The 72,089-nt window shown below is 37.7% G+C and overlaps 1 protein-coding gene across 1 annotated transcript; it reads right to left on the reverse strand.

The window, feature by feature from the left end:
- Positions 1-40,583: 40,583 nt before the first annotated feature.
- On the reverse strand, positions 40,584-45,375 carry LOC108667676 (protein embryonic gonad). Its single transcript, XM_018154722.2, has 4 exons — positions 44,982-45,375; positions 42,257-42,335; positions 41,855-42,006; positions 40,584-41,669 (listed from the first exon to the last, which is right to left on the reverse strand). The coding sequence occupies exons 1-4, from the start codon at positions 45,002-45,004 to the stop codon at positions 40,724-40,726; spliced, it is 1,200 nt and encodes a 399-aa protein (XP_018010211.1). The 5' UTR covers positions 45,005-45,375; the 3' UTR covers positions 40,584-40,723.
- Between the last annotated feature and the right edge of the window lie 26,714 nt (positions 45,376-72,089).

Genomic DNA, 72,089 nt, shown 5'->3' on the forward strand with positions numbered 1-72,089 from the left:
TGACTGTAGTTATGACGTTTCTGCGCGCTTTTCTAACTTTATGTCTGTTGTGATTTTTTAAGAAGTTGGCTGACGTGCGAGTCGGGCACTAACCACGCGATTTGTTGGCAAAGCTCCTTTGGAAAAGTCGCTGTTTCACCCAATATTTACTATTGATGGCTCTGTTGAACAACCACATATTTTTAACTGCATTCGGTCTCATCAATTTCCTTCGATAACTTGAAGTGGCGAACTTCAGAAGCTTGAAATATTATAGAGGATCTTACTCTTTTCATTATTCCGACATGAGCAGCTACCGATCACATGTCTATCAGGCATCTAGCGGCACATCATGTATGCCCAACGATGTTCCCAATTACAAACACCAACAAAATTATCCAAATAACTAAACTAACGTAAGATGAAAACTACTTGGCTTTCTATCCTTGGCAAATTATTTTCGGTTAACGTGCATTTATTCATCAAGTGGATCACGTCTCCGTTACGACTCAAGTAATATCATGCAGGTTCACTTAATATAGACGCCGTCTATTCACAAATATGTGCTCGTCAGCAGGTATTGTATGTATGGTATGTGCAGCAGGTATGTGCTCGTCAGCAGGTATTGTACTTTTGCGTTGCCCTGTAGCTCTCCGAGCCAGCATGTACGTAACTAAAACATGAAATGAATAAATTCCGGATTATACAAAACCTAAAATGCGAAGGCTCTAAGGCAAAAATGGAACAGTTGCTATTACTAAATTATTTTTTCCGACCATGTATTTAAAAAAGGATCTAACTGCTGGATTCTTACCTAATGGACGTTGAAGTCACTATTGTGAAGGTTTTGCTATAGTTTAGATGAAAAATTGTTAACGTTTGCAGGAGAGAGACAAACATGGAGAGAGAACGATGAATCGAAGCGCAAAAAATACTTAAAAGGTTTGGCACAAACTTTAAATGTTTATCAGTAATCTTACAGTAATTATATTTGCCAGGATGCATGGTAGGCAATAATTTTTAACTCGAACATAGAATCATTTTCTGTTGGAAACTTCAGACTCGCCATCGTATAGGAGCAGCAGTTAGGACAACGTACTTTGTGAAGCCTTTTAATCGAGCGTTTTCAGTGCATATCAGCAGTACTAAAGCATTTTTGAAGCATACAAATTAGCAAAATCAGCGAGATTTTTACATGATGATGCATATAAACTTAATCGGAAAAATCCAAAACACTAAGCATGCTCCACTGAAGCGACGTGTCATTCTTTGTGGCACTTGTTTATCTCACTGCATTGAGACCAACGAGCCTCTTGTGGATGTTTTTAGGATCCAGTGATGCAAATTTGATCGTTCAAATCTCAGCTGGCTGTTGATGGCTCTTCAAAGATTTTCCGTGTTATTCAAGTCATCCATGTCTTCTAGCTGACTTCATGCGTGGCACGAGGCCTTGCTTCACATTCTTCATAATTTTATTGATGATTTCGTAGGCAAGGGAATGTGTTGATGTCCAAGGATCCCCCGCTGAGGGGTAATATGGTTCCAGCTGGCCACTCATTGGACCACAAGGCCCGGCAATAACCCACTGATGGTGACATACGTAGCAGCCAATGGACAAAGAATGGCCAGTCAATGGGATACCCAATGGTGCAAATTAGGTACTATCCCTTGGCCTTTGAGTGATGCCTGCATTACTGATACAGAATGGCCTCTATTAAAGCGAATTACACCAACGTTCCATGTCATTCACCCGTAATGATAAGCTCTTCCTTTTTTTACGCGTTTCCGACTAGGGAGTATCGAGTGAATGAGGTTTACAGTTCTTCATGTTTCGTTAGATTCATGAGACGATAGGTCTTTCGTGACCCTCACATTTAGAAATTGTAAGTTCATTTACAGCTGAATCTTCTGTTTCCTTTTTTACAGTTGGCTAAAATATTTTTGTGAGAAGTTCAAAATCATCTATTAGAATAAAATATTAAATTTCCATGGCACGTATGATTGAACTCAAGCGGCTGAGTGCATTCCGTCTACGTGCAGAGTACATATTTCATGTACATCTCGTCGTATGTTCAGATTTTCAAATTATCTAAAAATCATGTGGAAAGAAAGTTTTTCTACATGGCGTGACTCTTCTCCTTCAATTGAAAAAATCCGTGTCGAAAAATTCGCAAACGAGTTTTGTGGGCAACGATGAAGTTCACTCGAGCGATTGTCGTGTTTCAATTAAATGGCGATCGTGGTTGCATTCCTTCGTTCATTTTTCTTGTGCTCGTCAATAAATCAAGCTAAGGTGAGTATTTTCGTCCACTAAACATCGCTAAAAGGCCCTAAACGTGGTAGAAGTCTCACGCGAGCAACCTCTTCGCTTAAATGATCACATTTGCTTTGTTTATGGTCAATTCTTTAATGTTATGGGTCGCGGCAGGTCAAACGAAACGTGGTCACGTTACGGTTCAAATCGTTACGCTGAAAAACAATAAATAATTTGGCATAGATTGCTCGTGCCACAACTTTGTAACACAATTTTTGTGCAACAACAGGAGTACAAAAAACTTAACGATGCTAAATTTTTTCCATTAGTAGACTTTGATATGCTGGATATTGCGAACGATATGCTAATGGCTAACATATTTATAGATGTGGTGATATGTCTTGCATGCAAATTTCAATAAGGAAATCGATTGGTGAGGTTATATCAGCTTCACTAATCGTATAAATTGTTTTACGAGTATGTAGATAATTGCTAAGAACAATACATTATACAACGAAATTTGTTTTCAAAATTCATAGAATTTATTAAACCACTTAATGATCGCACGCGAAACGCTAGTATATCACACGTGGCAGCATTCAATTCTTCTCATGTCGCTCGACAAATCCAGACCGAAATCAGTTCCGGTTCCCGTACCATGAGTTCGGCTTCCGTCTGCACTGCCGACTCTTAACCTCTCTGGCCCCGTTTCCCTCACTCAATTGCTGGCGGTCGCTAATTTACAGTCATTTAACGGTGCAATTTATGACTGAATGCGTGCAGTCGAGATCGAGAACAGTGGCTCACTCGAGGATGTCTCAACTTTTGATCGACGGAAAGTGAAAACAAGACGCTGAGAGAATCACGTGTCAAATGCGTATTAAGGAAAACTCCTCGAACTAAATCTGGAAATGCAATTCTCAGACGCAATTTCGTTCAACGGGGTTTTTGTTTGTTTACGCTTTCAAATAATGGTCGAACGAGTTAATGACTTGTTTGTCCCAAGTACAGGAAACCTTTAATAGCACCGATAAATAGGCAAAATATTGAAATTAATGAATGACTGTCACGTCGGGATTAAATTAAAATAAAATAATAAATTGCTCAATCGTCTACAATAGAGCAATTATTTGAAAGTGAGGATTTATTGGTGCTTGAATCATCTGCGACCATTGTCTTATTCCAATGAGAGAAAGTGCATTGAAAAAATCCTAATTTATTGATGCCATACGTTACAATTTTGCCTTAATCTTGGAAAGCTTGTCGTACGTACTATACTTCCCTGAATTATACATACAGAATCAAAAAATCGTACTGCAAATTTTATGATTCTCTTAAACGAACTCGTTATGAACCCTGATACATGCATTAAATTTCATAAAACATAAGTAAGTCTCCGTATAAACTATATCACATTATACCTGATTGCATGTTTCGATTATTTATACTTTTATTTTCGTTTAAAAACTGTAAAAATTATTTTCAAATAAAATTAAAGACAATAAATATTAACTAGCCATTGTCGTCTTGAGTTCAAATTGAAATCATCCAATCTGATACACTGTAGATCAATTAACTGTCTAAGTAATATTTTGATCAGGTATGACAGACACTAATAATGATAAAAAATGATATGCATAACACGCTCAGCCGTAGAAAATGTGCTCGTAAAGGTTACATTTCCATAGATTTTTAGAGTACAAAATTAGCTGCAAGGGAATGTTTTCGGTCGGCGCCAAGAGATACCCACGCATGGCCGTAAAAGAACTTCTCACGACCGAATAGTTTCATTGTTTCAATGCAGTTTTGCTGCAACTGAGCGACTCAAAGGCTTTGTGCTCTCCTAGTTTAGACTGCAGAGCGGAGTCTTGAAAGGCACATAAAGTGTAGCCTGTTTTCAGTTAGTTTTTTTTTGCGTTGCTTTGAAGCGAAATAGATCTTCACCTTTAACATCCGTCGGTGATTTATCAACAACTTGTTACAAGTAAGTGATTTCCGTAAGTGGCTCACTACACATGCCAGCTTTTTGCGAGTCAAGGTTGACGTTTGACGCGACTGTTACGTGGGAAGTTGCTTTCGCACAATTATCTGGGCTAAAAATAATGGATAATAACAGGCTTTAAAAACATAGGCTCTGGCTGCACAAATATGGAATATCATCAGGTGATCTATTTTGCATGTATTTTTTTAATGAATAACGCAGGGTATTCATGAAGCTCACCAACGTAATAATAGTTAAAAGAAATCTCCATACCTTCAAGAACATGAATAACGAAAACATAAAACGAAATTTTACGCGTACATTCACTCAGAAACATTCATTGTTGATATTCTCAATATTCGAGCACATCATGCGATTACGAAATTTACACTTCAAAATTGTGCAAAATTACGAGAAATTTACACTGCTATGCAAATTACCTGGAATATTTTCACTTGCTAGAGGAGGAAAGTTATTGGTACACTCGAATGCACAATTACCTTGAGTAGAAAGTCAATACTTGAAGAAGCTTTAAGGAAATTTTTGGCTTAAATTTATCCTGACCTCCAACGTGAATTTTCAGTAACGCCTCAAGAACGTTCTTCGTGCTCAAAACTTCAGCGAGTGGCCCTTATAGAAACCATAGAAGAAATTCCTTTTATTCGCTCGAGGAACCTTCCATGATCACAGAGTTGTGTCTAGCTCACCTGGGTCCTGATGACAGGTAATGAGCCGAACAAAGGTATAGGAAGAATTGCATCCTTCCAGGGACTCAGGGCTGAATCTTTGGTCTCTTCTGTGTCCTGTGAGCTTCGATATTTTTGAGGAGACCAGATGATCGCTGAGGCAACGTACAAGGCGTGACATCCTAGCAAACGATACTTCAGAATAGTATGCCAAATTCTAGAACATCTAAAATATTCAAGTGGACGAAAAACATCGTATAAACATCGAGAATAAAACTATTCATGATCACATAGAGTAGTTGGGAAAACACTCGAAATCTTGTTTCAAATAAGAAGAGGGAATTGGACAGAAAATGGGAAAAACATTCAAACAAGGTAACTCAGAATGGCGCAGCTTATGTTATCGGAAAAATTTTCTTTAGCTCAATTGGAGTATTGATATTTATCTTCAAGATCAAACTTCAAAAAGCTCACATGCAGTTTCGAGATCCGAAGCGCTAAATCCTGTGTTTTTGCTGCTCTGGAGAAAGCCTTGCAGACTGGCAGGGACTTCCTTTATTATTGCGTCCCTTATGGAAACATCGAATGGTTTTTGCGAGTACAAACAAGACAAACTCCTGCTCTGATCTTCATCGAATAACGTGAATTTCAAAGCAAACAATACGGCTTTTCGTCCGGGGGAGTTTCCCATCCAGTATATGAAAGGAAGACACGAATAAACGAATTATTTCCTACGTGAAAAGAATTTTTCAGGCAGGAAATGAAATTATATTGGGCTAGTTTTTATTCTAAATATTTTACCATGATAAAAAATTTAACGTAACACGTTAAACGCGGAATTAATTACACATGAATTACGACTGAGCGTTACTGAGGCTTAGTGAAGTTCACTTCTGTACCTTCATTCTTTTCTCGCGATATTCTTCAGAATTTCTTGGAAACATCGGAGAGACTTCGAAAAAAGTGAAGCTGAGGCGAAAATAGAACACGAAACCGTGAGTGGCTACATGCGATCCTGCCATGACTGAAACTTCATGAGAGATTACCATCTGTGGAGATAGCCATCACTGGTCCAAATAACCACGGGAAAAAGGACGTATATCAAGACAAGCTTTGCAGATTTTTGACGCATCTGTACTCGCAACATTATCAAGCGAGTCTTGAATGATTATGACGAGTTTGAAAACTCTCGAGAAATCATAAATGAAAATATTTTTATCCGCAATACTGAAAAATGATGTGAAATAACTTGCAAACACATCCAATACTTTCATCTTACTTGCTGTGACATTGCAAACGAAGGTTGTTAGTTTTAGTGAATAAGTGCCTCGAGAATGAAGTAGTTTGCTCATTGAAATATTATTTTAGCCGTTGTAAAAAGATAATGTAGGTTATTCTATATAAGCATGCTGACAAACAAAAACAAATTGATGTGGCTTATACTGCATATGTAATCAAATTGGTTTCATTGAAATTTTCACGAGTTGCAAAGACAATTTCTACATCGCTCTCAACTGAAAGAATTTCTATACTTAAATTATTGGTGTTATTGAAACTATCGATAGATTATTATATGGTGATACGATATATTACTCATGAACATCAAACAAATTCATAGCGAATAACAATTTTTTAATAATCCTCCATCCTGCAGTAAAAACTACTGAAAAATATCTATTGAAGATTCATTAATCACATTTAAATTATAATTTATAAAATATTATTAGAAAGGATCTACTGTGATACATAACACTGAAACAGTAATTCTTAAACCTATTCAAATCATGTACGATCATAAGCACGACAATTGTGCTTCGTACATTCATATGGATCATCCCAAGTACACATAATCACCATTGCTTGCAGGAGCCTCAAAAGTACGAAAAGCTGAATCAACAATTACAAGCGAACCACTAAAGACAACTAATCTGGATTGCGTGCTTCCCGAGTACGGTGCGTGTTGTGTCGTAAGCTAAGCCGTTTTTCCGAACTAATGTGAACATTTCGGGCGTCGCAGGTCACGCTTAGGCGGGGTCATCTCTTGCATGCTGGAGCGCTACACTCGCTGTGGGAAAATTTCTCGCTCCTCGCAGTCTTTTTCTTGTAGCGGATATTGCTGCTCGGCCTTCATTCAAGTTTCACGCAGGAGCTAAAAAAATAATCTAGAAATAAGACCACGATGCATAACGACCAAAAAGCAGACCCTGTCATCGAGCACCAAACAAGTCAAATGCAAAAGGTTATGAATTCTGCGAGCCGGCATAATATTGGACTCACTTTCGCGGTGCGCCGCGCGAGTTTTTCACTCTGCCGGCCGCACGGTATCCCAGCTAACTGGTTTGGCGCGCCCCGCGTCTTTTTATTGCTCGTGAGCCCCGAGTGTGGCCAGGCGGTATTCGGCTTGTAACTAGAATACAATGATTAATATCTATAAAAAGTGTAATTGCATGATCATAATTGTTCAGTTTAGAAATAGAGAAGCGAAAAGCCCAAATTAGGTTTTTGCGTTTGTTTCACATCTTTATTCGATTTCGTAATAATATTTTACCGTGGAGTCTTTGTAATGCTTAGGGAAAATCTGAAGTTTCGTGATGCTTGATATTCGGAATGATTTCTTCGACATTTAAAGTTGTAACTCGAAGCAACAACATGCATCGTCGAATGTTATGTAGTTCGTTGTCATTCGAAAAAACTACAACGTATTTTGGCGACGAATACTTTTCTTTACGGCATCGTCCCTGCATTGTGAAGGCTTTTAAGCGCTAGGAGTCGCTGCTTTTCATTTTGGGTTAAGGTCAAATTCGAACTGTTGGATCGTGAGGAAGGATCCCAAGCAAATGAATAGCGTCTCATAGGTAATTATTGGTTCAGAAAGTCAAGTTCTTAATGGATCTTCGATACCCATTGATGTGTTACAAATTATACGTGTGTACCCTATAGAGCCCGCGCTATGTTCTATGCATTGTTTCCAAGCTTATTCAGACACTACGTGGACCGTTTGCACGGTGGTCTTGCAGGATGCGTTCCTATTTATAATGGCATGCATGTTTTCATTTCTGTAGAGCAAACAGCTCATAGAAATCTTCATTTGAAAAGTTTATGTTTGCTGGCATATGCCTAATTTTTTAAGGTATATGCCATAGAAGTCAATGAAGCATCAGAGGGAACAAAGTCACAATTGATAAGAGATTCGGCTAGTGACTGAATTTATTTCATCTACGAAGTCTTCACTATACTTTATTTGCTATTTTTTCTGTCCGCGTTGCTCGGAAAAATCAAGTGATTTTTAATGCGACCAAACAAGAAGGCAATCCATTTATGGGGTCTAGGACAGCGTTTTGTGTGTTACTAACTACAATCTGATTTTGTAGTCTTTAGGACGAGTTTCAGCATCAAGTTCAGCGTTATACTGCAATTAATTTGAGCATCATATGAGCGAAAACACAATTTATAGGGATGAAGGTAGATGCACGTGAAGGCCTTCTAGCTTGCTTAGGACTATTAACATGCACAACACGCTCTAAAATAGGTGGAGCAACAGCACGGCATTAAAGGATCGACTATGCCAGTGTGAGGCTGCTGCGACTGCACGACTTTGATAACGCAGATAAAACTGCTGCAACCCTAAGCGGATAGTTTAGAATTTATTAAAGGATGATGGCACGACCCGATAAGATCGATACAAACGTGATACGGTCGACCTTTCATGAGCAGGAGAACTTAGAATATCGCAGTGCGCAAGAACTCTTGGTCTGTTTTTCGTGCATCAAGTTTAGCTATGGGTGTCCGCTGGATTGGGTATAAATTGCAGAAAGTAAATTTGCAGCACAGCCCAACAGCGCTGCTACTCTAATGATCTGATTGATTTTCATTTAAGTTATAGTATCTGCTCACTTGATTAAACGTTCTTCTCAATTAGCGCATGAATAATAGCTTCGACGTAATATTTCAACATACGGGTATGTATTTTGTTTTGGCACAATGTGCACCTTTTTCCGCCACTAACATACCCATAATTTTTTCCCACCAACCGATTTATTTCAGAAGGCAAATATCCTACATTCATAAAATGCCTATACTTCTCATGTCAGCCATGATGCATTTCATTGTTATGTCCTACATCTAACGCTTTTGAAATCTAATGAATTATTTATCTTATTCATTTTTTATTTTACTGTACGTACATAGGGCATAACACATGAAAAGGTCTTCTATGCTCAAATCTAAATAATTTATTTCGTGAAATTAGGATTTTTCCAAACAGTGGAGCACTTGACGGGTTTCTCTTTTTCGTCATAATTCCATTTCTAGCTACGAGTACATCGGCCAATATTGGCTGTAGAATCTGTTGGGCGTACGGCAGTGCTAAGGCTAACTTGTTTTGATTTGACATTCAATACAGACCAACTTTTGAAGAATGAGAAATTCAATTGGAACGTTTTTTGTAATAATAATTCTCTATGGGACATTTGACAGTGTGATAAGTGGCTAAGTGAAGATCGAGTGGCTAAATTTGTGTACGTAAGACACTATGAAGAAATTGATATTTGTCAATAAGTAATATATCAAAAATGTTTCTATCAATGAATTATGTAGATTTGCATCGGGAGAGGTTTTGTTATATACATGATATGAGGTCTCAGACGGGAGGCTTTGAGGATTTGTAGCAAATTGATTACACAATAGTTATTTTACAAACGCAACTATAGTAATGTGTCATCGATATGGATGGATTTCTGTGCTTCGCCTGATACTGTTTCAGTGAGTAAGCGTGCAATACCAAGTTTGGTAATCTTAAAATTCAGAGCAAGTATGGTTATCGTATAATGCCTACCAATACTGATACCAGATCGTCTAATTCCCATCCTTAATTATACATTGTCAAGAATGGTGACCGTTTAATACTTATCAAGTACGGTGACCGTATAACACTTGTCAAGCATGGCTATCGAATGATAGTTATCAGGTGTGGCTATCGCATAATACTTGTCAAGTACAGATATCGTATTATATTCATTAAATGTGGCTGTGTTGCTATATACTCGTCAATTGTTGCTATATGCCGGACAGGAGGTTAGGTTTGGTTGATGCCAAAGAACTGCTCTGCAAAAGCATCGTGTAACACGACATAAGAACGCGGCGCTTGGCTCAAGCCTGGGAACCTGGACTTCCCTGAGCACAATTAGCCAACGAGATGATGCAAACTATGCCAATTATAGCGGAACAGGCCACGCGTTGCACTACGTTCTTCCACTATTTATGGTTAATTCGTTTTGATGTAATTGCAACATCGAAGAACGCACAATGCCAAGCAGGAGCATCCTTCACGGTGGCGTTAACAGCTGTACAGCAGAAAGTTACTTCAGCACAACTGTGCTACCAAGGGAAATATGTTCAAGAAAATTTATAAACAAGATAATTCACGCGAAAAAATGGTAGCGACTAAAAATACACAATGTTTTTTTTCGTCGAAACGATTCTGCTGCTAAAACTGGCTAAAATGAGTTCATGGTCTGAAGTTTTACAATTTAGAACTGTTTGAGCTTATAAGGACATTAAAGACTTGGTGGAACTTCATGCATACCAAGCATGGTGCTAAATTGGGCAATTCTCGCGTGGCAAAGCTGAAGCAATTTCATTTTCTCCCACAGTAATAAATAATGGTACAAGACTTGAAAGTAGGACAGCCTTGTATGATGAATTCAGGTTTGGTTAAACCTCAGTTTTTCTAGGAGCGGAAGAAATAAGTCTGCATACATTAGCACCAAATTGAAATTTCCTTTTAATGCTCCTAAAAATCGTCTAATTTAAGAAACTATGATAGTTCAAGATAGTTTAGGCAATATAAATTAATTTCTATATAATACGAGTGTTCTGTGAATGATTTGATGGCTGCTTGAGTTAGTAAACGATTGATTGCTGACCTAAAAAAATAAGACTATACCATATACCCTTTACTGCATGGTATATTATATATTCGCTATCAAACCAAAAAATAATGATTATCTGCCTACTTTTATCCCTTGACGGTTGACGTATTCCTTGTAATGCCAACCACAAACACTAATTTTTATAAAGCTTTCCATACGAGCGCTGCTGCATTTACGATTAGTTTCTCATTTGCCTGCCAAGGCCCTAATTCTGAACACGAAATATAAGGCTTCTCATATAAAGAACAAAAAATTCAGTTTTGAGTGCATACATACGCGATTAAAATACATAGTAGTATCGATTAAAGTCCTACTTAATTGAGAAAAATTTCCGATTACAATTCTGCCATCCACTGCATGAATCATCTAAATATCATTAGAACAACTATGTTTCTCGGATGGATCCATTTGTGCGAAAAAATTTTCACTGAGGTATCTGTAAGCGTATCTCTGAATTCCGTCAATAGAGAGCAAGCATGCATATACGGCTTTCAGGCCTTTACCGTGAGAGCAAAGCAATTCGTTGTTCATTTCCGATAAGGCATCAAAGAACAAACCTTGTCAGGATTACTGCACGCTTGCTGTTGAGCTTAAATACAGATGGTACAACTACACCCTGATTGCTATCTTAGAATCGTTCTTTTATGGGCCAGTTCTTATTGAGGCCAATAAATTTTCAATTGCAGCTTTCTAAAGAATAACACGAATGCTGATGCCCGCAAAAGGTCGATGTCTCTAAAAAATATCCTGATCTTTTGGTATCTATAGATTGTAGCTCATTTGTCTTGAACGTTCTCGTATCGAGGGCGCTGAATCTTTTGTGTCATTGCAATAAAACATCATTTGAACAATTCGATCTTTATTCCGAACTCAACTGCGACAAAGAATTTTATTCATTCCACTCAATGACGACTCTTCAAAGGTCCTGTGCTGTGATCAGACTCAAACAAAGAGAGCTTCAACTTTTCTAAAAAATTATTTCTTTTCGCCATCGAAATAATGGAATCATTATCGTGCTCACAGTTGAATAGGTTTAGCAGTCTCGTGCATAGTATTTGACAGTTCAGTGACAACTGTTGAAGAAAAAGAAAATTTTCTCAACTCTTAAGAAAAAAAACCAACATCACGGCAATAAACTTAGGTCGATAAGTCACAATTCTACGTCGAGCTGCTTTCCCAGGCTCAGTCTGCAGTATAGATGCGGCACTCTAAGACAGATCTCCGTAAGATCGGTCGGTTCTTTGATGCCTTCAACTCGTGGCACCGATGACGGAGCTAAGTGGTGCTTTTCGTCCCTATGTTAATCTCTTTAGCGCTCATTGCTTGGCAGCGTCATTAGCAAAATCCAATTGAAATACTCGTGCCATATGCCGCGGACATTTTTTTCATCCGATGAGCAGATGGAATTGACGATCCCATTACCTGATTTGGATGCTATTGTCAAATGCGACTAGAATAGCTTCCCTAATTTCTATTGCATTTTTCTGATAGCACGTCTGAATCCTGTAAACTTCTAGATGCTGATATTGCCTTATAAATATTGACCATAGAATAAAACGAATTCATTGTGAGAAAAATATATTTTATGCGGATTATGATTAATAATTCTATGGTGCGAGCTTAACCATTGAAATATTTTCTTAGGCAAATTGGACTTTTCGTTTAAAAATAGGCTAGATTAGTTGATAGGTTTTTAAACCGCATTTCTTCAATATTTCAAACTTGCACTGCGTTTCATGATGAAAAAAAAACTAAAAAAAAGAGTTCATGCGTATTATGTTCATTCCATTCACAATGAATATCTTCACCTATGATTCACGCTTCTAATCCACAAGCTGTAATACAGGTACTCAAAATAATGAGGACATATGCACGATCCGCAAGGAAAATTAATCCTACAATTAATTATCTGCCAAATAATGGTGGGAAAAACTGATTAGCTTCAGTGCACTTCATTACTTATTCAAATTGTACTCATATAATGCGTCCGTCTTGCGTAAAAACCGTATAACTACAATAGTGAATTGTGACAGAAATGAGCAGCGTTTCTAGTTTCTCCCGCAGTTGATATGATATCACAGGTGCGTTAGTGCAATTTTATTTTCTACTTAAGAAAATGGTATTAATAATTAAGGATGTTTGATGATTGGAGAGACGAGAGTATACGCTAAAGTGGCTGCTGAAGAATGTGATGTTCACCCAGGGTAGATTTTACTGTTCTATATTTCAATTGAAGCGATTGTATCCACTCAAGCTGCGATAAAGAATGTTTTTTAGTAATTCTGAGCGTCATAAATGGATTTGCATTTGGTACAAATTATTATCTACGAATTCTCAGTATTTTGAATACTCAATAATGAATAAATGAAAACTATTGAAGAAAATATAAAAAAATTCTCTTGTACTTATAATAGTGTCGCTGATGTCACGTAAAGGATGTACGCTAATTGTCTGTCGATAGCAATTGTCTGAAAGAAAGTGCAGACGAATTTGTGTACGTCACGACATCTATATTCATCAAAATGTTAGAAACATTTTAAGCAGTCATGAAGTTTTACGTTTATAGGGCTATTCATATGAAAGTTCAGTTGATGCACAGGCCCTGCAATAAAATGTTCTTTGACATGTGATGCTAATCAGCTTACGCGGAGGCCAAGGAGTGGGAATGCCGCGTATGAGGTTATATGGCGAGCTGTCTCGTGTCACCCTCGTACTAACGCCACCCATGTTGAAAAGTACTTAAACAGGGTCAGGCTTACTTCTGGCGGCTATAAGCATGATGTCCACTCTTTCGACCACTGACCCAAGCTAAACTCGAGATCCTGTTAGCTTAATTAAAGGGTATTATACTTACTAAGAAGGGAAGGCAGATCGTGATGCAAAGGTCTATTTCGATCGTGCATATTGACAGGCCAGCGATTACGAAGACACACGTTCCTCCCATGCTAATAAAAACAAGTACACCTTTAGTGAGTGCTTCGCAGAAACCAGGCCTGACGTGATGTCGTGCCAGGTGCTTCCCTCATCAACACGGAAATAAAATTACAATGTTTGTTTCTAGCTGACACTGATGAACATTGTTAAATGTATGGTAGAATGAGATCTTTAGACAAGTCCTTATAACGTAAAATAGCTATTACTGACACTTCACTAGATTTAAAGAGTTGTTTTAAATAATTTTGCATATCAATTAAATTGCTGCATTTTTTATTTTTTATATCAATTAAAGTGCTGCGGCTGCTCTCCAAAATTTGAGAACTGTGCATGTGCAAAAGCGTGCGACTGAGTGGCGAGATCTCAACAAAAAATGTAAATACATGGAAAAGGAAGAGGCAATTGAAAATTTTTAGAGCTGGGGTAAAAAATCAAAGGTTTTACAATTTTTAGAGTCAAAGGGTAAAAAGAATTCCCCTAGAGTGGGTGCTAACATGTTCAAATCAGAAAGACAGTGCAAATGAAATTAAAGTAAATAAAAACGGTGTCAATTCTTAAGCGTAAATTAAAATTTTTTTCTCTCTGCTTACGATAATCAATTTTGAACACGTGGCCAAATAATTGTAATAATAGGAGCAAATTTTTTGCATGCCTTCCAACAAAAATTTTGTTATATCTGCGCATAGACAAAGGAATATATCAGAAATTAAATATTTCATTCTGTTGATTTACAAGCAGTGTTTTCAGCATCAATTTTGATTTTGGCAATCGCACCTGACGTAGCGGATGAGTTTTTGCGGCCCGCTGAGACGTGGAGTCATTACAACAGAAAGATTTATTCCGTTCATTTTCGTGCAAGCTTAGGATGTCTTAAGTTGTAAGACACAACAGTGATTGAATGAACCAGTTTAGCAGTGAAATAATGGAGCTAATTTGCATCTCGCTCGCGTCAATGGAGCTTCGTATACTTAACTCATAGCATTGCCCCATAGAACAATATCTTATTGCTAATCTGTTACCAAGCTCACGACAAAAATTCTTAACTCACCGTGCGTGAGAGTGTATAACCTCCCCTAAATCTATTCTCAGTAATAACTAGAACTGCTAATTGTATATATTTTCATTTAATTCACTTGTACTAGGGCACGCAGTCTGCTGTAACTGCGTAACGAATGATCCCGGTCGACACGACTAGCGCATGTCGGAACGTGTTTCAGGGAAGCTGGTCTCGAGTGAGGAGGTTGTTCGCCTTTACATCAGACATGCCGCTAGCATCGGACAACCTCTTAGCGTCACCAATACTTCATAGAACCATAAAATTGCTTGATCGTCGCCGCCTTCACGAGTCTTATTTTGCGAACTTCATATGAAGAGCTACGCAATGCTCGTATGGCAGCGGGGAAGATGCTGTGCATATGAAATGTACTTGCATAGCAGGTCCTAAAACCATTTTTGTTTGTTCGCATTTTTTCCAGTTCGCATCATATTTTTTCAGGTACCAAAATTTTTTCCACTTGCTGACACTTTTTCCAGCTACAAACATTTTTCAAGTTATCGACATTGTTTACAGTTATTTGAAATTTTTTTCGCCATAGTACATGCATTTGAGTTGTCAAAGGAACTTGGATATTTCATAATTGTTCATGTACAGATAAGCAAGCAATTGAAAATCATATCTGAAAATATTTTATGACAAAGCAGTGACAAATTGGAAATATTTTAAACAAATTATCAGCAAAGAGTGAGATAAAAAACAGCATTCAAAATATTTGTTCGACAGAATTAGTCGAAGCATAAACTTAAAAACTTAACGAATGAGCATAAATTAGTCAAAATTTCAAAATAATGGGAGACTTCAACTAATTTACGTTTAGTTAACAAGTTGAATAATTGACGTTTTCTGGCAATGATGATAATACCTTAAACTGATCCAGCAAATCTTAGACCTAACATTAATTAAAGTAATCAAAATTCATCTCAATAACTGAAACTGGCTATGACATCAAATTATGTAACATTATTCCGTCATCGATTAAAATCTTACTCTGCGAAAAACGATCTTGAAAATATGGACGAATTTATACGAGTAATTGAATTAAGTTGATTTAATTGAATTCATAATTAATGAAGCTTATGGCTGTAAAAGGTAAGAAGAAAGCGTTTAGAGCCGCTATATGAGTCGCACGCTAAATAAATACATCTCGCATCTCGGACGATGTATCATATCGTGTGTTATATTAATCCCAGCTTACTTAGCATTAGCTATTATCTTTAGGATTACCGGTTTATGTTGGACCTTGACCCCAAAAAATTATTTATTCCCATAATTTTCAATGCTTGAACAAATGTTCAAGATCCTCTTTTTTATGGAGGTAACATTGAGTTGAGATGGTCACTTCGAGTTTTAGTTCATAAGTAAATGGAAACTTACAGTTGGTTGAGTTAAAAAACTCAGATGTCGTGAGCCTGAACAAAAATATTTATATCCAAAGGACGGCGATGTCTGAACTCGAATTCATTTTAACAGTTGCAGTAAAAAATCTCACTGTTGAGCAAAATCCTAAATTGTATAATAACCCGGGTTGGACCATTCCATTAACTCAGGCTGACTGAAAATTTCATCTGCTTTGAAACATGAAACCCTCTCAGTCAGCACCAGCCAGCCCGGTACTGGCAGCACGTTTCTATTATTCGTCCAGAAGTGGGCCCTCAAAATTGATCATGCTCGACTTAGTTTGGCAGAGCTCGGAACACAATTAGGGCATTCATCAGAGCGGCCGCCTCTTGCAACACCCTGCAATCTGAGCAGTCCGATACTACGCTAATACGAACTGCGGTCACGACCGACAACTCTAACGCTCTGCCTACGCCGGCCAACTGGATTAAATCCACCAGGCGTGGAGCCTGCGGCTTAATTTGACTCAACACGGGCCATCTTACCAGGCCAGCACTCTGGCATGATTGACAGATGGCCATGCAGTGCAGGCTTGTGCAGCGACTGCAGCATGCCTCAACTTGGATGATGTTTGGGATTAGGATAAAAACTTGTATACGTCCACATCACGACCGCCGACAAAATGTAGGCTAGATTTAGAATCATATTTTTGCATGGGTTCGTTGAATCTTGTGTAGTCCCATTCAATTTTGTGCTCTGCGATTCTCTATAAATAAATATATGAAACATTTCACTGGCAAATGAGTTTTATAAATTTCATGTGGATGTAGGAAGCCCTGAAGTTGACTTGAAAAATTAAGCTGACAGATATTAAAAACTGATTTTATAACAAAAAGAGAGACGAGCACAAGCTATTTATTATACATTACTATATCAGTTAAGTCACTCCTCTCATTGATCCCCTCATTGATCCCCGGCCAATGATCCTTCATTACTGCAAGCATACCAGGTCGGACGTTCTCAAGCTTGTCGTTCCATTCTTCACATTCCATGCTTCACTTTCCATGCTTCGCTTTCCATGCTTCACTTTCCATGCTTCCTAATGCATGCTTCATGTTCCATACTTCACGTACCATACTCTACCTTCCCTGTTTCACGTTCCATGTTTCACATTCCATGCTTCACGTTCCGTTCTTCACGTCCCATGCTTCATTTTCAATGCATCACGTCCTATGCTACACGATCCATGATCAACGTTCCTTTCTTCACATTCCATCATTCCATGCTTCACGTTCGGCACGTTACTCTGCTCTGCTAATAACGAGCCCGTCAAAAGGAAGACACGTTCATGATCTGAGACGGGCTGTAGGGCAACGGAAGCCAATACCTCAGGCGCACGAAGCCTCCATAACCATGGCCAAATTAGACTATCTGAACGTGAGTGAACGTTAGCAAGGTAATAGAAAGCCAATTCATATTTTGATTTTACATTTGAACTGCTTTTTAGTGCTTTGGGTCAACCGCAAGTACTGACATTTTACGACTGATATCAATCAAAGGATCTTGTCGGCGTCGAATTAGAAACACAAATCCTGCTTTCCAGCGCAATTAGCTCGTTGGTTTTGTGCAAGAGGCAAGCTTGAATACCCGTAGCAAAATTAACACGAGTAAGGATTTTTTAAGACCAGCAGACATTTACAAATCAAGTTAAAGCAAATAACAAATATGAATAAAACTTTCAAAGTGATTCTAAGTAACTTATATTAAATGAGAAAAAATATAATTTTAGGTAAGGCCAAAAATTATCAGGAAATTGTGAAACTAACATATCTGCATATTTCATTTCATGGTGCTCATAAACTTATTTACTTTACCGTATTTTATTTTTTGATTTAAACAATTAAGTATATGAAAATTCGTTCGTTAAACTGTTGAAAGGAATACATATTATTATAATGTATTTATATGAGGAGGTTATGAGGCATTCTCAATACAACTTCTGAGTGTTGCTCTGGATACTCAGGTAATAATTCAGGAGCCGCCGGCTTGCAATTGCAGCTTGCACATGAAATGTCGACTTCCTGGCCATCGGTTCTCCCACACAAATCTCAGTGGGATCACGCAAACCCTTCAAGAATCGAACTTTCCCAAAGCCCTGCATTAATTTCTGTACGCGGTGACAGATCTGAAGCAGCCAGCCGCGACAAAAAGATGGCTTATTATGGCATTATCATGGGAAAGAGACAAGCGTGTAGCAAACTGCGTGTCGCGATCCTTCGTTTGTCGGCTGTTGGAATTAATCTACAAATCTGATGCGAATTGACTTAGAAGAAATAAATGGTAGAAACCGCAGTTATTTGAAAAATTACACTTTTTATATAGAACGATTAAAAATGTTGAGCAGATATGGAATTTCTTTAGAGAAATTGTTCCAAATTACCATAACTGATTGAAATAATGTTAAAATATATTTTTATTGAAAGCTCTGTTGATGACTCATTCCAAATTTCTCAAGATTCACGTTGTTCTCAATAAAGATGACCTAGATATTTAAATATCCATTACCGCAAATTCACATGAATTGACATCGAAAATGCTTAACTTGCATGAAGTAACTTACCAAATAAATTTTCCGCTTAATTCCAGAGAAACATAAAATGCATTGCCATTGTAAAGTTGCCTGCAAGAAATGCTAAATCACCAAACGGCGTCCTGATCATCTTGCTCGTGACTCATCATTTCGGGTTGACATCCGCAGAGCAAATGTACCTGTCCAGACATTATATTTGAGATATCACGATGAGATATCACAAAAGATCGGCCGGGAGGAACCATTTTTTTGCGTCATCATCAACACAAATGATTAACCATTGATCGCCACCCTCCCATAACGAGTAAGAGCAATAATCCAGACTTAGATTTGATTACAGGCTCCTCAAGTCGAGGTCCGATGAGCATTTACGGTCTACAGACGCCACCACAGGAAGTGCTCGTCCTTACAAAGCTTTGCATCCTGAGAACAAAACTTTCCTGTGGTTCAGAAGCCACTTTTTGATAAGTAATATCCCCCTGAGTCAATCCTTACGCAAATTATGTAGGTGATTTGGCGAAAGTGATATTGTTTGCAGTATTGCGCCTCTATAGAGAGACGGGAATTATCGTGACAATGCATCATATTCTGCGATATCCTTATTATTGCTACAAATAATCATTACGAATTTCTGCACAAGGCAGATTTAATTTGCAACAAGTCTTTCGTTCGGAGACCCCTCATCGCCAGTAGAATTCATGTGAGAGGAGAAGGACCTTCTCAACTCACGAACTAAAAAATAATCTTATAGTTAGATTAACGTCACTTGAGTTTTGTTGCTGGAATAATTATAGTTTAAGCATTTACGAGAAATTTGCCCTTTTTCTTGAACTTTACTTATCGTTCCTCTATCATTGAAAGTCTCGCCAAAATGTATCGATATGAAAACGACTAAACGAGTTATATATTTAAAAATATTTGCAAATTTTTAAAAGACAGGATATTCCACTCGTGCTTGATGGACCTAGTATTTTCTATCAGTGTGACGGGATTTTCATTCAAGTTTGTTGTATTTTAATCGCGTAACTGCGCAGTCCATTCTCATCCGAGCAATTATGTGAGCGTGCCCTGCATATATGGCCCGGCGTATGGGCGGAAGAACCTCGTTGCCGAGACGTTGAAAAACTTTGACGGGCTGAATCGTCTCACATGCCGAGTTTGGCAAGACTCATGCAGCTATTATGGGAGTGCCGGCTTCATGGGAGGTGCAGGAAATTGTTGTCCTAGATCACACACTCACCGCTCTAATCGACCCGGCCAGCGTTATAATTGATCTATATGGAGAGACTAGTGATTAAACTTTACTGCTCAGCGATTTTGGTGGGGAGAAACTAGCAATGTAAGGACATAACACATCAGTAATGTTAAAACATTATTAACTGTGCCTTTTGTGCTAATTTCACCCGTGTTTTATATTTCCATCATTATGATCATATTGAGAGGTTCCAGCAATATATTATGTAAACTGTTTCGACTATACGAGTACAACAGCGAAGTGCAATGTATTTTCAATGAGCGCGCATTTATTGTTGAGCACAATTAATGAGGAATTTTTTATTCCTACGAACCTCACCTTCCCTTAATTTAGACATGAAGTCGTACTCCAGATCTCTTGTATTTATCCCGCACGGTCACTCTAAGGTGGGCACAATACCGAGAACAGCCTCGTAAAATGGACGCTTGTGTGGCAAGACAGGTCATCTCTATGTCTGAGTAAGCTCTGTAATCCTCAAATTTATAGCACTCTACCTGAACAGGAACTTTTTTACAGCTGAAACTGTAGCAATCTGGCAATCTCCATTGAGGCGGCGGGTGTCTCTTTTTACCAAGTCACTTGCTCAGTCTCCAGGAGGTCGCTGCTGTAGAAGCTTGCATAAATGTCACTCTGCCATTGTCATTCGACGCCTAATATCATCATTAATATATGTTGAGTCCAGAATACCGAAGCTTGGATATTTGCATTTTCATTCTTTGGCAAACGAGCATGAAAAGGCTTGGACTCACACGCAGTCATGGCAAAAAGGCTTATGATAATTTCACTATGCATGAAATGCGACCCTCTTTGTGATAAGACTCGCATGTGTTCAAGATAACATGAATAATATGAAATACTTGCTCCTGTCTCACTCAAGAGTGTAACAATAGACTCACTAGGGAATACCATAGGTAACGATTTGAAGGACAAAAGTCACTTGGTATAAAGTCAAGTAAGTTGATAGTCAAGCACGGTAAAGCCCACAAGGAAACGCAATAATAAAGATTAATTTGAAAATGAGTTTCCACGGCACCTGGCCCAATAAGCCTCGGCTGTCAGTTTTATCAATTTAAACTAAGGAATTTATTCTGCGTAATTTATTATTTTAATTAAAAGTTCATTGTGAGCCATTCGCAAATCGGATTCGGGGCATAAATTCACAAAGATGGCATTTGAGGCTCCGTAATAAAATTTTTTTGGTAGCATTCGAAAGTTCAGCACGAAATGCTTGGGCTTAGGTAAATTTGCATCACTCTTAATTATATATGAATAAAATTTTGTATCCACACTCCGAACTTCAATTGTATAATTGAAATTCGGCGTGCGTCTATGGCATGGGGCGATGAGACTGGCCCCTGCCTGTGAAATTAACCTAAATGTGATTTACAGTCATAAAATAAAAAAATCAGCTCTGGAAGTTGTTTCATGTTTGTTTAGAGTAAGGCCTAGTTTGAGAAACGATATCGTTAAACTTCATTCAAGTATTTCACAAACGGAGTGATACTTGATTTAAGTGCATGAACATTTAATATCATGAACATGACTTACTAACGAATAATCGGAACTTTAACACAAAGTTGGACTGCTTCACGTAGGAGCTTCCCACAAGACGCAGTTTATATTTTCGGTTGACCGTATCACGCAATTTGCCAGCAACTGCACTGATTGCTTCTTACGCCGCCAACGCCCATCTGACCAGCGCCGTAATCTTGAACCGACACCGCGCTGCTTCTAAAGCGTGGGAGCTTCGCGGGACCATCACACGCTTCTGGATGTTCGTCACACACTGCAGCGTCATCAAATAAAGGTTACAGGTGCTGATCACGCTGAGATTTCTTCAACGGTGGCATTTTATGAGTCCGCCACTTAACGAAGCCATTCAGCACAAGTCCTGATTACACGATTTTCACGGGAAACAATTCCAGTCCTGGACGAGCGACGATCACGCTTCTGCAGAAAGACTTCCGCGACTCTGGAGGATTTGGCCGGAAGTTAAAATTGAGTGTCCATTAACAGTGTTTTTCATGTTAATCTTTATTCAAGCTTTTTAATCTGGAAATAAAATTTTTAGCTCAAAACATCTTTTCCTGGAACATGATGCAGATAAGTAATAAATAAGAATTATTTGTCCTACAGTTACGACATTTGGCTTTGGTTCGAAAATGAAATTTCAAAAATCATTCATCATCCTAGCATATGTCAGTAAGAGTGAAGTCAATGCTACGTAGCTGACTGACTATGCTACCTGACGACTGAAGCCAATACTTCAGTCGTAGCTACATGCGACTGAATATTAAAGCTGTGTTCGAATATTAATGTTTTAGCCATTACAACTGAATCTTTGCTCACTCACTTGACTTTAACTATCTCTCTGCAAGCATTTCATATGGCTCAGAGTTCATGCAGCCTCACCAAGGAGGTAATATAGGAAATAATTTAGGAGCGATAGTGCTGAGGTTTGTCAGATATGGCCTGTACCGAGCTCGTGATATGATACTGCTCGCCCTCGCTGCATGGATGTAGTTCAGGAAAATAGGCGACTTAAGTAAGCCCTTACCACAGAGAAAAGAAATGAAACCTAATGCCTCTCTAAAGAGTGCCATAAAACCCAGTAAATGGATGGGCACTATTTTTACGTCTCTATTTGAGCTGCTCAGCGCGTGAATATTCTCGTTTAACTCGAGATAAGAGCTTTGAATATCACACGATGGTTATCTTAATGGTTGGCTTTAGTGGCAGCTCCCGTCGTGATATGCCGGGATCAAAGTAAATGTCTTATTGTAATGCGCTCAACCTTCACTGCAATCTTGCATTGTAAAGAAGATTAGTTGAAGGATAACTTGAGTCTCCTGTAACTTCATTTGCAACAAGAACATTGGGTATGCCTGTTCCTACCCATTTATGCCTGTGTAAATTTAATCCATTGAGGAGTGTTCACTGGATTTGTATGGCCGCCATGGATCAAATTCTGCACAAATTTGCCTTTCAAATTGGCGAAAAGCTTCGACGCAACAACGAAAAATAAGTATTTTCGTTTGCATATGATGAAATTAATTGAAATAGATTTATGTTGAAATAAAATAGTTGGAAATTGATGGAAAGAAAATTTATTACTTACAAATGGAAAACATGCAGCTATTTAAAATTTTATTTCTATTTTTTCATGGCTCATAGTTTCATGATGCAGGCATCAAAGAATCATTCGCATTTATTTGAGCATTCTAAGATAATCAAACTCATATCGCGCCCCATAAAAGATTTTATAGAGTAAGAAATCGATAAAAAGATGTTGCCATCAATTATTATCTATCATGCGTCTTTGTTCTAGATAAGATCTTGAATATCAATTAAGGTTTTTTCCATGCTTCTTTGTCCTAAAGAGACGTCTGATGACTCCTGCATCGAACATGAAGGGAGTACACGAATTTTTCCGCAGGTGGTCAGTAATTTTGATTGCGATAGTTCAACGCAGAGCGTTCATTTGGCCTGGCTCGGGCTTTACCTGTCAATTCTCGATTAATATTTTACGAAATTGATTCATTATTGATGGAATCCAGTTATCACGATCATGTTCCAATCAGTTTATAATCAATCATCGAGTCTTTACGTGCTAGGCTCATGAATTGACTGCACGAAAGTAACATGTACTTGCTTGCCCCGGTGATCCAGGCTATTCCTCGCTGTCGAATTCACAGCTTGCTATTCACAACTTCTCATGACCGCTTCAATTTCGTTCATGTTTTGACCTCTGCGAATATTGTTCTCGGTTTCGGATCGTAATTCAAAGTGAGTTTAGATAAGCCATTTTAATGAGAATGATGATTTTAATGCTGTCAATCTAAACTCTAAACAGATGAGTATATATAACTTTACAGAAGCTTTCTGAGACGAAATAAATTAGATTTAAAAATGAAATCAAAACCGCATGAATACGAATGTATCAGAAATCATTTGTTTCTCGATGATGTAAGCAGTCAATTGCATGAGCAAGAAAGGAAAATAATTTTTCGCAACTACAGGAACTTGTTTATTATGAAATATAACATTAAACTGTAAAGGGGATTTTTCAGTATTGCAAATTGTAAAACGATCTTATAGGTATATACAACAACCGATATTATAGGTATATACAACAGCCGATCTAATAAGTATATACAACAGCCGATCTTATAGGTATATACAACAGCCGATCTTATAGGTATATACAACAGCCGATCTTATAGGTATATACAACAGCCGATCTTATAGGTATATACAACAGGAGCTGTCGATCATGAACCAGAAGCTCACACGGGGTCACCGAGGTCAAGGCATAGCTGCCTTTGAAGCTCCCTTACAAAAAGCCACACAAATGAGAACAAATTAACAATGGAAAAGCTCTTCCATTATAATCTGGAGCTAAAGCACAATTGACGGCCCCGCAGAAAAAAAAAAACGTCATAAAACTCAGGAAATAACTGAAAGTGGAAGTGGAGAGATCGATGCAATTACGTTGCGGAAAAACGCTCGGGTTATACCGCATGGAATCGATTGTTGAAAGATAAATCTGGAGACAATCACATGCCGATCATTGGTGGAACAGTCGGCGGAGTGATTTCAACGCTAATATCCAGTGTGCGGCTTACTTCAAATCGGTTAACTCATATCAATGTTAGCAATCAGCACCACAATTTAATTAATACTAATCAAATTTATGAGCCAATAATGACAAGTTTCAACTGCTCGAAACGAGAGCACCTTTGCTCTGCAAATTATACAGAGCTTCATTCACATCCAATTCTTGATAAACTATGATTAGCTTACAAATGGACAACTACGAATAAACAATTTCTTAGACTCTGTACATAATAATCATTACTTATTTAGCGTATAAGTATGGTGCTACTCTGCAATATGCTACTTCTCGATAATTTTTCAGTAATAAATATTAGTATTCGTTCTCTAAAATTTCCAGATGCTTGATTTGAAATCTGCATTTTTCAATATCAAAACAAAAAGATGATCAATTCAGAAAAAATTGCGAACATTGCACGATGACAAATGTAGCGGGAACAGTAAACGTTCAATAAGCTGAGAAACAATGGCCGCTTTTAGCGCGATGAAGATATTTTCTTAATCTTACTTGGCAGCTGAGAATCGTAACTGATATTGAGGAAGGGGAGCGTTCCATTACCCTGTCATATTCATTACTCATTACTCAGCTCTAAAATACAAGCCATGAGGTCTGATATATGGCCGTGATTTTAGCATAGTATGATGAAGCAATTCAAGGCGCTCTCTTAACGCCTCAAATTGGCGCAGTGTTCACAGTCACGAACATGGATTGACCTTCGGTCGTCACCGCAAACATTAACTGCAGTGTAGGAGTTATAATTGATAAATTGCACATGATTACATTGAAATAATACAATAGTGATCAAATGATATTGGTCGGGTAGACTGTTTCCCAGCTAGTGAATGGTGATGTTTTAAAATGATGAACATATATGTAGACCATACAGTGTTACAGTTACAGTTATGAATATATATGTAGACTCATTATCAGCACCATTTTATTGGTAAAATAAATGAATGAATAGGATTTATTAAAATTTTTTTCTTTAAGTACGGAATAAACTTTATCCGTTAACAAATGTCCCTAGAATTCAGAAATTTTATTTATGTTCTATAGTGATATTACTTATGTCGCATGATTATTTACATTAACTGAGGAACAAACTCAAAGTTGAGAGATAAGTAAGTGGAGCTCTGCAGTATAATGGTGTGCATCAGTTCCCTAATTAGGCTGGAGAGATCGAAGGCAACCTCAAGAAGAGCTGTCTTCGCGCCTCCTCTGATTATGAGAAACCGTCAACAAGAAAGTACGGAAGTGTTCATCTAGCTTCTTGCATCAATAATCGTGGAGTCATAAGTCATTTCTTTTTCTGAAGTTCTAAATTTCAGATACATCCGTGAATGATGTTTTCGAGACGAGCTCATTTTGGGCCAATCCAGGAGACAACTTGTCGCACGAAGTGAGCTGTGCCAGTTGTACAGAAAAGAATCTGAGCCATAATATTGGCTGAAAAATCAACGCTGCCTAGATAGTGAATGGTTTTGTGTGTGATTTTATTATCAGTAAGTAAAAATATTTAAGCACAGCAAGGCAGAAACGAACTAAACTTTTTGCATTATGATATGGTTTACCTACAACATGAATATTTTTCATTCGCTTAAAAAATTATTATGAACAAAGTTGTAGACAATCTTGTGGTAATAAAGTCCACGTTTCAAACCAGACGAAATAAAAACGATTATTCAGTATAAAAGATGCGCCTTCAGCTTTACACGGTGACTGTAATTATTCGTTGCAATGTAGCGTATTTTATTAAAAGTTTTCATGTTGTAAAATCACGCACAAAGTATAAACTCTGCGATGAGTATATGGTCAAGTTTCCACATGATCAAGTTTCTCTTTTGAGTCTGCGAAAGATTATCTTCACTCACCATTTTCAACGGAACTCCGCCGTAGTTTTATTGACTTACATTCGTAATTCAAGGGCACGCAGGCGGTTGAGTGCAATGAGTGCAGTTCTGCTGCCGTCCAAAAGGTGTTGCTAGAAGTAAACGAAAAATGGGGAAAACAAGGGAACTTTGCCGTCCGATTGCAAAGAAGCTCAAGTAACACCATTGTTCAAAATATTACGCAGTACTCACTGCAGTGAGTGACAGAGAGCGGATTTTCTCGTCTGTCCGTCCGTGAAGTCACGGACAGACGGACTGACGGACGGACGGACGGACGGACATGAGGATCACAATAGCGCCTTTTTTCCATAAATGGGAAAATGCGCTAAAAAGAGTACATGTCAATGTTTGATTTTTCATCCATAATGTTTTATAAGCTTCACATAAAAAATTAACTATGCTAATGGCTTCCATATTTATTTAATAGATCTAGTGAACTGATTTCTTTGCGCTGAACACAAAGATAGTTGATCTGGAAAATTAAAGAGTTTCTTAAAGAGCAACACAACAATAACTAATAATATTCCACGGATTTTTCAAGTAGTCATACCTATCTTTGGAATCAGTTTCTTAATCAAAATTTGCTCGGTGTTTTAATCGTGCGAACATGAATATAAACGCAAGACCAGATTGTAGTGTGCGTTTTTTAGCAGGATGCCTTGAAGAGTAAGTGCGTAAATTACAAACTTGAACTACTCGACTTGTGAAACGAACGAACTTGCACGCTTATGTCAATGCCAAAATGCATGCATTTAAATTCGTGGTGGCTACGTATACAAATATGAATTAGCAGACAAAGGTTTCAAGTAGGGTAATCATTTATGGCCTGTTTTGGTATATCATTCTTCATAAACTCTATAAGAATGCAATTGTTAGAGTATATTAAGAGTTTCAGAAAATTTTATGAGTTAGTGTTTGGCAACGATGCCAGAAAATTTTCATTTAAGCTACACCGCCCAGTTTGAACTGTAAATTTCATAAGTCTTCATTAATATTTATGGGAGGAAAGATTCTGCACTTAAGTTATCATGCAGGTGGAAGATTTGAGAGCGGCACGGCAGGCTGAATGACTTCGATTATGCAGTCACACGAACTGGTGCTACTTGCTGAAGCTTCAGACCAGTCAATTACTCGCGTATAGAAAGAGGAAGCTTGCTCTAACTTATGCGCTTCCTTCAGCTCCAGGATTGTGGCTGAATCCACAACATTAAAATATCATAACTCTAATATATCGCAACATTATGATATTAAGATTAATTTCTGCACTTGAATGGATAAAGAGTTTTTTCTACTAATAAATTTTATTGAACACTGAATCCTATAGGACAGCCCGGTTTTAAAATCTTTACTTGATCTTTTCAACACTTGTCAAAAAGGATAAAGAAATAATATCAGAAATTTAGCCCTGCAAAATATAGGAACATTTTAAAACAAATTGAAGACGAACACTCAATTTCCATCGAGCTGTCTGTAAAACATCTTATTATATCTACAGCGTTTATCTGAATAATGACGATGGATAATTGAAAGGTAGTCTCATGCTGGAACAAAAAGTGCGGCAGTAATTATGAAGTACCGCCGAGCACAAGGTGCGGGCTGAGGTGCAAGGCAATAGGTCACGTTTTGCGGAACAGAAAAGCTAGCTGCTCTCTTAAACGCGTCTATATATGAGCAGGAGAGCTCACTTAGAGGAGCCCTCATTTCGATTGCGAGCGTTTAAATTGTATACTTCCTCAGCGTAAAAGTTTTGAGTGGCATAGAGTGAGCCCATCACAGGCGGTCATAAAAGATGAGACGGCAAATGATCTGCCTTTTAATTTGCTTTTTTTTGGTAGGGTTGAAAATAGCGAAAGGATGGGGGGAAGGAAAGGTACAAAATTAGCTCATCAAGATTTCAACATATTTGATACTTTCATCTTTAAACATTGATCAGCGGAACATGAAAATTCGTTCGCAAGATTGTTGTGGAGCATATTGAATGAGATTGATTATGTGTTACAACTAGAGAATGCTAGTGTAAATTTTAAATTTTGAACTGAGTTCTATCAATTTCGCAAACTAGAAACCAGGAATTGCAAGGCTCCGGCTTCCAGCGCCAAGTTCGATCCAACAAGAAATTAATTAACTCAATGGGACCTATAATGAAAACGAAGCTAATTCTTGATGAGGGAAAATCAATGAAAGTTTAATAATATTTGGGTCAAACTTCTATTTGTATGAGTAGAGTTGTATGAGCGATACATTTTCACAGGTTAATCACATGACTCTTTAAGAGACATATTAATTCCGCGTAATAATTTCTATATCTTATATTTCAACTGAATTAATGATAGCCTGAAGTGATATTCTAGATGCTCAAATAATTTAAAAAAATTATTAAAAAAATTTTGAATTTAGAGCTGACTTAAATACAAGAATATACGCCCTGAAATACAGAAAAATCAAGGCCGACAGAAATCACGAAAAGAAGATAAACGAGAGCAATGATGACAGTGCAACAAAGTTGAGCCATTAGATTTATTTGTGACTTTTTTCAGTTGCATATATGAATCAAAGCAAAATGCGATTTTATAGTAGAACAAAGTGGTAATCTTGAGGTCATTCGAGAAAATGTTCTTGGTCTGAAATTCACGAGTAACTCGAGGAGTTTCTGAACTAGGGACTAGTGTTTTGTTAGTCGTTCTGGTTCCAGGATGATTGTTTGCCGTAGCTCTCCACGAGACGCGTCGCCTCTCCAGCCACAGTATCTCTAGTGGCTGCAAGATTGTTTGAATGCCATTTGAGGCGACGGGTTTAGAGGTCACACAGTTGTCGTACTGTCGTTTCTTTGGCAATTTTTTCACATTTGTACATTTGTATCGTGTGGGAAACTTTGTCTGTGAAATTTTTTACGCACTTGTAACCTTGCCTGTCTAGGCGAGAAAAACTTATTTTGTGTTTTTTGTCAATCCTGAGGTACCGCGCCTCAGATTTGTTCGTTTTGGACAGAATGCTTGAATATTCATTAGAAATCTTCTTTCCTGTTATTTGACGTCAATTGCGAGCTCGAGTGCAGTTTTTTTGTCTCTGTCAAAGGGTTGGTATGGCCACGGGTCACTTTGAAGATCTTCTGCCCTGAGACACTTTATTTGCTTCCAGAAAACTTTTCTCCATTTTACATGCGACACACGTTCGGAAAACTTAACTTTTCGAGAGCTGTGAAGATGTTCAAAAAGTAGTATTCAAATGATACTGACTTTGTTTGCAAAACGCATGTCTTGCTCTTGATCTTTTGATCCTGAGGCATTACCAGGAGTTTGCAGGAAGCTTCCATGGAATTTATTTGTGGAAGTTTCAGGAGGGCTAAAAGTCCAGAGTGATTCGTGATGTAAGCGAAACTTCATCAGATCATGACTGCCAAAACATTGAAATGTATTCACCCGTAACAATACTGAATTCATTTTTTTCATTTCAAATTAAAAACGTTTTGAAGAAAAAATGGAGAATAAAAGTTAATATACTAGCAAAAAAAATAAAATCGTACCCAAGCTAGACAGGAACATTACCGACAGCAAAGTCTGGAATATTAGCTCTGGCCACGCATACAGGTTATGCTTAGCACGCACTTGCCTTATTTTTCACCTTAATGAGCTGCAGTGCGGGATTTTTCGCAGGCCTTTTCTATTCAAGAGGTCCGGTCAAGCCGACACAGAAAACTTGAAAGATATTAATGTTTGGTGCTGACCCATAAAACTAGTTAGTGGATCTTTAAATATTCACTGCAGAAAAATTCATAAACGGTCATTTCTTGTACGAGTCACATTAGGATCAGAGTAAAGTATTGCATGAGCGACAGTTTCCGCGTATAGCTGCCATGTTATCAAGCGGCAAAGAAGACTTGTACATTCTTTCTCGTTGCCGTGCTCTCAAACCAGGTTCCTTAAACTGTCGCCTCTGACCGCAAATGCTCGTTAAAACGTCCGTGAAATTCTGCCCTGGAATTTCTATCAGGTGTGCTGGTTAGAAGATTTTGGTAACATCGCCTCTGTCGTGAAGCCGCTCACTCAAAAAGATATGAGTAGCATGAAAAGTTGTAAATTAAACTAATCTATACAAGGCTTATTTAGTGCGGTGATAAAATAATAAAAGCGGACACAAACCTCGTTAACGTTTCTAAAGCATTTATTATCCGATTCCATTAGAAAATTTCTGTTCGATTCATTGGAGGCTTATATCAGTCGATACTATGGCACCACTAATTTTTTTAAATTAATAGAAAACAATGATTTCTTTATTTTTACATAATTGCCATAGCGATGGCATAAAAGATGCTCATGTGGAAAACCTATGAGTATCAAGCATATAAATATTTACAGATGGCAGGTTGAAAGAAGACAAACTTCTGTCAGATAGGTTATTTAAGTCCGGTCGCGCTAAAGTGGAGCATACTAAAAGTTATTGAAATCATTCGGTTTATGAACCTCATTACACTAATAAGCCCTTACGTAGCACACTATTGTTCAAATCAAATTCTAGGACATTTAATGCATAAATATTTATCGTAGTTTTAGTGTAGGTTGCACCTCTGAAGCAGATGCATACGTCCGGCCTGGCGTAAGAGTCACGCTCCGTCATAACTCAGTTGACCGCTCCGTCCCTCCTCCGCTTGTCATTTGTCGCGAGGCTCCACGGGCCAAAGTTTTATCAGGTTTTGTCGTAAATATGAAGGGCGTTGGTGACTTTTGCGTTTCTTTGGACGGACGCAATACTTTCATCGGCTGTTGCGGGACATGGCCAGAAAAGAACAAGTCTCGTGCTTTAAGGTTCTCGTACGTTTATTGAGGAACGAGTGAAAATTTTGGTCTCTTGTTCAGGTTCTCTCGTTAAAATTGAATAGATGACGGTAATATACGTTGAAACAATATTTATTTTCCTGCCTTTTAGTTTAGGTAATGAATGGGTTATGGAAAGAGAGATCCATTTCTTTCTCAACTTGCGTGCTTTCTTTTGGCCTTTTATCATATGAATAATCAACCTCAGTAGATCATTTTATTTTAAAATGGTAGAATACAGTTCTATATTAATGGATAAAATGAGTAAATAGAGAAAATTATTAAGTTTATTTGCTTCCATGCACCTTCACTCAAGGCTTTCATGTAAATGATATTAAAACGAATTTTTTTCAATGTCGATGTCGATAATACTATTAAATTCAAAATTATATACGCCTCGTGTAAATTGAGTTGAATATAATTTTTCCTCCAACACGTGTTTTCATGTAAATTTGATCGATTCCCACACGCTGACACTCCCATCCTTCACCGTCAGTTTGAAATCCAAGATTTGTCGGCAACATGAGTCATCATTTTGTCGTAGAAAAGTTTCAAGTCAACAAAGTGAACGACATTTCTTTTAGTGGGTTCCAGATAAAACATTGCATGTTAGTGATGAGCAAACACGGGCGTTACAATGGGACAATCTTGAGAGGTCATCAGAAGGTCTTGATCGAATTTGAACAGAAGGAAGCGCACGCTAAGAAGGGCTTGGCAACAATTTTACTATGTTTGCATGCGAGCAACGACGGCGCAGCAAATGGAGTTCACTCGAACTCATTTTCACTGTAAGCTTGGAAGCGACGTTCGGCTAATTTTGTTTGAACTCACTCTCAGGTAAAGTTTTTTCACATTTTTAGCTTAGGGAAGAACAGAAGAAAATGTACAGAGGAAGATCTCTCGAATCCACACAGGAGCAACCTTAACGTTTTATTTTTTATGTATTGTTCGTGTGAGGGATTAAATACCTGAAAACTATGAATTAAATTGTTATATTAAAACTCTATTAAATAGTTATAGGTAACTCAAGAATTCATGTACAATAATTGGATTATAAACAAGTAGCGTACGAGCGTCACGTAAATTATATTGTGAAATTTTAAAATATATATTTTCTCTCCAGAAATATCTTCAAAAATCTAATATCATCTAATATCAAAATTTATTTAGAAAATAAGAAATAAGGTCAGTGAAATTGGAGGTCTTGATGCGTCCATAATGAAACAATTAGGAAAAATAAGAATAACTTGAGCACCTCATCGTATATGACGTACAATCAAGGCATTGGACTGGATTTAATTTGAAATGCTACATTTAAAGAGTTGATCAATTCTACATAAAAGTTAATAGATAACTAGCTATGAAACTGCTCCACCATTCTATTTTAAGTAACGCTATGAAACTATAGTTATATAAAAACAAGTTTAGATGTAAGACTTATATTCGTAGTCAAATCGGTTATCTCATGATGGCCTTGATTGCAAGGAGCTCGCGGCATGGGATTACAGCCTCTGCCCTTACCCAATCAGTGTCTAATTCAGTGAACAAAAATGAAGGTCGTTTAATTAATCGAGTTTCGGTGCGCGACCACAGAAAAACACAGAAGACTGTGTAATGATAAGGCCTTGGCTGTAAGGCCGCACGACTGCTATCGTTTGCCACCACTTTAATCTAGCTTGAATGATGTGACAGATTTACGAGTTGCATCTGAACAGTTAAAAAGGACTTCGGAACACACCGCGTTAGAATGGCAACGTGGACGTCAGTGATAAGATTCAATGAGTGTATTATAATGTAAATACTGCTTAAGAATGTGAGTTAAAACCTCATGTGTATGGGCATGCAGAGAAACTTGATTTCAGAGTCTTTAACTCAATTGCTTCCCATGAAAGAATATACTGGTACATGGTAAAGATCATCACAAAATTTGAACAGGATCTCGGAAGAACGATTTTTGCCAACAAAATAGACCTCGGAAAGTTTAATAAATAAGCAGTTTTTTGCATTTGGATTGAAATGTATGCACTGCATCCACCTTAGCCGACAACCTGTCCGGTTTCACCCATTATTTGACAACTCAATATGACCAAGTTTTGGACCATGTGCTCTCTTTTTTTTCTATAGAAGAATAGTGCATCTATCTTATCGTACTTTATAGAATTATATTTGATGCGACGTGATTCACAAGCCCCTGAAAAACTAATCATTTTTAAACAAGTTTGGTTACGGTTACAGTGATCTAGGTCGATCATTCGATAGATCATTCCTTTGGTGCCAGTATTTTGCAATAAGCTTGGGTAATTTTCTCCACCCTTGCATCAAAAGCTAATTTGAACAATCAGTGCTATTGCTGAAGCCATTTTTGTTCTGAAATTTTGAATTATCACTCGGTGCATACTTTTGTAGAATGGTATTTGTTAAGTGTTGCACGGATAAGAACTACAGCTTAATTGGCTGTGCGTAGTCGGTGACGATCATTCCAACAGCTCATTAATTGTAAGTACATTGCTTTATAGATGCCGGTCTTACATACCAGTAAGCCCGTCTCACTGTAAACTAAAAGAAAGAGCAGAGACTCGTGTTCCAGACAAGTATATTAGCAAATCTTTACCTAGCTATCAGCCCCATAAGGAGATTAAAGCGAGATCGAGCAGATTTGTCTTGCACCGTCGAACAGCATAACATGGCATATAGAGACTGCGTCTCTAAGGATTTGAATTGACTGAACCATCGTGGAGAATTTTTATGGTTAGTTTGGTTAGTTACATGAAGACACTCTTGGTTGTATGTTGGTAGACTAGCATCTCGGCCGATAAGAATTGTGAATGATTCCACACATTAAGCCAATATGCCTATAGGTAAAATTCAACTGCAATGTTGTCATTTGAAACCATGGTTGGTTGGCAAATATTCATTAGCATGAATTGTTAATTATAAAATTCCCGGCCATTTAAAAGGATGCTCTATTAGATAAGCCTTGTAAATTTTAATGTGAACGTTATCCCTCATGTAAAAACATACTTTAATTTTTGCGAGAAGTGCACCGAGATAAGCGAAAAACTTTGTTCGTTTAATCACTTCCCTTCAATCTATGTAGTAGTTTTCAAGCTCATTATAGTATTAGAGGCTAGGAGGAAGCTGCACAGTTAAAAGCTTGATTTCTTCGTGGCAGCTAATAATTATTTACTGCCAAGTTGTTGCGCATGATTGAAAAAATATAATAGATACGAACTGTTAGTTTAAAAAAATATCGACGGACCACTTCATAAAAATTTGACTTGTAAAATTTTGAGGAAAGCCCTTGGATTACATCCTATCGCCCTAATTAACGTGCTGCTTCATTTTGAAGAATAAATTGGAGTTATGTTTCCAAACACTAAATGTTTACTTTTTGAAAAGTAGCATATATTCGTAACAACACCGGACCAATTTTAAGTATAATATTATCCATTCAAAATTTATCAAGAACAACAATATTCGATTCTTCATTGTAAATCATGAGTCCGTGGATAACTATTGAATTACTTGCTTCTGAAATATAGCTATTCATAACTGAAAGGAAAACTCACAGATCTTGTTTTGAGTATCGATTATTCCTTGTCAAGATCGCTTACCTGATACCCAAGTCTGTGGCGAGTTAGATCGGCCTGTGGTTGGAATCGATCAGGAGCGCCCCAGGAGAACGCGATGAGGTGTCGGTGATGTAGTACTGCGCGCTGTCAGCTTTGCGAGCGTTCCTTACTTCTTCTCAACCTTAACAAGGGCTCCACTTAAAAACTAAATTTCAGGTTATTGGACAACCAATAAGGATGTAACATATATTTTAACGGCTCCAATATAAACTGCAACTATGGTTTCCCTCTCTGCACTATATTCATGAGCAAAGCAGAATTGCATAAAACTGAAACTTCGGATAAGTGTTGAGTACATTAAAAAAATGCGTGATATGGATTCCTCACCTCAACTAGAGCTAAACGGAGTTTTCCCTCCTGTTTCATACATCGCCCCTTCTGTTTCACACATTCTATTCTCAATAAACTTGCTAGGGTCTCTTGGATATGGAATTTTTGGATTAGTAATTTATATAATCGATAGTTGCGTTAAAAAATAAATAAGTCCATATATATATAAGCAAATTTCATTCGGCTAGACAATGTTTTCTACAAGCGCATAAATCTGAATTTTTCTAATAAAGTAAAAATAGAACTACTTATTTGAATAGGATAGAACTCTTCGCATGTAACATGTTTTAGTTTTTTTCTAATTTATAAGGTGAAAATGCATATACATACGACGAGAATAACAAGTTTTCCCAACACTGAGAGAAAGAATCAATGATTATTCTAATTGGACATGTATACAGGACGTGTGTCTGCCTCTTCGTGCATGGTCTGGTTCACATGTCTAAGAGGCATCGGTCATATTGGGCTGATTTTTTGTGCACTTGGGAAGAGCGATCGGTTGCGGAGCTGATCCGTCATGCCGGTTGTGTATGTTTTAGCAGCGAAGCGTGATCCTTTGCACACGTGTTGCGCACGGTGTACATTGTCCGACATATCAACACGGAAACACAGAAAAAGTCGTGATGGACGTCGTGAGGAGCGATTAATTTGGTGTGAATCTTAGGCAATTATGCGACACAATCTGTGACCGCTCGATTCGTTTGCAAGCCGAATGCAAGGATTTGACTACGACAGGCGAGGAATGGGGATGTTCTATTGTTTACGACAATATGTTTCCTTGTAATACCTTTGTTTAGCGATTTTTATAGTGGTCTACTTGGTTAAATAATTATTGGTATAATATAAATTTCCATCTTTTTATTCCAAACCTGAGTCAGATCTCAGTTGCATGGCATGATATGCTCTGCCATCATCATATGAGTATGGATCGATCCGTCCACGATGTCAAACAGACAGTCTGAAAACGAGTAGTTGTTTCTCAGAAGACCTGCTTTCCCAATGTGAGGTACGCGACTTGATTGCGAAATAACTGCACGAAATAAGGCCAGTCCTAGATTTCTATTTGCAGATAATGATGCAGCTAAGCTCCGTTTCACAGTGCTCTGGAAAATAGCCGAACTATTCCGGGAAAACATTTCAAACGTTATTTGAAATGTAATGTTAGGACTAAGATACAAAAACTACGACATTCACGTTTCAGAACTTGTTACTCTACAGACTTCAATGACTATAAGCACCAATAATGTCCTTTTATTTGATAATGCTTAGATGTCTGAGAAAAAATTCATCCATCGAGTAACTGCGAACAAATTAGTATTCGACTCAGGCGCGTATTCAACGCAGCTCGTTAATTTTAGAGTACCATTCGACGCACTTTTGTTCTCTCATGAATAATCTTTGAATTTGTGATCATAGATAAATGCGATCGCAACACTTTCTTCTGCAAACAATGGGTAGGAGTTACTTTAGGCAATTGCAGCTCCAGCACCTCTAGAAAAGCAACGATTGATCACGCGTGCAGATGAAGCTAAGAAAAATGGATCTTTATGTAAATGCAAGGTGTTATTTCCCTTCTGAGAAAACATTCAAAAGAAGAACTTAGCTCACTTCTATTTGAACATTCAGTGTTAGAATCTATTCATCAGAAGGTTACTGACATACGGTTCGTCCATCCAATTTAAAAATGAAAGTAGAAAATAATTGGCATATTCTTGGTTTGAAGTTATCGAATCAGCTTCGTGACAAATCATATAATTATTCCTTCATATACGTTCAGACCATTCAAATTTTAATAGCCAATTCCACTACAAAACCATAAATTATGTTTTTGCAATGAAGCGTAGAGTGAGAATGAGGTTGGTACTAGAATTTATACTCAATATATAAATTTACTGATTTGATGACATGCCCAGCTCTTACCCGGAAGAATTTTCTTCTGGACTGACGGCCGGAGTTTCCACTCCAGTCATGGCTCCTGAGATTCATCCTTGTTGAGCAATGGTCAGAGTTTCTAGGAAAATTACGGCACTGTTATTGCTCTAGTTTACTCATGCCTCGAGCGAGCATTTCCTGAAGAAAAGGCGCGTCTATGACCAGCCGCATTTTAAACGCTGCTATGTTGTAATATCTTATTCAAGAAGATTTATTAGTTTAAAGCTGTGCACAGAATCTGTTAGTATGCTCATTAGCTATGCACCAAGATGAAGCAACCATTGTAATTTACTACAACGAATTGAGAATATATTTCAATCCTATATATATAGTTGTTTAATGGATCATTTGAAGTCTTGGGTGATAATGAATTAAAAGCAAATGTTACTGTCCATTGATCAGGTTCAAACGAACTATTAGCAGCTTCTTACTTATTTTTTATTGTCGGGAAAAAACATTAGTATTACAGAACTGTTCAGCCTTGGTTTGGCAGTTGTCTTATAGTGTATCATAACGATACGCCAAACAATATAATAAACAAAATCATTCTATTTGCGTAATAACAGTTCACTGAAGGCAAAATACTTTTAAAATAATCCATATTCATATATCAAGCCAATAAGTGCGTAATTTTTTAAATCATAAGCTGCACGCCCATATTTGAAAAGAGATCCTAGTTTATTTCATGTGATTGTAACTTGACAAATATCTAGATGTATCAATAATTGTGATACAAAAATCGGTTACAAATCCCATATTGAAATAAAAGTTTAAATACGAATTGGACAAATAAAGCTCGACTCTGTATCAACACCCTACAAAATCACTGTAGTTGTAGTTGATCATCATTCGCCGGATCAAGATTTTTTTTGTTTAGCGCTTTCAGTTTAAGTTGTCCTGCGACTCCGTGACGCCTCACCGGGCGTGTGTAACTTCCATTTTTTTAGTCAGAGTCTCAGTGCGTACGTCATCGCCAGGCTTGGAAGAGATTTGCCCCTGCCTATGGAACTTCAAGGTAACGATCAACTCAGTCACGGGTCGAGTGGCTGGGAGCCTCGTGGACTGAGTCAAATGCTTACTTTAAATTGCGAGGGCCTGTAAATGCCTTGAACCCAGCGATTGCAGTGCGCATGCTTGTTAACTCATAGACTTGTGTGTTTTTTTTACACAGCCTGGCTAACGCCAAGAACAAACGCTTACTTCATAGGAGATTCTCTGTCCTTACGTCGCTGACTGATTAATGAAGAATCTTTTTATTTTTGGAATTAGTTATAGTTTCGAGATATAATTTGAAATGGAATGGTTATCTCACTGTAACCGTTGATTTTCAACAACTCATTCATCAGTTCATTACATTTATTTGTCACCAAATTTCCTGCTTAAATTTTTGAAGAACTGTAGGTCCAAATTCTTAGGCTCTTTTATACATATATATTATATATATGCAGGGTCTCATGCATAATTCAATAAGACCCACTTTACTAAGCAGAATTTGTAGGCAATTATGTGCGCCAATAATATTTTCCCCATTCATATTCTTGCTATTTATTAAGGTTTCTTATTATCTCATTTATCTGGATTAATTCATAGACTATAAGCAAGATTTTTTGTCATGAAAAGACTCAAATGCCAAGAAAGCATCACTGGTTTGGATATTACGGGGCGAAATGTTTCTTGGGTTGTTTAGAGGTTTACTGACTAATTTTATTGAATGGTTGCTCGGCCGGTCTAATCCCGTTCAGGTAAAAATGCCTCAATCCTAAAATGCCGAATAACAAGTACACCTCATAACTACACTAGTTTTGATGCCAAACAAAGTTTGGCATCAAAAATTTTTTTGATGCTCGAATTGTTCGTGCACATCGAACCATGATTGTAAACTCATACGGAAAATTTTTACCAGTATATTGTCGACAGCGATGTACTTTTTTTGAATGAAATTAGTGTAAATATTTTGTTTTTTTTTAACTAAATTTCAAGTTACCAGGGACGTAAGGGACGCAAACTTTCATTATTTCGATTTAAAACTTTTGAAGTTGTGGTAATGATATTGATAAAAGTGATCCGGAAGATAAATTTTTATCGCTCAATCGCTGATGAATAAGTTTAGATATCTCTTGCATTTAGTGTTGCCTATTGTTTCACTCACTTCGGGTCAATATAGAGTATCAACATTAGAGAGTATTAAAATTAGAGAATATCAAAATATCAACAACGTACGAAAGTTTTAAATAAAACCATCATAAATGTTCTAACAAAATCAAACAACAAAGATGCATAGTACAGTGAATTTTCAGCGAAGTAAATAACACCAAAAACATGAATAGACCATACATCAATGAAATGTTCAAATTTGTCAGACATTTATTAGTATGACTCTTCTTTGCTATACAAATGCTTACATAGAAAACTAAGTCGTTCCTAAGATTCCAACACAACAATAGCACTAATAAATGCAAATAAATATAAGTAACGTTTTCCCGAAGGAATATAATACTTTTTTACAGTCAACAGTGACTACAGTTTTATCCTAGGACTACATAAAAAATACACGATGATGCAGCTACGATTCTAAACTGTACGTGAATGACATCAGCAATTTCTCCCAAGGATATTCGTTCTCACGAAGAAGTACTCGGCTCTATGCATTATTCACCAGACTCAGGAAGAACTTTGATTTCGAATAATTATTCACAAACATTAGTTTCTAACAATTATCAGACGATTTGCATAGCGTCTTAGAGCAAGCAGCACAGAAATCTCTAATTGAACGATCACTGTGGCGGGGAACAAATATAGAACAAATTTGTCATTTTGAAACTAAATGAAAACCCTGATTCAAGATTCACTATTGGTTTTAGAGAAGTTTTGATTTAAAACGCAGACAATAGAACTTGAGAAGAGTTGGTAAGAGTTAACTTAGAACTAAATACAGCCTACACTGGCCATAGCTCTAGCTATTCGTATCCCATTTACATGCGATGAATGCAGGCTCACTCAGACAAGATAGAATCGAGTTAACTTGTATGAGGAATTGGTGTGTATATAGTTTTGTACTAATAAAGATGATATTCTGGCTGATATTCCAGTCGTTCATTGATATCTACAATAGAAACAATGCAATCAGTGAATGGTATGCATTTAGCTTAGGTATTTTACAACGTTCAGACTAGTAGGAGCTTAAAGGCCATCACTGAAATTTCGAATCCCTACGAACATTAATTAATGAAACGACAAAAAAAACTCTAGACAATTTTGCTACAATCATATGTTAATAGATTAATATTTGCTCCAAAATAATCAAAGCGAATTCCAAAGTAGCCCTGAAATTTTCAATAATTATTTGATCTACTATGAATGAATGTATTCCTTCAATTTTATTACATCAGCTGTAGCTATTACCTCTTAAAAATTTTTTTAGTGGTTCAACAACGTCGAGTGATTAGATGAGTATTTTCAATATGCAAAGTGGTTCTGAAAGAACCGTCAGGTCTGTAAAAAATTTGCCCATTAAGCATTTGACGTGAGATCAACGGGCACCGCTGGGGACGTTGAAGTGGATGGCATCGCTAGGTGTAAAAAATTGAAAGGCATGGGTATAGGCGTGAGATCTGGCAGAGGAACTGAAGTACTTGAAGCAAACCGAGGCCGTTTGACACTCAGGTCGATTGGTGCATCTTGCTCCGGAGGAGAGTCTGCGGTTCTCTTCCTTGATATTAGGGGAGGAGACGGAGAAGAAGATGAAGAGGATGGCGAATGTATCGCCCGATCTGAGAAAGGACGAGCAGGTAAAGATTGAGGGGACGATGGATTAGATAACTGCTCCCTTTTGGTCGACGGGGGAGGGAGAGAACTGGCAGGTGATGGTGGATTGGAAGAAGATTTAATAGGCATGGATTTAATTTGGGTCGGTGATGGAAGTTCCTGCAGAGAGTGGATGGGTTCTAAAACTGGGCGAATTCCTGGGTACATCAGAGGCGGGTAAAGTCGTTGGTAAAGCTGTGAAGCCTGCAATAATGAGAAACTGGAATGAATACCGTACAAAGAAAGACCAGCTACGAAGTCTGTCCCTGGGACAGGAGGTTCTAGACTGCGTCCACCCACACTTGCTAAAGCAGAATCCGTCCGTTTAGCGAGTACCCGTGCTACCAGAGACTCATGTTGCGCAAGCGTTAATTGCGAATGTGGAGTTTGACCGGCGGTGCCAGAGATGTTTCTTCTTAGCTCAACATCGACGCTTGTGTCGGATATGTTGCTGTCGGGGGAAGATAGTGCCGGGGAGCCGAGCTTTCCTTCCTCTTCACCACATGTACCGGGCGATAATCTTGCTATGTTTTCTCTTGCTGCATTCAGTTGAAGATTTAGGCTGCTTGCGTTGTCTAAGCTTCTTCCCATGCTAGCTGCTTGTTCTTGCAGAGCGCAGTGTATTTTGAACCAATTTGACCTTCGCCCGTATCTGATGAAAAAAATTTGGACGTGACAGCACAACAACGAATTATTAAGGAACTTCTCATCACAAGTCACAAACAATTGTGACATAAAAATTTTCTAATATATACAGAATACCTGCAATACCTGCAAAGAATACCTGCAATACTTTTACTTTGTTCCTCGTAAACAAATTTCCAGATTTATGCTTACCTTGATCCACTTTTCGACATTCCCACGTAGAGACATTTGCGGAGGCGGCAAGCTTTGCAAGACGTTCTGTTTTGTTTGTTAATTACGCATTGTCCTCCGTTCTTGCATTCGTGTATTTGGGAAAGGTTGTTGTACGTTCTTCCGAAGAACGACTGCCGAAATTAAGAAATTATTTGTTAATCATTTATTTAGACATTCGTGCTCATACGGATGATATTATTGCTTACTTCGAAAAGTAAATAGCTTCTTCTTTCTAACATAAATATAATCAAGATAAAAAAATCAATTGGCTATCACGGTCAATTCATTCTCAGAGACACATTGATCATTTCATCAAAGGAGTTCATCAGTTCACCGTCTTATGACATTAAATTACGGTAAATCAAGTGCAACTTTATTTACCTTGCAGCCTTCGCATGTGAAGGCACCGAAGTGGAACCCTGCAGCGGGCTCCGAACAGACCTTGCACAGTTGATTCATCCTGACGAAAAAGATGAAAATGAATTAGCTACAAAGTTTCTCATTATAAACTAAATATTTGTTAATGCTTTTATTTTTTCTGAGCACCGCATTGTCCAGAGCAAGACCCGAATCCTTCCTAAAAAGTCTGACCACAAGCAGCTACCTGCATCTAATGGCGAGTCCACTCAGTGAGGTAAACTGGCATCGAGTTAGAGTGAAGGAACCGTAATTACATGTCCTGCTTTCCTTATCTGTCGTCCTGTCGCCCTTTCCACTAAGGTAGACTTATTTATTGCACTCCTTATGGCCACGGTTACATATTTGCCAGCAAGGCCGAGGAAGGGAAGTATGCCAATTGCCACGCTGCTGCCTAATAATCGAATTGTTTCTCAACAAGCTGATGTTGATAGTTGAATTATGAACTTCGTCTCCAGTATGATGATAGTCTGTGAAAAAAAAACATGTATGTAGGACCCTTTCACTGTTTGTGTGGTAAGAAATTGCGAGACGACTTTTCATTAGTGAATTTTCATACAGAACTCGACAAACGTCAGTGACTGCTAATTAGCATTGCAGTTATATTGGAAAATCCTTTGCGATTATTTTTTCTGACAACAGCAGAAACTAATCATAAATTGAAGTAAATCAGCATTCGTTATTTTAAGCTCCTTGTGGTTCCTGCTTACTAAAAATAATTTTTATTGCCTTAAAATGAGTTTATAAATGCTACCAGGCACATGGCACTTCTGCGGTGATCATGCATGATTGTGTCCGATCTATTAAATTTGGCTTCAAAAATTTTCGCCAGTTCATGGATCTATTCCATTGATCAAGTTTCTGAACGCTTTCAAATGGCTTTATATAAAAAACGAATCAAATTAACTTTTTAGATCAATTAATCGTGTTCCCGATTAAAAATTCCAATTATTTGCCTCCAATGAATGGACTATTCTTTTTCTTATTAGGTGCCACGTTCCCCTAAAAAACCGACTTCGCACATAAATCGTTTGCTAGTTGATGCTGAGGTACTTCCCCAGTCTCGTGGCGCCGGTCGTCGAAACCGTTGCCTTTGGCGAGCCTGGCTAGCGACATGCCTGCCTCAGAATACCTGTAACAGCTGCGCTCGTCTGCCGCCCGCGGCTACGCTTCAACTATGACCCCGTTCATCCAGGAGGCTAATTGTGCTAATGTTTTCGTTCCTTCCTTGCTCATTCGGAAGAGGTAGTGTATGGCTAACCCATGTGATGGTAAACTGTTTCTTAGTCTGCAATTTTTTGCGGGATTTTATACGTAAAGCTGCTATTGGTTTCAATGCGAAAAGAAAACCGTTGTGTTACACACAAAATTTTAGTTATTTTCGTCATGCTCTTTAGAGTGGATTTTGATAAGTTAAAAATTGCGGCACCTCAATTCTTATGGTTATTTATAGGGTGCTTTACCTAGGGTACTATAAATTCTAATTGGTATTTAAATTAACATATAGAAACGTCTTGTTACCTCGTATGAAAAATGAATTTAGTTGAAAATTAGTTCGATAGAAAGAAATCAAAGTGATTCTCGTACATATAAAGTTAAATGTTGCGCATTCTAATTCGACTTCCGGATCATCAACAAATATTAAGATAAATTATTTTTGGAAAATTGTGCTCTCTATAAACGCCATAAAATTCAATTATTTAATTTTGCGTCCTACTTCTGTGTCTATCTTTTATCTTTCTGTCTTTTATCCTAGGGTAATTTACAAGCAGGTCTCATTTAGTCCAAAAATTACATATGTTTTCAGGAAAATCTGCTAAGACTTTAAACGAATTAGGGGTGTGTTCAGGACATGTGGAATACCCAGAATTGCGATCGTCGCACAAACATGACCAAATACTGACTAATGTCAACCATGAATCCTATTAAACTAAGACGATGAAAGTGAACTTTTCCTCGGTGACCCCGCGGTTAGCTGGACAGCAACGGCAAGGCATTATCCTGATCCACTTAGAAGTCTCAGGTTGACAAGGTGCCGGCGGGCAGTGTCGTGCCTTTCCATATCAGGCGAGTTTAGATGAAAGCCTGAGTGTGAAGCGAGCTCACAAGGTTTCCTTTCTCTTCTTAAGACACATTTTACAGTTTGTTGTCATGTGTGTCAATGCAAAAGAGAAAAACAGTGCAAACGGGATAATTTTGAATGAGGATCACTACTTCTGATGCGTTGCAGTCTCCTTACGTGACTGGTCTTCGAAGATGATTACGAATGTATATTCACTGGGGGAGTTGATCGAATTTGTTTGACATTACTTTGTATAACTTATTTTGAAAATAATATTATTCGATAATTGTTTTTTAAAAGAGTTTATACATAATTAAGGTGAAGCTAAAATGTGCTTTCGTGGATAATTACTTATGAAGAATTGTAGTCTCCAATTTTCTTCTGCAATAACTTCTCATCAAGGAACGCGATATATAAGATATAAAGTAAAATAAAATTTTAAACATTTAAAAGTGAACTATTACAATTTGGCATTCACTGATTTTGAGAGCAAGATATCAAGTGAATTTTCAAGTATTATTCTTTATAATAAATAATATACTCTTAGCGTGAATTATATCTACCAACATAATGAAAAACTGGTGTAATATATTAATTTCCCTATTACCCTTCTATTACTATCCTCACCTGATATTATTCGCGATTATCATGCAGGAAGGTGGACGTGGCGTTCTTCTTTGTCAATAACTCAGGCCGCTCACAGAATATAATTCCCACGAAAAACAGAACAACGAACCAAGTCTTCAAGATTTATCAACGATCATCTTGGCACACATTTCATCGATCCTTAAAACTGTGCTGCATTTTAATCAGTGACAGTCAACACTTTAAAAAATCACAAAAATGAAGTTCTAAGCAGTTCTAGCACAGTGAGAAACAGTGTGCACTGCACGTGCTGTGCAGAGACGATATGATGCTATGAAGGCCTTACATGCACTGCGGCATTCAGCACTGGATGCAAAATAGGACTTGTAGGAGCAGCACTCAGCAGCTGAGACGCGTGAGTCTGTGCACCTACGGCCAGCACGAGCACAACTGATCAGCTCTTCTAAGCCTTCCCTCGCTCATCAGGGTCACAGGGTGCCCGTGACTCCCGCTCGCCGATTTTAAAATCTTGTTATGCATCCTATTATAGATCCAGCTCTGTTAAAATACTTCTTAGAAGGATTTATAGTAATTCTGTAACTAACTTGATATATTCAACACCTTATTAGAGTTGGATCACAATAATAAAGGTTCTTATAACGAGGTTCTGATCTGGAGTATGCCCTTACCAACCCCGAGACCTTTAGCCTACCATTGTTTTTTTGGTGGAATCTTCATTTCCTCCAGAGTGCCTATTATAGCCTCTATGCTCGGATGCCTGAAGAAGCTTTATGGATTGCTTACCGATCTTTTTCCATGGATTCTCAATGAATGCAAATAAGGAACAGGAACTTCCAGCAGTGCCGCTTGCGGTCACAGGAGTAGAGGCGATTTTGGCAAAACGCGTTTTGGAACCTCGTGCTCAACCGTTTCAAGGCGGCGCCTGGATCCTGCCAGACCGCCTGAGTGGTTACCATCTTCCCCTAGAGGGCAAATAGGCGGAGAGTTTAGGGAGCGCAGGAGGAGCCCCCTGCTTCTGAACTTTATTCCAGCGCGTAAACTCTTGACCATGCAGGATATAAACAAAAAAATCTTTCGCGTGAGCTCGCACGCACAGAATGAATGATGCTGGGCCCTCTCTGTATGGTGCATATGGGAATATTCAAGCAAAGAATTTCAGAGCATTCACAAGAAATCCCAGCTCTAAATTAACTATTTTTCACAGTTTCAAAAAATCTCCATGACTGCTTAAAATCATGCAAAACATTTTCTAATAAAAGTTGGTTGATAAAAAAACTAGTTTTCACGCACTTTAAATTTCAATAAAAATTGCTCCTATAAATAATTACTAACACTATTACATAATTTACATAACTTCATTCGGAAGCTCCCTTAATAGAAATATTCGCATGCACTATGATTTCGTTTCTGATAACATATCGGTGTTTCTCATCGTTAATTTGACTAAAGAATATTTTACCATTTACAGATGGCGACTACAGTCAAGACTTAGCATAAAGGAGAGAAATGCTTTTAATTTCCAGCTGTGACATGTTCCAATTTCCAAATATGAATTGGAATATCTTCATCATCAACACTTCGGAAAATTTGAGACCTCAAAATTTTTTTTAAAGGAAAGTTTAGTTTTACAAATATTTTGTTTTTATTTTAGATGGTGGACAATAATAATAAAATAATAATATAAATACATTTGGAACGAATGATGGTCGGGCTTCATGCGTAAGTTGTAATGAATTGTCATTGTGTTTTTAAACAGATGCCAGAAGCTAAATATTTATTTTAATTCTAAATATAAATGAATAAATGAAAGTTTTTAAGTCATTTTTTTCAGTATAAATTTTTATGCAACAAATATTATGTTATTATGTACTGTTTTATAGGACGTACATCAGAAACACTGCGATCACCGGTACAGACAATCAAATGTTTTCTGTGTCTCTTCAAACAACAACACGGACATGAACGGTTTAACATAAAATAAAAACTGGTTATTTGACGATAAAACTGAATAATTTAAGATCTCCAAAATCAGCCATCACGTCTAAGAAACTAAAATGAAAGATGTGTGGTGCGAACGCTCTGCTATCAACAGCGTAGAGGCAACTCTCGACTTGCTTTCATTGCACTCCATGGCCAAGACTTCACACATATTGTTTACTCTAAAGCCGCTGAGAACACATTGCGACCTCGCTATGCATCTTTCGTTGTAAGGGGCATGAGGTGGCAAGAAGTGTCGTAAGGCTTTCCCATGGGCAAGCATGACATTGCCTCCATACCTCGATGCAAAACTGCGAGTTGATTATGAGATTTAGTGCCGACTTTTGAGTTAATTTTTCTTTTGTACGAGAATAACCTACCCATGGCAATAGTTTACGAGTGCAGACTAGCGTCAGTGCAACCAAGTGTGGGAATCTGTCAATGAGTTCTATTAGAAAAAAAAAAACAGAGAAAGAAGTTTAAATATCACGCACATATTTGCTAGTTGGTTCTAAATAGTTGCCATTAGTCATGAAAAAAAAATCCGTTATCAGTGATAATGTTCAAACAGGAAACTAAAAGCAATATTCATTTCTCAAAACCAAATGAATCGCTTGTGGGAAATTGTCACCGATGTCTGCGAAGTCCCGCAAAACAAACCAGAATTTTGTGCGGGCTGGCTTAGGCCGGGGGTTGCATAGAGTGCCGAAGGAGCGGCGGCAGCAGCAGCCTGCAATGAATGTCCTGTGCCTCGACTTTCACTTGCACCACCCCTATCGTGAGGTGCGGTCTCTGGGTGCAAGGGGTTGAGGGGAATGAGCGCCCAATGGGTGGGAAAACATGCAATACAAACACACTTCTTTGCATACTAACATTTGAAAGGCAAGCGTTCGAGAATCGGCAGTTTTTGCGACACTTACTTACACTGCAGAAAGTTGAATGACCTAATATAGCGTTGAATGATGCATCGCTGTTTCAAATTACGCGTGACACAGTGTGGAAGTGAACATTGGCGAAAATAAACAAAAATAAAAATTGTGAGAATTAATCGGTGTGCAAGATCTTCCTGAAATGAGTTTTTTAGATTTGTATTAAAAGTCGGACATCAGATGCATGCGTTGTAATATTCCTTCAAGGTGGTCTCACAAATTTGATTTTTATTTTATTTTACACAGTGATATTAATACAATTTTTTCTATATAAATGGACAATTTGCAAGAAAGCAATGAAGGATGAACATACCAGATAACAGTTCAATCATAAATGTTATCCCTCGTTCGTGATAAATAAGATTTCAGTCATGAATGACATCTGTATGCCTGTCTCAAATATTTTTAACAATTCTTTTGCCACAAGTAATCCAAAATAATATCGTATCACGAGTCTTTCTTGTCTCTTTTTTTTTTTTGGAAAATGCTTCGTTACTCATGAATTTTCCTCAAACTTGATCTATAATACGGCGCAAAAATATTTCACGGGCCAAATTATTAATTTAAAAACGAGTTTTCTCATGCAAAGTACTCATAACCTTACAGAATGTTTTTTGCTCATTATAGTTCATCGTTCATAAAAACGCTAATGATTTCACAGATGGACTCATCACACATATCTTTATAAATAAACTAACTCTGGGTACATATTTCTTTTTCTTTCGTCCACGTTTTAGTTCAGTCGTGAAAAATTAGAAGCGTGATTAATTATCTTGAATAAATTTCAAAATACTTGGCCTCATGGCCTCGCATCGGTGCGCACGATCACGAAATAAGTAAAGGGAAAGTGATTCCAGGATCTGCAAAGCTCTATGAAGCGATCAGATTATGCATAAGCAGCTCTTCTGCTCGTGGATATTCATGATATTCATTCTTCTCGCGGGTATTCATGATATTCATTCTACTCGCGGGTATTCATGATATTCATTCTACTCGTGGGTATTCATGGTATTCAGTGGAAACTGCGTGTACCGAGCCTGAAGCTCAAACAACCATCCGGAATCACGCAATCAGTGTCAAGTCTTACAGTCATCAAACCTGAACACAATCATTGTTTTGCTTCGACAAGATCTTAGCATTAGTCACTATACATTAATGGCACCACATACTGTAGTCGTCGCCCATCAAAAATATTCTCATTAAAAATCTCTAAGATATTCCATGTAAGTATGGAACCTGAGCTTTAAAGGAAGTCTACGGGACGAAAATGTATGCTTTCAAAATAGATTGTTGCAGTAGGTCAGGTAACTTAGCAAACGATTGCGAGTTGTGGGATGCTTTTTATCTATTTTTCATGGAGCAGGTTACCCGAACGTTAATACAGTTGATTTTCATTTCTGCGAAGAAATGCTGAATTAATTCGTTATTGTGTCCGAATTTCATCACAAGGATGCAGTTTATTAATCATTATATTATCTATATTTAAATTTAACCTCCACGATAAAACTTTGCCATTAGCGCTATATATATTAGAGACAGCGTGCGTTCCAAGTTGCTTCAGAAATTCTATAACCATCGATGACGCACTATATAGAATTCTAACGGAGAATTTCGTCTCTTCTCAGGTCATAAGACAAAGCCATTACGGCCTATCGAATGAACAAGGACACTTGAGCGTCTTAAGTGTCGCTGAACTGATGTATGGCGTCCATTTCAAATACTTTTAAAAGCTCCTAAATTCCGAAAGTTTTTGCCATTAGCGAGCGAAAATAGCTGTAAGGAACAAAATTAACTGATGTTGATCAACGCGAAGCATTTACTCAGATACACGAAGTGCCTGGAATGTCGTTATTTGTGCACTAAATCGTATCATCACGCGGAAATATACTTTATAAAAGGATTTACAAGGCAACTCAGCGCCTTTGTCGCTAGAATGACAAAATGTCTACTCATTTAGGCAACTAGATGAGCTCGAGTTGCCTAGAGGAGCTATAGAGTCGCTTAGAGGAGCTATAGCTCATCTAAGCATCTCTATAGAGTTGCCCAGAAGAGCTAGAGTTGCCCAGAGGAGCTAGAGTTGCCCAGAGGAGCTAGAGTTGCCCAGAGGAGCTAGAGTTGCCTAGAGGAGCTAGAGTTGCCTAGAGGCGCTAGAGTTGCCTAGAGGAGCTAGAGTTGCCTAAAGGAGCTAGAGTTGCCTAGAGGAGCTAGCGTTGCCTAGAGGAGCTAGAGTTGCCCTGCAACAGCTACAGTTCCTGCAGTGCAGCTCTACCAACAACCCAGGGTGCAGGGCTGCGTGCGGACGCTGGAGAAGAAGCCTTAGCGCCATTAATGTCTGTCGTGCAGCGGCCACGAGGCCTTGTTTATGGCGATATTATGTAGCAGGTAAACACAAGACGAACGAGGTTATACGTTTACCATTATTCCAATATATCTTCTTCACTGGAATGGAGTGAATAAATAACTTCGTAATACCCCAAGCGTGGGATAGTCTTCACCAGATCAATGCATGAGGTATTGCCATGCAAAAGTATTCATCACCTAATCACTTCAAAAATGTTATGAAAACAGTTATTATTTTGCACAAAAATTGTTGATTTTAATTAGAATTGGTCAAAATGTGATCGCAACAATGTCACAACTGAGATTATTCTTTTAAGTAGTATTTAACTTCCACAAGATATTTTTTTTCCTTCAAAACTTAATGAGAAGACACATCTTCTGAAGTTGATGTTGCCTGATGGCAGCGAGAGTGGCCTGGTAATGTCGAGACAAGGAAACTCGTGGTCGACTAGCGTTGAGTTACGACAGGGGCTATCGAAACATCTCGCGCAACAGTCACCTCTCAACAACATCATTCATTACCTGGCCTAACTAGCGCCAAGAATCCGATAGTAACCTTGCGCTCTTAACATCTTACTCCCCGTTCGTGCTAACCAAGTTTCCAGTTTTCCACTAAAAACAATGAATAAATCATTACCTTGTCTAGCTGTCATACATATTGGAATTTACGAGCAATGACTATTAGATAAATGAGGAAAAAACTGCTTGTACTTTGGGGAATTACACCTGTGTTATTGTTACATTGGCAAATAATTTAGTAGTGTTGGTTCCATATTAAAACAACTAATTACATATACACAGGAAAGAACAGGATAATCTTCCAAAATAGTACTTTGCTTCTCACACAGTTGAGAAGTTTATGAAATTTAGTTTGTGAAATGATGCATTGCTTGAACATATGCCGGCAACTGCATAAAATATCGATGTGTCATCCCCCAAAAAACCGAACTGATCGTTATGTACGTTTACTGATCAGGCATTGAATACAAGTGACAAGTCATGTACATTTTTAATTGTTACAGAAAAAAGTATAAACATTTTGACTACAATAAGTACATGGCTAGTATACACGTTTTCGCATACAAATAACATGCAAAGGTAGTATTGAGGTGAACTTTTTTTGAAAACCTTCTGCTATGAACGAAAATACTTAATTGATTATTAGGCTCCTTGCGATATACATACGATAAAAGAATACCATTCTATAGGTACTTTGGATGCAAACGTTTTAATTGTTCCAGTTTTAGTTATGGTCAAATGTTCTTCGTGAAGTAAATTTTTTCTGACAAATATCGTGCTGAAGCGACCATTCATCTTATTCGTAACATTGATTACTCGCGGCATGTTAATAGATTGTTCCGTCATTATGTTTTCAACAGCCACACGCATATAATTTCTATCAAATTTATATACAAATTTATTCCATAATGACTGTTGAGTAAAATTGTCCGTGAATAACAGCAAACAAGATCATTAAAATTTATTCAAGGAACTTTATATCTCTCACCCAGCAGCGAATATAGGAAAATACAGATAATGCATTGGTTGGAATTCAGTTTAAGATGGGCGTTTAGTAGATGAACTAACGAGCCATTTTGGCCGCGACGACTCACAAGATCAAGAACCAATGTTCGATTCTTCAACAGATGTAGAAGTGTCAGAGTCGTGTGACAAATTACCACTAAATCTGTGTTTACTCCCGACTAGGTTCTGTGCGAGCAGAATGTTTATATTCGGATGACAATTGGCCTTAAGTGGTCTTTTATCTGAACACCAATAGAGTTTACGCTCAATTCGTCTCAGACTGTCTTGGGCAGCAGACGCTAACTGTAAGTAGAAAATTAATGTCCTCCATGCTCCTGAAGATTCTTCGTTGTTGTCCAATTCCATCCAGTAAAACTGGAAAAAATTCGTCATAAATCGCGATGCTTAATTATTTTAATATATGAATATGAATCGATGTGGGCATTTTTCCTATAAAAATTAAGTAGTATATTTCAGGGTTTCGTGGTTTTATAATTAGGTAAATCGGAAACATGCTATATGGGATCAATAGATTTTTGATCAGGACCAACTGTGAGTATTTACAGATTGTGATCCCCTGGGCCGCATTCCTGATGGGCAAAGATGTCGCCTATGGAAAGCTCACCTACTACAAAAGACCAAAATAAAGCGAGGGGCGCACAGCACAAAAATATCCCGAATTGACCAGAAGATAATCAGGTTAGGCAAGCCTATGTGGCTGGGGTTACAAAGGGCCCATTTGTGGGAAAGAAATGATCGACTCGTTCAATGTTCATCATAATACAAATAAATATGAAGCGAAGCATGATTTTCTGGAAATTGGAAAATTAGATGTTATTTAAAAAAATTCCAGGCTTACTTGGAAGTATATAACGAAATTTTAAAATCAAGTGGAAATTATACTGGTATTTGTCGAAGGCAAATTTAGTTTGTTCAGGAAATTTTTTACTCTAATCCATTCCTATAAGTTATCAGTTTCACCATTCTAATTATAAATTACAAAGAAATGTGGTGCTCTGTTCTATGCAGTAGGGTTTTCCATATTTCTCCTTTGGTTACTGAGGTATCTTTCCTAATGACCGCAATGCTTCACTGGATTTATTTCTGATACTTTTTTGACCGGCAAACATCGACGGTTCCAAAGCAAAACTAAATGAAATTCTTTCATAAATATTGGCTCCCTGAAACAGCGCTTAACCAAAATGGTATGCGCACCCAAGTGAGTCGTATTGATCGGAAGCTCAAAGAACCGAGCCGTGCTGTTTATAACGCAACCCCAATCACACAGTTCGTCGTTCTCACAGTTCACTTCCGTCAAGTTTCCGCCCCTGACCCCGCTTACGAACCACAAAGAGAAAATGCGCCTATCGAAAGGGAAATCGATCCCGCCGTACATTGATTTCAAGTCGCATGACGGAAATATTCTGCTGAGAATTCGACGAAGTAACGGATTTCATTGGTTTTCGAAATAACCAATGAAGTAACGGATTTCATTGGTTTTCGCTGGCTAGACTAGGATTTTAATTAAGAGTATTAATGCTACCAAAATAATTGTACAAGGTACTAATAGACTTTCGAGATAATATATTGCTGACGGATAAAGAGATGAAATCCTAAAATGTGGCAGGCATGTGATTTAGAAGGATCTTCAAAATGATGAGATGTTTTACAAATTTTGAACTTGACTTAAATATAACTAAAACTCACCTTTTCTACAGTGAAGCAACGCTATAGTTTGTTTCGTAAAAGAATAACTAAACATTTTCTCATATTATCTTTTCGTTTTCAAGTCTGTTTACTGCGCATTGTAAACGCAAAGGTACATTGTTTTAATGTTGGGTGCGCGAGCACGGTGCTCTGAAGCGGCCGCCAGATGGGGTCAGAGTTGCGGTCTCCTTCTTTGACGAGGTCGTATATAATTAGCGGAAAGTTACACCCAACCAATGGTTGACCAGGTAATGAAAGATCCCATTTCAGGTAATAATTGCTCCATAATATGATACTTGAAGGACAATGCATTTCAGAGCACGTCTTCGAAGCAGCAGGTCAGTTAGGATCCAAAATAGCAGGCGATCTTCATCCCATCATTACCGATGACTAGCAGTTTTCCGCCGAAGCACTAAGAAATTAAGCTTAATGGTATAGGTGGAACTTTAACGTGACTTACTCTATGGAAGGTGATTGATGAGCCAACGGAGGGGATATTTAAAGTATATAATGATGCTTATTTCAGAGCTCGTTACGTGCTTGAAATTGATCTGAGGAAGTGTGCTTATTATGGGGAATTGTTTTCATGTGTGAAAAATTTCATAATTTCCGCATTTTCTTTTAATAGTTAGCGGCTGAAGTAAAGAATACTTATTGTATCTTTTAAACAATGAGTGTTAAGAAGTAAGCTCTGAATTAAGAAGTAAGCGCTCTCAGTTTTTCAATGTAAATTCACCAGAATATTGTGCAACGTCTCTCTACAGGAAATTAATGAATAAATTCAAAACGTTTCTCATCCCCGATGACTAAAAAATTAAGTCCTTATACTAATTATTTATTGCAATTTGGTTCTGATTATATAAGATACTCAATCCACATATTATCTATTATGCAATTGAAATTATTAAACGATCTGGCCAGAAAATTTATTAGTAAAATTTTGCGTTTAATTTTTGATTTATTGTAAAATTCAGATGAAACATCATTATTGTTTTTTACGCGTGTGGAAAAATTTGGAATGCAGCACACTAAGACAATGAACAGGAGAACCTTGAATCGACGTATTAAAACTCCAGATAGTTTTTAATTCTTTTTAATAGTTTTTGTAATTTCAGAACTATTTGAAACTCAGGGACTCACCTAAAGTCGTTCGATATCGCATAAAATAATATTTCTTTCTTGCAATTATACATTTATTATAGCCATTTTTTATGCCTGCACTTGAAGAACGACATCGCAGTAATAAAAACACGTAATCTTAAATCTGCACACGTATGTTTCATCACAATCAATGCTACTTAATTACTATATCGAGGCACCTAGTAACTTTGACGCTTCTACCCCCTTAATATTTGCTAGCAAATGCGCCTTGATACAATCCCTGAGCTCGCGTGTATCGAGATTTTGTTATTGTGCTACGATGTTTTTCGTTGCCTGGGAACATCATTAAAGTGACCCCATTTTAGGAATGCTCACCTGTCCTTGCTCTGGAGCGTCCACGTTCACAAACGATCTCCCTGCATATCACGGCCGAGAAACTAACAGTAATACTATGTCTAATGAACTAAAAGTCTCAGTAACTACACATTTCCATGTATATTTATCTCATTATCGAAGAAACTCAATGATTGTTTTCGAGCAGTTTTACGATTCACGGCATGGAGTGCTTGGTATAAAATGTTTGATTGAATGCGAGCAGTTGTGTCCGTGGTTGACCTGTTTGTCAGCCCGCGGCAACACCTGCTGGCTTCATCTCCATGGCACCGTAAAGCATAAACAGGATGCCGCTACCAAGCTCTTATACGGCCCTACGGTGAGGTGCTTTTCATCCTGCATTCTGAGTCGCCAACAATCGAAAACCAGGAAATAAATTCATCATAAATGGGTGAACCTTTGGGGTTAGCGTGGGAAGCTAATTGAAATGGAAATCGGAGAAAACATTTCAGGCCATGGCATTGCTTTTCATTTGTGAAAATCGATATAAGGCACATATTGGGAGCATTTATATTGATATGAGAAGACTGGCCATGATTTGACCGTCATAGATTGACAGAAACCTTTTTTACATTTCAGTATAATTTTAATTGTGTTGAATACTTTAATCAGTTCATTATTGTTTCTGATACTATATTCTTCGAAAATTTGAAGGTTAAAAAAAATGTTGAGAAGAATGCTTGGGAAATTTTTTTCATATTCACTGAGTAAGTCTTCGTTATAAGTCCTGCAAATTCAGGAAAAAATACATACATATGTCTGTTGCATACTATAACCTCGTACATAATATGTATAATCTATTGATATTTTAAGGAAAATCATGTCAGTTTGCATTTCAAAACTGTAACAAGCTATGAGGAAGTTTATCTTGCAGACTCTCAGCATCTAGAGGATAGTCTTTCCAAAATATTAACAAGCCTCATGTCCGCGCTCGGGCTCCTACAGACCTTTACGCTTTCCGTTATATTCTTAGGCTCATTATCTCCTATGGTCAAATTTCGGTATGACTTTACACCTGTTAATTCCATTAAGCCATGTTTATGGAAGTGACCACAAAGGTCGTAATCCTACAAAAGAGGCCCGGCATGGTAGCATGACCTAGTTTCCGTGAGGTTGTTCGGCCGTCCCGTCCAATGTTTACATGGCGCGCTCAGCTTCCCGATCACTTTCAGGACATCGTGAATACGTGCGAGAACACTTTCGGCTCAAAGGATTATAGTGACGCAAAATTACATGTCTTCCTGAATGGTATAATTATTATTATTATTTTTTTTAAACCTTTGGGGTTAGCGTGGGAAGCTAATTGAAATGGAAATCGGAGAAAACATTTCAGGCCATGGCATTGCTTTTCATTTGTGAAAATCGATATAAGGCACATATTGGGAGCATTTATATTGATATGAGAAGACTGACCATGATATGACCGTCATAGATTGACAGAAACCTTTTTTACATTTCAGTATAATTTTAATTGTGTTGAATACTTTAATCAGTTCATTATTGTTTCTGACACTATATTTTTCGAAAATTTGAAGGTTAAAAAAAATGTTGAGAAGAATGCTTGGGAAATTTTTTTCATATTCACTGAGTAAGTCTTCGTTATAAGTCCTGCAAATTCAGGAAAAAATACATACATATGTCTGTTGCATACTATAACCTCGTACATAATATTTATCATCTATCGATATTTTAAGGAAAATCATGTCAGTTTGCATTTCAAAACTGTAACAAGCTATGAGGAAGTTTATCTTGCAGACTCTCAGCATCTAGAGGATAGTCTTTCCAAAATATTAACAAACCTCATGTCCGCGCTCGGGCTCCTACAGACCTTTACGTTTTCCGTTATATTCTTGGGCTCATTATCTCCTATGGTCAAATTTCGGTATGACTTTACACCTGTTAATTCCATTAAGCCATGTTTATGGAAGTGACCACAAAGGTCGTAATCCTACAAAACAAAAGAGACCCGGCATGGTAGCATGACCTAGTTTCCGTGGGTTGTTCGGCCGTCCTGTCCAATGTTTACACGGCGCGCTCAGCTTCCCGATCACTTTCAGGACATCGTGAATACGTGCGAGAACACTTTCGGCTCAAAGGATTATAGTGACGCAAAATTACATGTCTTCCTGAATGGTATAATTATTATTATTATTTTTTTTGCTTAAAGTTTTTCGGAATACCTCGATTACCTGACATACATCCGACGTTCTATAAGAGGGTAAAATATTGTTCTTGATTCATAAATGTTTTAACGAAATCTTCAGAGTAGCATGATCTTCCAGTATTAGCATGAGCCATAAGATTATTTGCAAAAAAAATCAAATAAGTTGTTTAGCTGGCCTATTTGGTCTGTTCATGACCCAAATATATCTTATTTCTTATTCTCCTCTAAAGAATAGTAAAATAAGATTTGCAGATTAATTGTCTCCTAAGTTTTTCGAAGACTTTTTTTTAATAAATTCGCCATTTAGTAGTAAACGAAATAATGATTTTTCCAATGAAAATATTTTTTAATAATTAGTTTCTACTTAACTTGTTTAGTGTATCATCTTGTGGCTATAATAATCTACATTCTGGCCCCATTCATTTCCCAGGAATACCACTGGTCTGAAAACTCCTGATGTCATTTCTCAATGTGGGATAGCAATTGCCGAAGTATGGCAGGTGTAGCGCAAAGTTGTTCAAACATGATCAGTTGGGCTATGTAAATAAGCGGGGCTTTGCTCTAATAGGAACCAAGTCGTCTTAGCCAACACCATCACGACTTGCGATGAAGGGGAAATAAACATGATTTCTCCCGAGTGTTGAACTTGCGTCCAATCATGAGTTATACTTTCCAGAAATCAAAAGAAAGAAATTTTCAAACATGCAATGAGTTTTTGTGCCTGTAAAATAAGGAATACGATAGAAATGCCCGATTTTTGTGAGGCTTATTTTCTGAGATGCGTTGAGGTCTCCAGGAACAGACGGTGGATGGTAACGATCTTCATATACGAAATTTTCTGTGGGTTTTTGTTCTTAAGAAAAAATACGAGAAAACGAGTGCATAAAAATTCATTGCGGCAAAAAATTTTACAATGCGTACACGTATAATTTAAAAATTGATAGAATGTTGTTATTGTTGTCATATTTTTCTACCACGAGTAAAGTCAGGAATCGTATAACGGTGAATAGCTAATAAATAAAGATCAATGTCGGGAAATACTATCTCAGGCACGCAGCACTAACTGTTCACTAAAATGGAGTTTGCTGAAGCAATATAATTTTGTTGGTTTCTCAAGAGGAGCTTTGCATGCAAACATAGCACGGTCTAGAGGACAGAGAAGCGTCATTCACTAGCATTTTCCCAGGCTACGAAATTAACGAGCGGACTCTTTCCATACTGAACCATCATTATCAGTCAACGTTCGAGATCGCGTCATCGTTGGCGAGTCTCACACTTGTTAGAGACTCGCTTGTTACAGCTGTTATAACGCGACGATCTGTGACCTAATGCAGCTGCAAATAATGAAGAAGAGCGGGAGATCGTTCCCGTGAACAAGTGGCTCTATCAGATACGGCGTGCGTGACCATCGAGGACAAAAAACTTTCTCGATATGCGTCTCGTTCACATCTGCGCTTTGATTGAGTGTTATCGTCCAAGTTGAGTTGAAGTCAATGATTGAAGTTCACAAACGTCGCAGCCTCAAATTTGCAAAAATGTGTTGCATTAGCTTTGCTATCGAAAATTCGTTCTCTAAATTTCATAAATCATCTGCAAAATATGTGAGACATGAGTCGTAAAAACTGTGTTTTTTTAGGTTTTACTTGATGCTTGGTATAAAATCTATCATTTCACCCGGAAAAATATGCAGAATCTCATTAAAGTTTTCCCGCTACCTCTAATCGCCTTGGGAATATTTACTAGGAGGCTTCATTTTCACAGAGCGAAGCCGGCAGTTCACAGTCATGCAAAGGACAGTTTCTCAAGCGATAAGTCCAGATGCGTGGCCGACACTCGTAAATTATCTACACTCGACACCGTTACTATTCTTTTTGAGCCGCTTGCTGAGCTCAAATATCTCGTGACCAACGCGTTTAGAGGTGGGCTAAAGGACAACACGTCTATAGCGACCACTCCTACATAGCTATGCGAAAGATAGTCGAGAATTGCCGGGATTTAATCTAAAAGTTTTCATATGCATAGCCAATCGCAGAAGTGAATATTTCTGAAAGACTAGTATGAGTTGCCTTGCAGAGAACACTAGCAGATGCACTTCTCATGAATATCAGACGTTGTGCATTTGAATTTTTCACTGTTCTGTATTAAGACTATATCGATATTTTAAACCAACTGATCAACAATAACCTAGGATACAATGCTGCACGTTATAGCTCAAGATGCGCGATACATAAACTTGTCGTCAAGAATTTAATATTATTTAGAGCTGCGTTCGCGGTGCGAGGAGCAAATACACCATCACCTATTTTCTGTCATTGCATATTCGTACTCCCTTCATCATCAATTTTATTGAAGCCATGACCAAGCCAGCGCGCGTATATTGAAATCTTTACAAGCTCCCTAGTACCACAACCACCTCAGTGATACCACCGCATCATCATTAATGTCGCCTTCAATGTGTTTGCTGCGGCTTTTGAAGCCCTGCTTGATTTAGCGCCTTCACATTATCAACGCTCGTCGGGAACGAGGACAAGGGGTGCTCGGCCGCCTGCACGATGTTGGTCCATAGGCCTGGGGCGTCGTGGGAGCTCGCTGTACAACCACCGTCTTCCAAGTTACTAAACAAAATAAATAGATGACGTGTTAGAGTATTGTGCGGCATCAATTCAAAAACAATCTGTAACAATGCGTGTCAAATTCATTCAATAACAATATGTGACAGATATCTGTTACATGTTAGTAAATAACAACCAGTTCATATTTTTCAATAAAACTTTTATTTCCTTGAGACAGCACAAAGAATTATCTGATGGAATTAGTACTGCAGCATAAATGTTTACATGTTACTGGGAAATAGAATCGAATTAAGCTCTTAATTATTTAAAGATTGTCTGTTACTATTAAAGAGTTAAATGCTCAGATTGTAGACGACATTCTTGGTTTGGAATAAAACCACATTGTGCGACTTTTTGTTATGTCAAAGCGAGCAAGTCTCTTGGTCTTAGCCGCAAGTCTTAAGGGTCCACTCACTCGATGTTTAAAGAGGTAAACGCTGGCTTGGTTTGGCGGCGAATGAAGCCTGCCTCGTGGCTTCGGCAATCTGTTTGTAAGGACATGATCTCTTCACCTGAGACAAGCATGCATGGGAAGTGCCCGTGTGCCCGGCAAACTTCACAGACCTCACAAAACACTAAGAAAACGACCAAGTTTGTTCCGCTCTCGCACTCCTATGTTTGATGGAGGCGGAGGAAAAAGTGCAGGACCAGGAGAATTGGAAAGCCCTGAGGGGCAATCGTACTGTAAGCCATCAAATCCAGGTCATCGATCGTGCAGAACTCAGCAGATGGTGTGATCATCTTAGACTCAGAAGCCAGAAACTTTTCATCGAATCTTCAATCCATGCACACTCTATGGTAAAAATAGAACAGCTTATTTTTATTGCTCCTTCGAAATTTTTCCGAATTCTACCGAAGATAGAGGCCAAATTAATGTTGGTTTTTTAATATTTTATTGTTGATATAATGGCAGGTCTCTGATTTAAAATGGGGTAAAAAAATTCTGCCCACTTCGAAAGCAAAAAATAAATAAGATCTGCATTGAACCATTGTCTTATATATTTTCAAATTCGTTACGGAGAAGCATTTGCATAGACTAAACAAGATGAAATTTGTACAATCAACATCTGGTATCTTTATGAATTGACACCTCACAAGATGCATGTGGAATCCAAATGTAGAAACTAATTGAACATGCANCCCGCATTTTCTGCAGGCAGTGTATTCTATTCACACCTAAAATAGCAATGCGGTATACTTTAAGAACAGATAAATTAAGAAGAACTTTTTTATATATTCCTCGTTCTATGTTCAAAATTTGTCATGATATTGTGAACACAGTCGAAAAAATTTCGCCTTGGCGTAAAACTTCAAGAAATAAATATGTGATATTCAACGTATTTTCAGTAAGAGTTTTACACAAGTCGTTATTTGGAGACATCAAAGTCGGATTTGAGTCGTGCTTTCCTGGAACAATCAAGCCAGGTTCCAGCAGCGGCTTTTGGTCGCCATGCACGCATGACGAACGCGAGCCTCTGGCCTCGAGACATGCCTGCCCTCTTCTCAGTTTCCTGTTTTCAAAAGCACTTCCTGTAACTTTGTTGTAAGCTTATCAATAAAGATGACGATCAAGAGGTTCCAGATCTGTAAACAATTTCCTACATTGTTGTCAACGGTAATCTTATCCCAGCGTATTCTCCAAAACATAAAATTCCGCAAAGAAATCAAACTGTGTGCCAATCTTTTTCAATCGGTACCGAATACATACTAAAAGTAGAAACATTTTCTAAATCGTATGGTTCATGAAACACGTGGCACGTTTATGAAAATAACTGTAAATTGAAATTTTCGCGGTAATATTTGTTTAAAGTAAAAATTTTATCAATTTCATGTACTTTGCTCAGTGTGGAGATTTCGGCCGAAAGAATCTACATTACGAGGCTTCAGAGATGCATCATGTTTGCTCGAGTTTTTGACGTCAAAAAAAAAACAATTCGAAGCATTTTGTTTGGTATCACGCACAATTCGAAGAGCAGTATAGAGCTGCAATAATGTAAACCAGTGAAGCAAATATTTGTTCACCCAAGACCTTGGTGTCATGGGGCATCTGGTCAAAGTTCAAGTCGTTATTTGCTCGTCCTGATGCCATTTCTTCTGAACTATCTGGAAAAGGTTACCCAAAAATCACTGTGGAAAATTTGCTCCTATTGGAATAGATTAGGCAAGCAGTGGGTTCTGTGTTAAGAGTGCCACGCTCGACACACCGTCGACACACCAGCGTGACAGTTCCATTTAGTGAGACTTCAATACACCCACGCACCCGATCCTTGATACCCATTAGTGGCCTCCTAACTCGACTGCCTTTGCTTACGTAAGTTTGATTAGGACAAAAATAAGCTAGGTCATTTAGAAAGTTGCGTGTATAAGGAAACAATTACTGTTAAGCAGATTATCGATGAGAACATAAACCGAATAATTTCTTCGTAACCATGCACTCTTTTAATACTAATTCCACACAACAATCTCTTTAAAATTTCAATTGTGGAGTTCACATTTCAAAAATATTGTTCACGTTTGGAATACACGAAATCTCGGTGTCACTTTTTTATTCTTCTCCAATAAATACAGTGAAAGTTTATTAAAATAAACAATAAAATTGAGTGTAACACACAAAAAGTTCTGAGTCAGACTGGTTAATTTATCTCAGTTCCATACAAGGAAAGGATGACCGACCTTGCACGTCAGAAAATCAACAAGCTCATCCATCAAGCTCATGCAAGGCTGGAAAAGCTATCGTTGCCCTGACTATTTCGGAGCACGATTCAGATCAGGATGACAGATCGTGAATAAAATGGTAAAAAATATAAAAACAGTACATGTTTTTCTTTTCACAGATGATTTATTTTGTGATGATCATTGATATATTCCTAAAATTATTTCTGAAAGATAATCCCCAAACATATAACATGATGAAAATTAAAGAAAATTAAGTTTCGTGAAAAGTAACAGGTGATGTGGTGGTCGTAAGTCCAAATCCTGGAGGTCAAGAATTTAGGTTCATTCTTCGCTGTTACTCGTCAAAACTTGCTCTAGCAATTCATTCATCAAACTGTGAAGATCATCAATCACTTCGGTGCCATTCTATCCGTTGTGATCTTGATCTGTATCGATATCCCAGACCTTCTTAGATCTTTCAGGACAAGTCCTTGCAGTTGTTGCAGTGGCTGTGCCATCACGGCTCCGAATATGCACTGTAAGATGGATGGTATTCCAGTGAATTGGCTTCTCACGCCAGCGAGTCGCATTCAGCCGAGGTCGGTGTGGACCTGGCACAATGACGGCCTATTTTTTTCACGGCGTCATTAGGAAGCTTTTTAGGTTCCACCTTTGTTGAATTACGACGACCGTATCATTTCACTAATCATCAGTGGGGGCTTCTTGTAAACATCGCAACGATATTCCATGCAGCTGCCGTGATGGATCGCTTGATTTTACATCGAAATGTTTATGTTGCGTCTGAATTAAAAATCTGATTTATGTTGCGCCTGAATTATTTTAACTACAAGCAAATTTATATTATGCAAAAAATTGAGCAGAAATATTTTCTAAAAGTGGCATGCTATCCTGGTATTTATTTCTACCGACACCCGTGCCACAATATAGGAGAAAACTACAGAATACAGTCGAATGCTCACACAATAAAACATTTTAAATCTACCTCATTGGCACGTATCATTCTATGCTGACACGATTTTTCAATATTTTCAGTATTATCGCACTGATTTCCAACTTATTTCCATCACTGCAATTGTTGTCTTAATTTTTAAATTAACTTTTTCAATCACGGTTATTGCAGTCTCAGTTTTTTTCAGCCTCCGTTATCGTAGACTCTGTTTTCGGTTATTTTAAGCTGCGGCTTTCGCAGCCGTATGTTCACTCCATTAAATAATTTAAACCAGTTTTCAGTTATTGCGACAGCAATCTTATAGTAAACAATTATTTTCCGACACGGCAACTTGAGTCAAGCGAGATCTGTACAATGTCGCGAGATGTTTAACATAAAAATAATGGCGCAGAGTGATAGGCTGATTAGGTATTCTAAAAACGACAATTTTTTCCTTAAATAGATATAAGGATATTGTTTTACTATTTGGCTTTAAACCGTATTGTGAAATAACTTACATTGGCTACTTTAATATCAATTTTGTTTGCACTGAGATTAAAGGTTTTTCTCTGCCTAAATTAAATTACCTAACTTTAAAAATCACGCTTCTTCAAGCAACGCCACGCTGTCAATTTTTTCTCGGAGAAAAAAATTTATCTCGAGATAAATTTCAGATATTGAGATAAATTTGAAATGTGACAATATACGCCACCTTACTTTGCTCAACACTTACACGAATATTCTACCTGAATATGAAATTTCTCCATCCAAAATTCGGTTAAACTTTAAACGTGTCTCCAACTTATAGGTAAATATTTTATTAACTATAACATTATAGATGAAACAAGTTTCAGAGTGAAAGAATATACGCAAAAAATTCAGGGAGTTAGAGATTTTGTATGGCCAATATTAGAACTCTTTACATATTGTTATTTGCAATGCAAGCAGTATAGAAATTTGAGGAAGAATTTTTTATTTATAAAATAAGCGAAATCGAAGATTGATTCTACACCGTGGGAACCAAAACCATTTGTTATCTGTGATGCAAAGCAATTTTTCACAAAGACTGCTTTTACTATTCATTTATAGTCATGGTCTATTCTGCGACTCGTTGATCTTGAGCTCAATGCCGCGTCTCACGGCGTACGGAGTTTGCGTTTAACAATGAAGAAAGGTACGTCATATGTCGTCACTTTCGCTGTCACATGCACGAGGAGGTCTTCTTTAATTTGAAATTAATTCTTAGAACTGCATCGGGGTGATGAATATTTTATTTAAATTTTAAAACAGCCTTAAAAGTTAGAAAAAAAATAAGGAAATGTACGTACGTAACTCGACAATCATCAACATGAATATGAGTGCATGTAGATTTGAAATCATTAGGAGCGATTGACTCCGTCGGGAAGTGAGGGACGAGCGTACATAACGTTTCAAATTGTAAATCTCAGCATCAAGCGGTCGATATTCATTTTTGTAGCGGCAAACAAGATTAAAAATGCAACCTTATGCGAGAATTATAATCGCACGTTTGCTGACTCACGCTCGTCAGGGAACAAACAACAACTCGATGCTTCCAATAGATGTCGAAATTCTGCCGAGAGCGTCATCATCACGGGGCATTTAGATTATTAGGCTGAGCTTGGATGTCAATGAGTGGCGCTTCTGAGGCGCTTCACTCATAACACATGCCAATTAAAGCGCATTCAAGGGAGTCTGGCCCCATTCTTGCACCAAAGTTACAAGGGAGGGCTTCGCAGAGAAGAAAAGAAAGCCTCATTAGCCATAGCTCGGTCAGGATGTTCCCCTATTGTTGTTTGGCCATGTTGCAGTCAATTCTCGCTTTGTAAATTAAGACAATATTGTTGTTTGCTATTCGTAGGTGCTATACAAAGCCAATCCTTAATTTTGCAGGCTCGGCATAGCTGGACTTGGAAGGTGTGATTATTTCTCGCGCATATCCTCAAGGAATTCCGAGATGACTCTGAGAAGAACTTTTAGCTGAGTTTTTCTCTCAAAGTGGTATAAAATTCAGTTCTAAATGAATAGACAAAATAACAAATAATATAAGATCACTATTGCTGCTATGGAAGTATTCTCTGAATTTTCGAGCCTAGATAAAAATTAAAATATTTGACTTCCATTGAAATCTTATCAATCAAGGAATAATTTCGAAACTGACTAAATCCCGAGACCATTTTCGTCGAATTTTTCAAAAATTTGTTATCATTTTTGTTGAAGTTTTGTAAAATTGTACATCATCATAACGTTTCATTGTGTCAATTTTTTATTTCACAGAACCACATAAAAATATTTGCATTTCTTCACTCAATTCCTTCTGTGACGCAAACTTGCCAAATGGATGATACCTCATTTTGAACTTTGTCAAGCGACTGTTTCTCGACCAGTGCAGAGAAATAATTTCTATCTATAAGAAATTTTGTTAGCCTTTTATCATAAACTTAAATGCGCATTTCAAAGTTGAAAGAACTATCGCTCCTTATGGCAAGGGAGCAATTGCATTTCAAATTATAACTGCATTTCTCTTGGACTTGACGATGCAAGATACTTTTTCTTGCCTGCCACTGACGCGTCGATATCACAATTTCTCTGCTTCTCCCAGGACGTTTCGCCTGCCTTGAATGTTTCACCTTTTGAGGAGCGAGCGACCAGGTTTTGAGTTCCACGCTGTCAATCGCAACGATGACTCTGTAATATGCAGGGCACAATTGAGCCTTGATTTCAATTAGGGTTCCATCTCACCACGTGCCTTATTCATAGTCATTCCCGCACATGGATGAAGCAACTGCGTAATGAACGTCTGCAGTTCAACCCGAGGATGACTGCGGACTCTTTCAGTTCATCCTTCTTATTAGGCGCACAAAAGTGGATCATTTCGTAGTTTCTTTTCTACCCAGATTCATATCGTGTCGATGATATCAGCTCACTGAATGTAAATATCGCTCGCTCCAGGCCACGGTGAAAAGTCTTCAATGAATCTCATTGTAGTGCCTGTCGAAGATCCCTCCCTTGGAGAACAATTAGATCGTCGAAGTTGACCATGGAGCGTTTTAATATTGCCGGGCCACAATGTGGAGCTGATGGTGTGAGTTTCCGTCAAAGGCTCGGGCATTGTGCCCTCGCTGTCTAGAAGAAGAATGCCGCAATTTAGAAGCCACTTTATAATGCAAATACTCTAGTATTCGCACGATCTTTTATGGAAGGTGCACGTACAGGTATAATCGCAGCAGCTTTCTAGGAGAAAATTCTCCAAAAACTCGAGTGACAGAAATCTGAATTATTCAGCGAAATTTGAAAGACAATGCAGACTGGAAGGACAGTTGAAGAAATGCAACAAAGTTTTGAAAAATGAACAGTGTCGGAGGTTTTGTCATGTGGAATATTGAACTTCTATTTTTGAGCTAGAAACTGTTAAGCTGACGCACGCAGTGAAATGAAAGTACGCGCTTGCGCATATACTGTAGTTTTTTTGACGCAAATAGAGAGTCCCTGGATATCGTTAGCAATTAATTGCAGTATTTCGAGAAAACATCGACAAAATAACATTGTGGCTGTCGCAAGCGCAAGAAAAACATGTTATGATGCTGAATATAGGAATTTATGGAGCTTAGTTGGAGCAAATCGATTGCAAAATTATTCACTTTCCAAATCTAACATGCAGCGTCGAGGCTCATCTTCAATTGTTCAATAGAAATTATTCAACTTCATAAACTATTCACGTTTTACTCAAATTGTTGAATAAATTTATGAAGTTGGCGAAATTCATGGTTCGAAATATCATAATGAAAGTTGAAAACATTAGAAATTGGCGGTAAATACTGATAAAAGTATTAGCCAATGTTGATACATTCATCGTGCATCAATCTAGTCTGAATGCATGTTTTGATTAGGTTGCGCTTGAAATAAACTTCTACATAAATACTCATAAAACATAATTTGAATAATTTGTTTTGACTTAACTTTCAAATTCATTGTTCGCAAAATAACCTAATTTCACGGTATCTCTTGAAGATAAACAACAAAAAAACATATTAATTAAATTCATTTTATTATTATCTGAAAATGTGAAAGTATCCAAAAAACTATTTTTTAGACGTGAAGTAAACCAAGAGAATTACGTATTATAACGCAATGCATTAGAAAATTGGTTTGCAGTGATTTTCAGGGTGAGTGATTTTGTTCAAATAAAAATCCAATTTGTGCCTTTTTGTGGGTCATCCTCACTCAGTTTGACCCGGCAAAAAGGCGTATCAGTGCTACGACCGCTCTTTGCTCGTGTTTTGTGAAAGAAAGTGTGTCACTACTGCAACAATATGACCTATTCATGTTTATGAGTGAACCGCACAAAACGTTCACGATTGATTTGTTAAAACCTACAAATGAATGTCGAAAGAATATTTGTCAATTAAATTATTTCTTATGTTGTTGGAAGAAAATTATCGTTCCTTCAAAAATACCGAAAAAAGTATTACATGCATGAAGTGTCACAAGATGACTGTGCATCTCAAACGGGTCGCGAAAAACAAACATGGCTCACTAATTAATGTATCGGAGCATCTGTGGGTTCCTATAATGAAGGACTACGTTTAGCAGGTCCCAAGCTCGTTGATTATAACTCTGTAAATCTTCGTCGTGCTATTGACAAGAGGACAGTGCCTTCATTGAGAGCTCTCTAGGAGCAAAGATAAAGCCTACTGACAGCACAAAAGCTGCCTAACAAAAGCGACCTCGTTCAATGTTTATCGCGCTCAGTCAATGGGAAAAGTCCATGGTTTTCACAAGTCACACCAGCACGCACAAAATTTAAGAAATATAATTTTCAAGTCTAAATGAGGCATTTCGTTACGGTTTAAATTCACATTTTATTGATTTCTATCAATTTTACGTCGTACATGTGATGATTTTATCCACTGCAGGACGCTTTGCCTCCCTCCTACTTTTCACAACATATTATATGTGATTTTTAGTTCATTGTCTGACTTAGTTCTTTCATTCGGAGTTAGAGTGGACTAAATAGATAAGAAACCCTCAATATGAACTGGTTTTAAGATCAAGCTAGTGCTGAAATTTGTAATTTATACACGTGCGATGGTGATATCACCATCGCACGTGTATGAATAAGTAAATTCTGCCATCTAATATTAACATTTGTAATTATAAACAAATAGAATTTCCACGTGTAACTACGGTGTAAAACAAGTTTCTAGCAAAAAAAAAACAGGATGCCTCTCACAATCACTGTTTTGAGGTCGAGTTCACTCATTATGCAAAGGAGGTAATATTTTCTGACCATCCAGATGCCCGCTAACGCGGATACGAGAGGCATATTGGGTGGTAAATTTCGATCTAATTGCCTGCTAGTTTCTGTAACTAAGTCGCGACACGATAAGCAGCTTTATTTATACATGACAGACTGATGTTCATTCTACTTGTGACAAGATTATGTTCTGGTTTCGCGTCCAAATACTCTAGTTGCAGAGCAGTTCATGGTCCCTCCGAATTTTAAGAGTGAGCTTTATCGAAGGTGGAGTCCGCAAGAGTTTGACACGAGTGTCTTCGAGGGGTCACATGCCAATTAAGAGAATGGGAGTGTGCACTGTTAAATCTTACCCTACTCTCACCAAATGAAGGGAAGTGAAAAGACCTCAAGGTTCAGACTATTTATGACCAACAACACCTAAAAGGGTCCACAACAAGCATCCTAGAAGCCACAAATCAAACCAGCTGTCATCTCAAATGTATTTGTTCGAAAAAATGACCGTTTGTTAGTTCCTCAATGAACGATGGTAATCTCTGCATGGTAAACGTGGAAGAATAAGTTAGTCCGCGAGCTCTCACAGTTCTGTTGACATCTTAATTGCCGCAGTGTGAATATCATCACAGCATCAAGTAATCAAATTAATTTGCTTTTAAATCTTGCCTTCAATATTTTTTGATAGTTTTACTCTAAACTCATATCAACTTGTTACGATTTCAATGAATGTTGATCTTCGAGATGTGTTCTTCTTGGTAACATACCCATTTAACTGGATGTAGAGTGCGGGGTGCTTAAATCTTAAACATTACACCAAAATAAAATTCACACTATCTGCTAAATACAATGCAAATCCTTCAAAAAACACATATTTAAATATGTTGCCTTTAAAAATAAGTTAAAAGTAAAATTTTTTTCTTCGAAATGAAAAAGGATGCCTCTTACAATCACTGTTTTAACTTTACCCTTTGTTGAGTAAAGCTGTGATGTACAAGCTTTTAACACTTCTTTCCGACTTACCAATAAATCTCTCGCACAACTTCAAGCCGAGTATAGTGGCCACAATTATTTATACACTTTTGACGATACTGTGCTGTCTATGCATCGCAAGCCAACATTAACGTACGATTTTGATGTTATAAAAAATTATTATCCCAGTTGACTGGTTCGCATCAGAAGCTTGTCAGTTGTGTATGTTTACATTGAAGATTATTTAATTTTTACATAACAGAGAAGTTGCAGAGGCATGCTTGCTCTAGTTAGTGATTACAGGTCATAGAATTTGTGACCGTTTTCCATCCAATTAAGAAGCATGCAAATGACCATCATTTCAGAAATTAAAGGTTAAGGCTAATAAACGTCATGCCTGTTGGTAACAAATTTATATATTCATTTTCTGAATTCAAGTTGAATTAAAGAATTACTCGACGTGCAGTCTAACACCTAAGAGGGCGTGAAGTGCAATGAATGGTCTGCCAGGAGGCAGGAGGAAGCAAAACCAATGCTATTTTATACTAGTAGGCCGATCTCAGCTCTCGACTCTGAACCTCAAAAATATCACAGAAAATTATTTCTAAAATTCAACTCATGAATTAAATATAATAAATATTCAATCCTGATACTATGCAAATTATTTAAATAAAAATTTTATTGCTTTCGACTGTCAATTTAGACTGAAATTTTTGTCCTCGAGCGTAGCCCTGGGTAAGTGATGGGGTGGATTGATGTGGGAATCGATTCACGTAATTGGTGAGGAATCTATGATTCTACATTAACCACGTTTTAGATTGCCAATTCATTGAGTGAAAAAACTTCTCCTAGAACAAGTGCCACGGTATGAAAATTAGCGAGGCATGCTTTGAAATGATACCTTTCCTCGCTGAATCGTGACCAGTCAAATCACATAGGAATGTATGGGCCATCAATCCCTCTTCAATAATAAGTCTGAATGGCGTCTGAGTTTATTTGAGAAGATTCGAGTGCAGAGCGCGTCTGTGGAGAGCGACACTAGCGCTCGATGCCTGCGTCGTGATGACCGCCCGCTGTGGCGATAATTTCTTCTCAAGTTCCGAGAAGTCGAGATCTCCAACATCAAACTGAGCCTCGCGCCGCGCCGTGTGGCTTGACGAACTCACGTCCGTCGCCGATGCCATCTGAATGATGCTTGATATGAGGCCACCCGATGCTGTAGAAGTCGAACTATTGAAAAATGTTCAATAATACGGGAAATCAATTAGGCGGCGAGAAAATGATCGTTTACGAATGAAGCGGAATTCCTTTATTTCAGAAAACCAATTAAATTTAATAAAATCTTTATTGCTAGCATAGGAAGTGCATCTAGATTCATAATTTATTCAATCGATTAGAAGCTTATGACCCTTTATGCAATGTAACCAGCATCTGTAATAGATTGTTTGAAAACTATTTCACGCATTAATAATGTGGAAGGAAAATTTAATGGTAAATTTTAATGCAATACAAAATTGAATCTTGCAATAACTTCTGAGTTGTCATTCCATTGAATTCTGAACTTATATCATCTTGAGCCTTTGGAACGCGTGCTCTGCGTGATCGAATTTTTCATGTCAAGAGATAGTGAGGGCTTTACCATGGTGAGCTGAACCTGCGATCATCATGAACTACAGCCTCCCGTGTACAATGGATCGAAACGATAAAAGTGTGAGGTTACACGCATCCGCAGGGAATATTCTCAAGAGCGCTGTCAGTTTCCTGCCCTGCTCGTTGCATGGCTATCACGACCAGACCCTTCGCAGCGGGAAGATTGGCCTTCTTTTGAACCTGCGGCCTCTTTCATTTAGTGCAGCATCCCTAAGATCATTTGATTCTAATTGATTGTTTAAAATTTGCACGAGGTAACCTGATCTGCGATAATCGCCGGGGATTGCATGCATGTTAATGCTTCTTATTATGATTAGCAGCAGCCAGGCCTGATGGAAATCCTCTGTACATGAACGGCTGTCGTGAGTTTGGTTAACGTAACTACGTCGTCACAAACAATATCGCTCATTTATGACTGAGCTGTCGATCCACGGCTGACGTCACTGGGACCTGGGATCACCAATGGCGTGGCAGCAACAAAACTTGCCGTAGGACGTTGCAGAAAATTTATTACCTTTACTTTCAGTACTTTTTAATAGAAGATATTATGAACACATCATTTTCGCTCATTTTTCGTACACATTAAATTTACCTTAAGTCTACTCGCGTCTATTTCTAGAAGTTCAATTCAATCTACTTTTTCGCTTCTTGCTACAAATTACAAAACCAGTTGCAATGTGATAATTAAGCTACACTTTAATGATAATTAAGCTACACTACACCTTGCGAATTCGCGAATGTCCTGTGAAGGTTCAGTAACAAACCTGATGATCTGAGTCATTTCAATTGATTGTACAATTGACGTAATATAAAGTTATAATAAGAAAATTGCCTTAAAATCATCTTTTATCGATTTCAATATTGACTTGTCCTGACCTAATCCTAAC

This window comes from Hyalella azteca, unplaced genomic scaffold, assembly GCF_000764305.2.
Source record: "Hyalella azteca isolate HAZT.00-mixed unplaced genomic scaffold, Hazt_2.0.2 contig12239, whole genome shotgun sequence".
Lineage (NCBI taxonomy): Eukaryota > Metazoa > Arthropoda > Malacostraca > Amphipoda > Hyalellidae > Hyalella > Hyalella azteca.

Excerpts from the sequence above, each read along its gene's own strand:
- LOC108667676 (XM_018154722.2), bottom strand. The coding sequence starts at position 45,004 with ATGATAATCGCGAATAATATCAG. Across the intron at positions 42,336-44,981 it reads ATAATCGCGAATAATATCAG|GATGAATCAACTGTGCAAGG; the intron begins GTGAGGATAGTA and ends CTTTTTCGTCAG. Across the intron at positions 42,007-42,256 it reads TCACATGCGAAGGCTGCAAG|TCGTTCTTCGGAAGAACGTA; the intron begins GTAAATAAAGTT and ends TAATTTCGGCAG.